The following is a 70307-nucleotide window of genomic DNA, read 5'->3' as shown; positions in this document are numbered from 1 at the left end:
GAAATATGTGACTAGCTAGCAAAGGTGGATTTATTTTTTCATTATTTCTTGGTTCATGAAAAGTTGAAGATGTATGAAATTATTCATTCTAATAGACAGACAATGGAGCACTAAAATGCGTTGAGTAAATCATTAATATCTAAGATACGAGGACGGGCTGAAAAGTAATGCCTCCTGTTGTTTTTTTTGTGACGGTATAAAGAAATTTTGGATTTTGAGCAACCATGCATTGTACTCTCCAGACTTTCCCCCTCCTACTTTCCAAGTTTCAAACTTGTATCACCATGGGTTGCTGAACTAGAGCGAGGAAAATGGCAGCATGTAACCATACTATGTCGGTGCACCTGAAACTGCATGTGGTGACCAAGTTTCTAATTGCAGAAAATGTGTCCCCCAATTGACATTCATCAGAGAATGAAGGCTTTTTATGGCAATGAATGTTTAACGTTAGTGTAACGTGTGACAAAGAACTTCTTGAGAGTTGAGAGCTCCTCAGCAGGGGTTTTCATTGCGAGCATGAACAGCCCAACAGCATACAGTACTGACGTTACACATGCATTGCCATAAAAAGCCTTCATTCTCTGATGAATGTCAATTGGGGGACACATTTTTTGCAGTTAGAAACTTGGTCACCACACGCAGTTTCAGGTGCACCGACATAGTATGGTTACATGCTGTCATTTTCCTCGCTCTAGTTCAGCAACCCATGGTGATACAAGTTTGAAACTTGGAATGGAGAAGGGCGAAAGTCGGGAGAGTACAATGCATGGTTGCTCAAAATCCAAAATTTCTTTACACCGTCACAAAAAAATAGGAGGCATTACTTTTCAGGCCGCCCTCGTATTTAAATTTAGAAAATTAAATATGTTACACGTATTTTCTAATTTTTGATATATCGTGTTATTTTATGTTCCCTTGAGCTACTATTTGTTAGGTCTATATGACAAAAATGTTTTAAAAAACTCTCCATAGCAGAAATAAATATCAACATATAACTAAAAATATTCACCATCAATCTGCGATTAATTTGGGATCAAGTAGTTGACCTCCGTAGGAGAGCATTTAACACAGCATGCTACACCAACGGAGATCCCGGGTTCGAATCCAGACCTGTGCATGTGTGCATCTGTGTTCTTTATGAGAACAATAAATTTCATCATATAATTACTTACCTACGTCTTCGCGATTATCCAAGAGTGACAGAAAAGCGACCCGAAATAACAACAATTAAATACATTCCGAGCTCTTTAATGCCGGGATTTATTAAATGCCTAGAGGCGTATATTCGGGGCTATCTAGGCTATCTGCGAAGCCCAGACTCACAGTGAATAAAATACATAAAAAAATATCTATCAGAAAATGTGCATAACATTCTTCTATTCAATAAGAAGATGAACCTGATTTCTTAGGAGTTGAAAAAATAGCCCGGATTCCTTGAATTTTCGAGGCTGCTGGACCAGCGCCGGCGGGCAACTCCACGGGGGTCACCCGATCAATGTTGCAAACCAATTTTTCCCAGCATGTAATTTCCCCAGGAACGGGGAATTGTGGACCCAAACTGTTACAGGAGAGGGAACAGGGTTGCATATGGCGTGGGGAAAACCCTTTGAACTTCCTCAACAGTCTGAGTAAATGTTGCAAATCAATTTTTCCCAGCATGTAATTTTCCCAGGAATGGGGAATTTTGAAGCCAAATTATCGCAGGCAAGGGGAAAGTGTGTCATATGGCATGGACAAGAACATCATTGAACGCTTACAGAGCAGTTGAAAAAGAGGTCGTTGACCTTCAAACAACTAGAGATACAGTGGGGAGTAGAAAATTGTTGGCTGAGCGAGAATGGTTTATGAGTGCATCTAAAAATTACCGAAATGACAAGGACCAGTTCTAATCTAGATCGCGTCGAATAGTCTTGCTGCGTGGAATTTATTTATAGGCAGCGTGTGAATACAGTAGTGAGTGGATTGTATTTTCGTGAATGATATGTGCTGACTACTGTGTTGTGTAGTGAACTGAAATGAGGGACATAATTAACAAGCTATTCGGCTTACAAATAATGATAAGCTCCAAATAATTGTGGATTTTTCTTATCTTATTTTTCTCATCACTTTATGAACAGATAAGCTAATGAGAATCGGACCTACAGTTAAAGTGGTATCTAAACCACCATGTATCGAACCCGGGAGCCCTTAGTTTTAAGAAAACGACGTTTCCACTGCGCCAACAAGGAGTACCCGAACTTAAAATCGTGAAAATAGGTAGGTTGAAATTTTATTGTATATAGCCTACATAATATTTCACAATATGAGCCTCCTATTTATGCAAATAAGAATGAAATTATTGAAATCCTTTCCTTACTGACAGTGTACATTTCCATGTTTTATTTATGAGGCATATATTTTTAATCAGAGGGTCACATCATTTCAACCTGCCACCACAAATGAGTTAAAAAAACAAAAACATGCCCACCAGCAAATTTTTGTCTATTCGAACACTATGATATGGTGCTATAGCCCAGGTTCTTAACCCAGTGTACGCCACTGTAAATGCCATATATATGTATGAATTGGATTAGGTTCTTCTGGGTACAGAAAATAAAACTTCAGGACTCAGAATGTCTTCTATGTTTTGAGTTAGATAAAAAAATAATGATATGCTTATAATGAAATCAGTAAAGACCATGTGGAACGAAAGGAAGAGATAGGAAGAGTTTACAGGATCCTTGTTGGGAAACCTGATGGTTAGAGTTCAGGAAGGCTAAGACGAAGATGGAGAGATAACGTTGAAATGGACCTGAAGGAAATCTGTAAGGATGGAAAATATTGGATTGATCTTGCTCAGGATAGGGACATATGGAAGGCTTGTGTTGCTGCAGCCGTCGTTGCTTAAACCGTCGGTTAAAGAAGGCTAGTGAGTTAGTTTAGTTTATTATATTCGCATCGTATTTTGTTCCAATATATGTACGCAAATCCATTTAAAATTTTCAAAATGTTACAAAATACGGACTTTAATACACACGAAAATTATCCAATTTAAATAAGTTAATTGTTCTTAAAGGAAGTCTTATTCTTGTATCTAAAATTACTGTTGGTGCCATAGGGATGTTTTGAAGTATGCGTGGGTGTGTAGGTGCGTATATGCTCTATTTACACATCGTTTGAAAGGACTGATGATGGTGCTCTGAAATATGTTTGATATTTTGTGATGATCTTTAGCGTTTTTGTTCAAGAATGACGGTGTAAAAAAATTACAGCTGTTTTCGGACGCCCAATGGCAATCCTACACAAAGATGCATGTGCATGTGTATTCCTTTCACAACTGGATGGTAAATTAAGGCGAAATTAATTAGCTCAATTTTAATGAGTTGGAGAACCCCCTCCAGTGTAAAATCCATCGATGGATTAAATCCATGTATTTAGATGCCATTGTAGTTTGCCAAAGTGTAAATTAGTTAATTACAGAACACAGCAGGAATGGAGAACTCGAATTTTTTTCTTTTTAGTCTTTCCCCTTAATATACAGGAGAGAATATGGCCTTCATGAAGCATCAATTTGAGGTTTTTAATTGAATTATTAGTTTTCACTTTGTCTATCCATCAAGAACGTAAATTAGCATTTCGTTCTTCGGAAAGGCAACATCTTGCAACTTAAGAAATCATATCGCCGGTTTGAGTTTTGAATCTAAAACTATTTTTGCATGCTTATTGATTGTCAAGGAAGTAAAGTGATATCTTAAAATGAATCGAAGGTTTCATCCAGTGTTTAGAAACTATATGTCTTGATTTGCATATTAATTACCCGCAGAAAAATATGCAGACAAATGGATTCAATGCACTGAACAATAGACATCCTTCATTCAAATTGAATGCAACAAAGAATCCTTCCAACTTGACCTTGGTTGATTAGCTATATGTAAGTTTCCGAAGTCTAGTATAGTAGTATTCAAAGTGCTCTTTAACGGTACGGATGACAATGGTGCACAGACAGTTTGTAAGTTTCTGTAACTTTTCTCATAGTAGGTCTTTTTTAATTCAGAAATTAATGTCTCAAAATTGTACAGTTCAGCTCTGAACTAATTTTTTACTGGATTTAAAAAATCATGACGTAAATTCGACGTGACCTGAAGCAAGTGCAATCGCATGCAAACAGCTATATTTTATGTGTGGATTTAAAATGCAAATTATATTACCTTATCCTGTTGGTAGCCAGGAACCATTTAAGAGAACGTTACATTTATGGATATTATGTCCGTACGAGGATTGATGTATCTTTCAGAATGAGAAAAGGTTTAGTGAAGATTTGGATGTTATAATCTACAATAATGTTGTAATATTAAAGAATTAGGTTCTAAATTTAAAATTTAAACATCAATGATCAGCAATTATACAGGTACATACACCTGTATGTATTTGTGCATGTACTTGTACCACATCTACTGCGAACAACAAATTGTCCTTACTAATTTGATATATTAGCATAAGATATAAACATCACTTATAAAAAAGTAAGTTTTGAAGTTTTCCTGGTGACGAATGATGAAAAGATTCTCTCGGGCTATCGACCAGGTGAGTTGTGGAAAAGATTCCAAGCTTTAGAGAACTAGCGTCACTCTCCTCATCCACAACTCACATGGTCAATACCCCGAGATAATTTTTTCATCGTTAATTATAAAATCAGTGTTTCATAACAGCAATTCTAAACTTATTGTCCACAATATATAAATGTTGATGAACTGTAGATTCTGAAAATAAGTTTATTAGTTTGCTTCTGTGACGATCACATCGATTCAAATCAGCAATTTTTGCAGCATTTCTGAATTAGTTACCAAACAATATTACTGGATAAACTCTACTGAAGGTCGGGCCTCCCCAATGGCGCAGTGGTAACTTGGTCGCCTTGTCCCGGGTTCGGTAGCCGGTGGAGGCACATAGTGGTTCTGATACCATTTTAAACTAAAGATCCAGTCCCAATTAGCCTTTCTATGCATAAACTGGACTTAAAACACCAACTCAGCCAATCAATCAATCTACTGAAGGTTGAAGTAGAATTGTATTTCGCAACGAAGGTGAAAGCACAATTTTCTTCATTTCCCAGCGTGCAATATTTGTGAGAAATATACTAATTCCAAGTTGTATGTTGTGATAAAAATTGGTCCTTGTCCGTTTTAAAGATGATGTTCAAATATTCATAGCATTATATTTTTCTGAATTTATAGAATTTGGTCGTGATTTTGTTGGCAATCCTGGCATTATTTGTTAACGTGGGAAGTGGTAAGTAGTAAAGTTTTTCCAGTGTCATATTTTCGTAATTATTAGGTATTTCTCAACACGTTACCCGTGATCCACCTTTTTTGTATTTCAATTAATATTTCTGAAAGAGAGAAGGAATTATTTTCTTTCTTCATTAATTGCTTAGAATTCAATAAAGAGGGAACGCTTTACTAAATTAGATCGTAATCCTACGTTACATTTCAAACATTAGGTTTGAGGGAAGAGCATATATTCACACTAAGTATAGAAGGGAATTACTGGGAGTTTGCAATATTCTGTATTTTCATTATAATGACACAGGAATTGTTACTTTATCATGTAGTCTTAAGTGCAACTGAAATACAGCTAATTTTCTTTCCACGAGGAACTTGGATTGATGAATTTGCAGGATAAATAAATAAATTACGAACTTAATAGCAAATATAATAGAGTTCCTTGTATATATTAATTTTTCTATCAATTATGCAATTTGTCTGAATACAAAACTTTACATACTAGGAAGAACATTTGCATTTTATATGATCGTTTATTGTATTTCAGCTGCTCCACATCTTGACCGACTGCAATATCGACTGAACGGGCTTCTCAAGTATGCCTCTTACAGCATAGGCTTTCGATTAGGATAATGTATTCGGTTTATTTTAATATAATAAATGTAATTTAAGGAAATATTTATTTGTTTTGATTCCTTTCTTGTCTTATTTCAAACTGTAAAACTAACACTCAAACCCCATTACAACCATAGAAGGAATTACAAATATCATCAGTGCCTCCCCGATGGCGCAGTGGTAGCGTAATAAGAACTTTGTAATCAAGGGGTCCCTGGTTCGATACCCGGTGGTGGCACATAGTCGTTCGAATCTCACGTTAAACTGTACATCCAGTATCGATTAGCCTTACTGTGCATAAATTGGACTTAAACCACTAATTCAAAAATCAAATATCATCACAGGAAATCAGGCATTGTGGGAATGGCTTAGAAAATGTGAAAATTGAAATTAAATGGTATAAGTGCTTTCAGGTAGGTGAACCGAAGGTGGTTCTAGTTAAGCTTCTAGGGCAATTTACAAATCACTAATGACTTGATTGATTGATTGATTTGTTGTTTTAAGTCCACTTTATGCACAGTAAGGCTAATCGGGACTGGACCTACAGTTTAAAGTGGGATCCGAACCACTTGTGCCTCCACCGGGTATCGAACCCGGGACCCCTTGATTACAAGGTGACGACGCTACCACTGCGCCATCGGGGAGGCCAAATCACTAATGACAGATCAATTTATGAAATTACAAGACATATCTCCAATAACTAAGTAACAACGTGTACCAAATATATATCTTGTAACATTGATTGTAACTTCTTTTTACAAAACCGTTACATCTGTTCCAAAGGTGGCCCATCGCTCCCAAAGGTGGCCCAGAGCTTTTGCTTGGCTTTGAAAATGATGTTTGTGCTCAAAAAACATATTTATTAATGTTTATTCACATTTCTACATCATATTAGAGAAATTATTGATGTTAAACTTTTGATTGTTGACTTGCATTATGTACAGTAACGAATGATAGCCCACCTCTGTGGAGGACTGGTCTGCGTAGTCCCTAAGACGCCCAGGGGTCCACAATAACTTAAATAAAATGTCTGCTGGCAGCTCGACATAGTTCGTGTTCTGCATGGTGCACCTGAGAGGGACTGGGAATATTAATGTAGTGCTATTTGTTCGCTGTGTTAAATACTAATATGATTTTTATAAAGTGGGCCACGTTGGTAACAAGGGGTACCTTTGGCTCAACTACTTCTACATGTATCGTAAAATGTTTGTTGTAATGTTGGCGCAAATAACATTTTTCTATCATGCTGGCATTAACAACCTTTGTTCTAAAACAAATTAGCAAGAACATTAATGTGACTGACGGAAAACAACGTAACTACGGGCAGAAAAGAAAGTGGATTTATCAGTCTCAGATAAGGAACGTCCATTATAAAATTGAAGTGTAACATTGAGCTACGTTCAAGTACTTGGACATTTAACAATTTGATAACCATCTTAAATTCTTGAAAGTAAAGAGGCAGTTGTAATACTGTAAATCATGCACTTCGCATTAAATAAGTAGAAAATGAGAAGCAAAAGGAGCATTGCAATCAAACAGTTCTTCTGTCATATACTTTTTCCGTCTGCCAACAAAGCTGTATGAGCAGGCAGCGACCACATTCAACTGTAGGAGGATAGTTGCATTAGTAGCAGACTAAATGCCATTTGAAAAAAAATGCACGCTAAACTTCACAGTAACGTAATCTTAAGCATTCCATCAAAGTTATGTGGAACATATTTAATATTATTATTATGGACCACTAAGAGAATTTACAAAGACCATGAAAAATATATTGTGAGCATGACATGTGTAATACTGATGTTACTGTAAGCCTTAATACGAGTACATGTTAATATGCTCACACGGAAAGGTAAGGATTACGTAATCGTATATATTGAATGCTGTCTATTTTCCCCAGAAAATCTTACAATAGCACAAACCATATTGTACACTTTTACGCAGTAAGCATTTTACCATCAACATAGAACGATTCAGCAGTTCCAGAATAATTATAAAAACAAGTCGTACTAATGTAAACATACTATATTTTTCTCTGGTGGATAGCAATTTTATCTAGCTGTTCCCACTTGTGGTTAAATAAATAGTTTGTGCCCTCTATAAGTCACATAATTTATGAATATATTTATTAAAATGAACTTGCCTACAGTGTTCAGAAAAGACACAATTTTTTGTTATATGAAGTATTATTTGCTACTCCTCTATTTTTCTTCTTATTTTCTAACACTTCGTTACAAGCTCCTGTCCACACCAATTCTGCTTTTATTTTACTTTCACGACAGACTTCGAACCTACTCTCTTTGTATTATTGATCCAGTGCGAGAGAAATATCTTCACCCACAGAATCCTGTAGAGATGTTACTTGTATTTCTTGGGAAATTCGAACCTATTTGATCAGTGATGCAGAGACGTAAGGGCGATACTACTGTAAGCGTACGTGTTTCGATTGATCTAACGACGAGAAAAGAAGTGTTATCTGGAAACAATATTATGAATGAAAATAGACAATCAATCTATTACAATTATAATTTGAATTCCACGACAAAAATAGTGAATAATTAGCATAACAATAAATATATTCCTGTAGAAATATGATTCTACCGTAACGCAACTCCCATGCTGCGTTTGAGATCGAACCAAGAACCTCTAGATTTAATTGGGTGATGTAGCTATTCCTCATTCATCTCTCAGATGGTTATCACTCGCTTGGCCTGAATGTGATAAATGCAAGAGGTTACTTTTAAAGGAATGGCGATAGAAATTAACTTAGATTAGATATGGGTTTTATACTCTCCATGACTGAACCGATATGGATTGGTTAAGAAAAGGATATTACTTGCCTTACAAATATATGAAGATCGTTCCTACACTTGTCCTCTCAACTATCACTTGTCTGACCTCCCTGTCAGACATCGAATCTATCACACACCATCGTCCAATAATCGTTCTCCACTTTGCTTTTCTCTCACAATCCACAGACCTTACTCTCTCTCGTATTCTCGCCAACTGATCACTCCTCCTGACCATTCCAACACTCATTCCATCCCCGTCTCTCACGTCACTCCCCTAACGTTTGCCTAATTGCTTATTCTGCATTCCTTTCTCTGCTTCCTGCTATGCTAAGACTTTATACTTCTTACCCAATACCTTGGGTACGATACGCTACAATATTAAGTGAGCGTGCTAAATAGAGGTCGCTGAGAGTAGTCTCGTTTGGGTGTGCACAAGGAAAAGTTGCCTTGGTCGTGTGGTGTGTAAATGCAGTCCGGTGAAAGATGGATTCGAGCTTCGTGACGGACCCAGTAAAGGACAAGGCGGCCAAGTTCCACGATAGATACCAGTATCAAGACAGTAGGTACTGTGGTTACAAATATTCATAATTAAAATTATTTTCCAGTCTTACGGCGGGTGCCCTATAAGCTGGAAAGGGAAGTGGGGATCGGGGAACCGACCAATCCAGCGCGATAAGAAACGCAGCAGCCAGTAGAACGTGGTTCACGTAGTACATTTTTTTCCGCCGCGTCTTATCTCTCGGCGCCACTGCTGTTGTCTGATTTGTCTGCGGCGTAACCCCCCCCCCCCTCCACTTCCCTTGTCCGAACTCTGACCGGCCGCTGTAAGAGTGGAAAATATCTTTAGGGAATGGATTTCAAGGTGCAAAAGTATGGTCGGGAATGGGGGAAAAAAAAGGTTCTGAAAATGTTTTAAAAATGGAGTTAAAAAAAAGTGCTGAAAAAATGCATTTACTCAATGCTCTCTTTTGCTGCGACTTCGGTATATAATGCGCCCGGACAGCATAGGGAACTCTGGTTCTGTCGAATAGGTTTTCTTGAAGTTTGTTTTTCTCTCGCGGGTATTGCTACATTATCTTGGAAACTATTTGTGCTGCAATACCATTTTATATCTCTCGTTCTGCTCTACAAAATAAAACTATAGGATTTTATCTAGCTGCTCAAGAAGAGTGAAAATCATATATTTTTCTGTCCAATTGTTTAACAAAACATGAACGAAAAGGAAAGAAACAGGTGCTGAAACATCAAAAAGGGGGTAAAAAGGGTATAAATATTCTAATATCACGTAAAGATGCATTTTACTTGATTTAATGTCCTAAAATACATATCTCAAACGATGGGTAAGACAAGAGCTATATTTTTGGAAAGGTGCTGCACCTTAAAATCCGTTCACTAGTCATAATATTATCAGTCTCTGTAAAAATCTGGTTCGGTTCGTGCGAGACTCACACTCCCCCACGTATGCAAGTGTAAATAAATAATTGCATATTTATTGTTGGCTTTAGATGTTTGTGCATGGTAGTCTCCAGGACACTAATTTTCTGTTTTATTTATAAGACTACGGCACAAAGAAAAGCTCTTATTCTCACATGTATACGTACATCCATATCATGAATATAAAAACTTCCTCAGTGTACAATGTTACGTGCCAGCTTAAGCTAGTGTAAATTACTTTCTGCTTCCATATTTCACGGTCTGTTGTCACAATAACAAGCGGAAGAGAAATTCCTGTGGACCAGCGTTAACGGAAGAAGATCATTAACATGCCTTCAGGTGTCTTGCGAAAAAGGAATCTGTTTTCCATTACTACAAAATAACATCGTTATGCAGGTGTTAATCAATGAATGTCGGTATTGCAGGTCTGGATAACGATACCATGGAGTGAAATTACATATCTCATGTTCTCGTTTTCTAACATCTTGGTTACATTTTCGAGGTTTCAGCGTGAGCTCAGATGACCTTGACCGTGCCGCAATCTGTAATTAGTGTGCAGTCAGTCAGCTTTACGTACATTGTTAACTTTTATTTCTATATTTTCCGAGTAGTTGTACTTTTCATTATCAGGTGCATTTCATATGAAAGAAATGCTTAAACAAAAACTACAACGGAATAGTCTCCCCTCTCTCCAAACAAGGACTACACACATACTCAACAGAGAATAAAAAAAAAAATACCTCGAGGCAGCTTTGGATGTTTCGTCCAAGTTGCAACTTGTTACTTAACCTGATAAGATTAGGTCATTCTACAATCTACATTTTAGTTTATGCTACTTAAGAAAATAGGGTTTTAAGTTACTAATCAACAAAACTGAAAATAATGTGGCTCGTGGCTCACAGACTGTCTTGTTTTTATTTGAAATAATCTCTGCAGCCACCAGGTCTACAAAAAGTAAAAATTGATACGATAGTAAACCTATCAAATGCAAATCATTGCTGCATGTAACAAAAATAATTTCTATCGTTCTGTCTACCTTCCCGTCTGTCACAACAACAGACATCCTGTGGCGTAACTGCATGTATATAGATATGCATGGTGATCCAGTACAAGCGTTCAAAAATGAAACGGGAAATAGATGATGCACCACTGAAGAACTTGAGATAGGGAACCTAAGGTCGGAGAAGTCGCCGTAAAGAGATATGGGCTAAATCGTGTCGATCTCTATTATGTGTCATCGTTCATACGAATGACAACTGTAGGTGACATGTGTGGACATTACTGCCTTAGAATGAGTCTCTTACAACTGTTGTTAAAAATGACGACGACCAATCAGATTGCAAGCATGGCAGCAGCAGCACACGCAATATTCTGTGGCACATTTTAAAATATCTCTGCATTGTTACACATCACATCACAAGCTGCCACAATCCTGGCAACTAATACCATCTCCATGTACACTGGGTCTCATAAAGAAGTGACTTGAAATGGAGTAGATTCAGGTCAGGTGACCTCGTAGGCCAGAGAATACAGCCTCCCCATCCAATCCAGCGACCAAGAAACGTAACATCCAGATGATTTCTGGCATCCACACTGAAGTGAGTGAGTGCTCCGTATCTCAGTATGTTCGCATCTCCAACCCTAGGTTCTCTATCTAAAATTGTTCAGTGATGCAATACTTATTTTCTATTTTATTTTGGCCCATTTTCAATGAATCACCCTGTATAGCCTATTAGAAGAGCAAGTCAATATTTCTTAGGTCGACATAACTGTGGGCCAGTTACTTGGACTTCGAATAAACAATCGAGATCAAATTACAGCAATCGATTACTCGCATATTGCCTATGGTGCGATCTATTTATACGTTTCTAAGGGATATTAGCAAATCTTTCTTAAACATAAGAGGTCTACAAACATGAATGGTGACTTTCAAAACATTGTGTTGAATAATGAAATGTTAACAATATTCACTGTTGAACGATATCAATTAGACGGCATAGGCCCAACTAAAAAATATTTTTGCATTTCTGCTACAAACATATCTTCATACCATTCACATAATTTATCATCTGTTCAAAGAAATCAGCAGAAGCCATATACCTTAAAATTTTATATGATTCTTGTTTTCCAAATGTTATTTATTGAATTCACTCAAAACTAAAATTGCATATCACACTTTATTAACAACACATTCTTGTACTATCTCTGGCGCTTCCTAATTTCAGATTTAATCGGATTATAAATAACAAATCACCACTTCGACACCCGCATAAATTAATAACGAGCCAGAGCACAAAGTTACAAAAAAAATTAATTTTCTTCTATTTCCTAAAAAAAAAAATACTAGTGTAACAATTCGCTCTGGTGTTTAAAAATTATCACTTATTTGGTATATGGCAAGGAGGATTGCAAAATTGAATGAGTAGCAGTAACTAAATAAATTAAAGTATATTTCAAACTATGTGTTTGGTAAAAACGACAATAAAATTAGGGCTTATGTTTGTTTATTGGAAATAATATAATTGGAATCAAGATCCACAACATTCTTAACCACGGAGTCCAAGACCTCCATAGCCGTAACCTCCGTAGCCCTGGAGTCCATATCCAGCATGAAGGTTTGGACCCAATCTCTTCACAACAGCGTTGAACCCATTGACATCATCAGCTCCGTAAGTAACTACTCTGACACTGCCGTCTGGCTCCATAAGGCTGTACTGACCCTTCACAACGTGGCCGTCACGGACTTCAGTATGTTGTTTGTTGTCTCCTGTGAGGTGATCGCTCACGGCGTACCCAAACTGGTACTTGGGATAAGCCTTTAAAATGACAATGGACCATAAACATTTGTTTTTAATTGATAGATTACAACTTATTGGTTCAGATTTGTGACTCGAATATGCTTAAAGCTTATTAAGCTATTTATGTGATAGGCACACGGGCAGTGAAACAGTCAAAATTGAACTTTTATTCTTATGTTAATGTGATACGGCCGACGTTTATACTGCTTCGGTCTCTCAATGGTGTGTGACTAAAGTAAATTATAATATATTCATCCATATATATATATATATATATATATATATATATATATATATATATATAATATACCACATACCAATACCAATATATACAATATACCATTGCTTCATTCATGTTATTGGAATTTTTTATACAGTTATAATGCTGATACGATATATTTTTAATATTCAAATTTATATAAACTCAAAATTCCAATAAATAAGAATCCACTGTAAGGAACATTATTACAAGACAGTCGGTACTGCACATCGAAACTGGTATTTAGGGCAAGCCTAAGAAATGAGTGAATATGAACTTCACTAATATTATTTGGCAGTTTTTCATTGAATAGTACCACAATTCAATAAACTTCCCTATGTAGGTAGGAAATATTATGTTTTAAACGCGTTCACTGAGTAAATTATGTAACAATTAATTAAAATGAAATACTAATTTAAAAAATAAATGAATTGTTGTATAGATTGAAAATAATTACATGTAATTTGATATTGTGTATATGAAGTACTTACGTAATAGTCAACTGCACCAATAGCTAAAGTTGAAGCTGCTAAAGCAGACAAGCCGAATAGCACCTGTAATTTAAAATCAATATCAGAGAATTAATGTGAATGGTAAGAGTTTTATTGTTTCATGAAAAGTGTCAAAGATATAATAGACTGATATATCGAAAAGAAAGGCATCATTATTTTCGATTAATTCCTGAATAACTATAATTGAAATTGTACTCCTTGTTCCAACAGTCCTCTGACGTTGAATGACACGTGGCTAGTGCATAGATTCTCATTACTGCTCTATACCAGACTCTCTAGGCTTTAGTCAGCTATTATTTCTAGTAGAGTATTTTACTTGTGGCGTGGAGGATGGAGGTGGGATGTAGGTCACAAAACTGCTTTGCTTCAAGTAGACAGTGAATAGTTAAATTTATTAATTAGCAATGAATGAATATGTTGACAAGTTGTTGCAAATTCAACTAAATTAATAATTATTGGTAGTTACATCCGATGATTATTACTATAATGACATGTTCAGACAAACGTAATTATGAATACATTTATTACTAACCTGAACTTCGCTTTAAAGTATGCGTTTTGGCTGTTAAAATACAGCGAGCTTATTAGTTCCTACATGGTGGCTCTTGACAAAAATGTTTATAACAATATATACATAAGAATCCCAAATTCTACATGTATGTACGATCTAGAATATTAATCAATACAATCTACTAAATATTTAAGGTGCTTCATTAGCAAATATCACCAGCTTAATTTTGACACATGGCATGAAAAAAATCTTACCAGTAAAGTGTTCATGTTTACTCTTCTCCTCCGTAAAAGCAACTGGAAAATATTATTTTCAATTATCATTACTCTCTTTTATATATACCAAAAACTGAAAGTGAAAGAAAAGGAAATCTTAGAGGAATAGAATGTACGTATTACAAATATTTGACAGTAAATGGAAATGAGGACATCCTTGTTCAATTGTGAGGGTGAAATCTCGAAGGGAAATCCGAAATTAGATGTTGGAAAAGTATGTAGTACGTATTTTTAAAACATATTCCCAATTAAAAAGTAATGCTCAATCAAGCGTAACAAAAATGTGGAAAGATGATATAATTTTAAAAAAATGATTAAGAAATTAAACCAATATCAATTTGAACTGTCTAAACTTGCTGTAATTTCCAAACCCGTGCACAGAAATTGGTAAATTTGAATAATTTATTCCTAAAACACATATGTTTTTAAAACTCTTGCCAATGCGGCCGGTTCAAATCCGGGAATTTTTCAAACGTTGGAAGCGGCCCCGGCGCTCACCCAGCGTCGAATGACATGGGTACCTGGGGGAAACCCTTGGGGGGTAAAGGCGGTCAGGCCCGGGATGCTGATCACATCACCCCCACTCACGACCGGATCAAGAAAGTGTGGGGCGTTACCCCCACACCCTCTATACGCCTTCATGCCGTGGTGCTAAGCACAGGGGAGCACTTTACCTTTTTTTCTACCTTTTATATAGAGACAAATGGCGATTTGTTATGTTTAAAAATTTATTTGTTTCTTTTATGTAGAAATGAGCCAATTCAATGTGAATCTTTTCATCGAATGCAATCGCTGTAATGTACTAAAACTGATACATTCCAACAGCGCAACTGACCAAGATGAAGACTTATAATGGCGGGTTATGTTATTTCGAAGTTTCGACAACTTTGTTGCCCTGCCTTCGAGTTCGTATTGTGTCCTTATCTTCATGACTTGGTTGCATTTCTCATTTTTGTCTCATATTCCTGTTCGCACGGCTGTCGTGTTATTTGTGTATGGTAATCTTGAAACGTTTTATACTTATATTTCCATTGCCACGCATTGCCTTAGGACCAGGTAGTAGGAGGTCTTAATTTAATTTACTCCGAACTCGACAAGTTTTATGTAGTAAACTTTTAATTAACGGTAATTGAAATGTTTTGATTCGGTAGAGTAGACTGTCACTCATCCAAGTACTTTCCAGACATAACACTGCTTGATTTTTCTTTTCATGAGATTACATTATAAACTGGCATATTGGATTTGCTTCTTAATTTAGTGTAGGCATTTTGTGGCATTTTTCTTGGAACTCGTTGGCCTATGGCATTTATGGTCAGATTATGGTGGTGAGATTTTTGTGTCCAGAATTTCAACCTTTCGCGTTGCATGAATTCAAATAGCGTTTCTTGGTTTAATGCTTCTCTTATTTGAATGTTAGGTGTGTATCGATCTGCGCAAGAGATTTTTCTTAGTGCCTTGTTTTGGATGCTTTGTAGTGGCCTTTGACAGGTTGAGGTACTGTGCTGCCACACAACGCACGCATAAATTCACGTTTTTCTTACTAGAACGTTAAACATTGTTAGTCTATTTTTAGTTATAAAGAGTCGTGCTTTTCCATATTGGATATAATTGCCCTAAACGTGTATTTCCTTTGTGCGCTACGTTCTTGAGATGTTCTTTACATGTGAGGCCTTCATCGAGTAGTTTATCCAGGTAGGTTGCCTTTGAATTCTGAGGAATGTTGTTTCCTCCCATTTGAAGATTTTGTGGATCACGTTTTCTCTTTTTGGTGAATAATACAGAGACGCTTCAATTTGCATTTACCTTTTTCTATTATTTCTGTACAATCTTTATAAAAGTTCTTAGGTAACGTTGCATTTTAACGCAGGCCATGCGGAGATTTGTGCTACTTGTGAAAATAGCAGTGTCATCTACATATACTGGCCGCGTAGCATCCCTACTTATTGGCATATCAGACGAGTATAGCGCATACAATAATGGCGATAAACTTTATCCTAGCTGGACCCCTGCAGTTATATCCTGTTGATTTGCAATTGTTGAATGTAGCTATGAGAGTTCTACCATTCAAAAATGAGTCTAGTAGTTGTTTTAAACATCTAGTTAAATTTAAATGGTGTAGTTTGTATAATAGGCCTTCAGTCCATACCTTACCAAAGGCCTTTTCAATATTCATGGAAATTGCTACAGTGTACGTACTCTTTTCGATTATAGTTTGTTGCATGATCTAACACTCTCATTAATTGCGTTGATGTGCTGTGTTTCTGCCTGAAACCATGCTGTAAGTTGGACAGTAAATCGTTTTCTAATGTTGTCTTCATAAGTTCATTTAAATTATTTTCAAATAATTTGCTGATGTGGCTTAGAAGAATGATTGGTCTATAGTTGATGGGGAAAATATAACATTTTACAGGCTTCAATATCGGATATACAAGTATCGTCTTATATTGATTTGGAAAGTACTGTTGCGATATCATTGCATTGAAAATTTTAGTTATGTACACTAGTAGTTTTCTCGTTCCTTGCTTTAGGTCTTGAGTATGTACATTATCAATTCCGGAAGTTTTCTAATTATTTCTGTCACTTCTTTAGGTTTTATGAGAAGTGGACGATCCGCTCGGTACGGATGATTTCGGAATTCCTCTATCCCTTCCTCCACCATATCTGTTGTTTCATAGTCGAAAGGCCTTATGTTTGATGATAGTTGTAGCTCATACTGTAACGCAAATTGTTATTCTTGTTCTTCCGCATTATAGCATAGCTCGTTGGATGTGTGGATAACTGGAGTCTTGTTTCTTCTCCTTCATCCTAATAGAGTTCTTGTTATCTTTAAGAACTTTGTTGTTGTGGGTGGTGATTCTTGTAGGACGTCATTCCACTTTTGTTCCTGCTCCCTGATGATATACTTCTTAACTCTTCGATGTAACTTATTCCATATCCTTTTGTATATGTGCTGCCTACTAACTTGATATCTTTTCCAAGCCTATCGTTTGATGTTCAAAAGTAGTAGCAGATTGTGACTTATTGTAGGATAGTTGATATTTTCAACTTTAATTTTGGTTTATTTCATTCTTGCTTCCTGAATATTTATTTATAATCCATATGAACTGCTCTTTCAATTTCGTCAGTGCTATGTATTCTGTCCTTCAAGTGCGTCGTCTCCTTGTAATCAAGGGGTCCCGGGTTCCATTCCCGGTGGAGGTACATAGTGGATCGGATCCCACTTTAAACTGTAGGTCCAGTCCCAATTAGCCTTACTGTGTATAAAGTGGGCTAAAAATACCAACTCAACTCAACTCAACTGTCCTTCAAGTCCATTAACCTGTTCAGGTTTACTCTATATTGCTTCCAGTTCCTTTCTGGAACTTTGAATGGCAGTGGAGTTTTTACAAATAGGTTGTGCGATATTGTGAAGAATATAGGATCGTGGTCGGACTGCAATGCGTTAACGGTAAATGGTTCCATTATGAAATTGAAAGTTTTGTTGTTAACACAACATCTAGTATATCAGGTAAACCTTCGTTTTTGGGATAATGAGTTGATTCTTCTGATGCACTTACGTGGATCCCATTAGCTTCTGAATCTATCTGTGTTTTACTCCTGCATTATTTCATGTCTGGAATTACAGCTATTGTGTTTGGAGTTTAATTCGCCCGCTATAAGAACTTGGTTCCCCAGTGCAAAAATTGCGTCATAGTCACACACACACACACACACACACATATATATATATATATATATATATACAGTATACAGTATACATGTATATATATAAAAATAAATTTATTTTTGTTAGTCAAATTAGTATTACAGGGAGTCCATAAAGTCCTGCAGGAAACTAATACTCTATAACTTGAAAACTATTAAGTTCATTAATAAAAAAAAATCTGTGTACTTACAGCAAGGTTCAAAGTTTATTTTCTGCTTGTTAAGTTTCATCGCCAAACCTCCACTTGTGCACCATTCACGTACAAACACTGTTGTAGTCTTCTTGCGAAACCGAGAATTGCGTGCTGACGGTGCTCGTCTGGGATATTCAGAATCACATCACTTATTTTGTCCTTCAGGCCGTCCAGATTATCTGGTTTCTGTGAATACACCTAGGTCTTTACACGTCCCCACAACCAGTAATCGCAAGGTGTCAAGTCTGGTGATCTTTCAGACCAAGGTGTGGGTCCTCTTCGGCCAATCAATCCATCCTGAGCATAATGCGGCGGTGCCCCATCTTGTTTGTTGCACGTGGACCTCATTGATGATGCCTAAACTATTAAGTTCTGGCACAAGGAATGTATGTAGCATGTTCAGATTGCTGTTGCAATTTACCGTGTCTTCCTTGAAGAAAAATGGACCAATTATATGGTCCATTCAAACCGCACACCACACATTGACTATGGGACTACCCCGGGTTTGCACCTCGAACTCACGTGGATTTTCAACCACTCCCCAAATTCGGCAGTTGTGCCTGTTCACTTTTCCCGACACATGAAACGTGGCTTCATCTGAGAACAGAATCGGAGACAGAAGGTCACCATCACTTTGTAATGGGGTAAGCATTGATTCAGAAAAATTCCATTCTCGCGTCACAGTCTTCGTCTATCAGCTCGTGTACAAATTTTAACTTGCAGGGCCGGGCCTTCACCTTGTTGCGTACGATCTTGTATAACGTTGACTTCGGTATTCCCAGTTCCATGAATCTACGTTTAAGCAATTTCATTGGACTCCGGCCCACACTGTCCTGCACTGTCTGAATCACATTGTCACTTGTCCTTGGCCTTCTACTGCGTGGCAAATCTGAGACACTTCCGTGGCCTTGAACTATTCATACAATCTCTTGGCACTTGTGTCTGCTGGTGGTTGTTTCCCATACGTTGTTTAGAACATTCTCTGCACTGAAACGCAAGATTTTTACTCCGCAAACCACAGCACACACTGTGCCTTTTCCTGGATGGACTCCATCTTAAGTCACGTGATCATGTAATTACCAGTACAAGCGTCATTGAGCAGTGTGGCCAGAACAAAACTTTAAACTTCCCTTCTTTTCACCCCAAAAAATGTATCCTTAAACGTAACAGTTGAAACGTTGTGGAGTTTTAGTACCCTGCAGGACATTATGGAAAAATCAGGAAAAACGATATCATGCTGAATAGGTCATTTAGTAGTAATGAAAATCGCTGTACTCTTAGAAATGAAGTGTTATAGTATATTATATTTCATTAACGTCAGCTGGAGGGGGAGATGGGGGCACCCACCTACTGCTCCCTATAAGGAGATCTTCCCTTATGTCTTACGTTGCACAATACCAGTTCAAGGGGACACATAAGTTAGCGAGTGCCAAGACAAAAGGGCTTTGGACCGTAGGCATTAACTCTTCTCTGTGTATGTAGAGCCTACACTATAGTAAGGAGAGCGCACAAATACATGTATGTGTAATAGCAAAAAATAAACAAATGTAAACTTCCATGTTTCTCGTGAAACGAGATACCTCATTTACACTAACGCGGATGAAAAAAAATAACAACTGAACAATAAATGGTATATTATCTTATTTATCTCATAGTGATTTATTTGAAATCTCACATACTTGCAGCCAAATCAAACGATAAAAATTATTTTTGAAACTTAAGAATTGAGATTTTTTAGATTTTTTGTTTATACATTGCACCTATCAAGAGGACAAAACAAGGCCAAATTTCAGATTTTTATGCTCTTAGTTTTTGAGTTATTGACTTTCAAAAAAGCAAAAATCCGAAAATTTGACGACATTTTGATATCTTTAAACATTTGTAGAACTACTTTACCTAGAGAGCTCAAATTGGAGTCATTCTCTTCTGCCTTTAATGAGTTTTATTTTGAAATGCAACATGACTGTGGTATTTTAATTTTTTTAATTTTCAAGAAAATTGAAAAAAATGTGTTTCTTATCTCATTTTTTTTTAAATATATGATTTGAAGACATCAATTGACACTTTTTGTGCAAAATTTCATAATGGGATAGCTATGGGTTCCTACGGAAATTATTTTTTTGTATTGTAATGTGTGCGAAATTGGCTAAATTTGTTGACTTCCTTGTTATAACCATAACTATATGCTGAGTGGTTGATGTTGAAGTTTTCATATTAGTCTATTTTATAATAGGCTTTTTGGAGTATAAATAACATGAAAATACCTAAAACGTATCACTTTTGATATCAGGTATGCAAATGTACGAGGGGAAGTCATTAAATAACAGGAATTTTATTTTAAATTTCATGGAGACTTATGCACAACAAAAGTTTGTGTTTCGGCACTCAAAAAGGTTCCTTAGCAACACGCGATAAAGGTGTGTTGACAAATGTATGCGCCTGCACAGTAGCTCGTACAGCATGGCCGCACCATTGTTGACTTGCACCGAAGAAGAGCTACAAAGTGTTATTCGTTCCTTGTGAATTACACGAATCCAAAACCAAATTAGGATATTAACAAATTACCCAAGGAAACCATTTCCATCGTAATCAGAACCATAGCATCCGCGTCTACCATCACCATATCCATAACCCCGTATCCGTGAGGACCATATCCAAAGGTGAATATTTGGTCCAAGCCTGTTCACAACCGCGTTGAAACCGTTCACCCTATCAGCGCCGTAGATTCACAATTTGAATAATTACAAATTTGTAGAAGAATATTTCTATCATTTCTGCAAATACATTATTGTTTGAGAAATGTCTTTTTCCACTGAGAACGTCTACAACATATCGATTTTTGCAAGATTCAATGAAATGATGTGTAATCGTCAAGTATTAGCAAATGTTCACTTTTATTTATTTCGTGAAATGTTCAAATTTATCTCTTGTTACCCTTACGCGGATGAAATCATTTTTAAAAATAATACGATATCTAATTTATCTCATAGTGATTTATTTGAAATCTTACATATTTACATGAATACAAAACCAAATTAGGAGCTTAATAAATTATCCAAGGAAACCGTAACCACCGTATCCCGAACCATAGCTTCCGTAGCCGTGGAGCCCATATCCAGAGTGAAGATTTGGTCCAAGCCTCTTCACAACCGCGTTGAAACCGTTCACACCATCAGCTCCGTAGGTTACTACTCTGACACTGCCATCGGGTTCCACAAGGCTGTACTGACCTTTAACAACATCGCCATCTCGGACTTCAGTCTGTTGTTTGTTGTCACCCGTGTGGTGGTCGCTCACGGCGTATCCGAACTGGTACTTAGGGTAGGCCTGAAAGTACGATGCATTTCCATCATTATTCATTTATAATATCGCTTATACTTAGTTGTTTGCATTGTACTAACTGTGCGCATCGTATATCAAAGAAAGTACAGTTCAACATGCGTAATGGTACACAACAATAGGTTTTATCTCTGTATTTCAACACAGAAACTTGTATATTGCAACTAGCGATCTGAATTTCAAAAGTCATATTCTAAATTACTCACATAATAATCAATAGGACCAATAGCAAGAGCGGATGTTGCAAGGGCGAATAATACCTGAAACGACAAAAATAGTATAAAATTAATTATATTACGTCAGTTGGTACACACACTTTCACAGCAGAGGTTGGGCTAAATTGGGTATTTATTCCTAAAACTGGGAAAATATACAAGAAGCATGTATGAAATTTTGGAACAAAATGGAATTTCAGAATAAGTTAAATGGGCCTCGTAGATGGCGTACAAGTAACCTCGTCGCCTTGCAATAATGGGGTACCGAGGTCGATAGCCGGTAGAGGCAGTCTCTGAACTGTAGGAAAATTACCGATTACACTAACTGAGCGTAAAGTAGACTTAAAGCAAGAAACAAACTAAAAATATCAAACTCACACTAGTGCAAGTGAATTAATGGATTCATTGAACGCAACAGGGAAGAGGAATTAAAGAGCAGCTATAGACATTGCAGAAAACTACATAGGATTGGGATCCATTTCTAAATATATCTCATGGAACATCGTAAGTCGTGTAGTACTGTTTGGTTTGAGAATTGATTGTTCGTTGCTTAGTTTTGTAATCACTTTGGGTAATCATGTGGAGTACACAACGACACATGAGCATTATATAGAATCGCAACGCACTAGCAAATGATCACCTTCTTAAATATTTAGTGAAACGTTCCAATTCATGTCTTGTTTACACTCACGCGAACAAAATCTATTTTTCGAATCATGTAATGAATAGCGTTTTAACTTATTCATCGCATATTGAATTATTTGAATTCGTAGATATAATGAAATTGGGAAAGGATTCCACATTTACGCACAACGTAAATGTTAAAGGAGAATACAATGCGAATTTAATTGATAACTTAAACTCGACGAAAACAACCAATCACTTATGTAGGTAGATTCATCACATGTCATCTCATCAGAAGTATCATCGCAATCCTCCAACAAAATGATGATATTTTAAAAGATATGCGCTGGAGAAAAACTACGAAATGAAATAAAACTTACAACGAGAAGCTTCATTTCTGCTGCTGTTCTACAGGAGTAGCTGTGAAATGTAGCAAGTAATCTCCATCACCTTCTCTTATACCCAACGCTCAACGGAAAAGAAATTTATGTGCAACCGGAAAACGGAAAGTTCTTAAATTCTCTTTACATAACTCTAGCTCTTAATTACGTGCATCTATCCGTTGAAATATCTTGATCAAATCATGGAGAACAATGTCATGAAATTGACGCAAGGAAAATAATATTAATTTTTAGTATTGTCGCATATTGTTTGTGGCAGATCACTTGACCTAAGGAGTGTTAGATAAAATTAATTAAAGATGTAGTTCATAGATTGACTTAATAAGGGAGTAATTCGTTTGACGGAAGAGATTTATTTTCTCGAACAATATGTGTTTGTTCATTCCTTTGAAAATGAAGGTGAAGGTTGGTGATAAAGGAAAAGCTTTCTAGGGAAATCGTGATTCCCAATGGCGAACTTTGGCTTTCTCGTAGTAGCACGTCCTTTCGAAAATGGATATAAGAAGTCGGAGGTTCTGAAATGATCAAGAAGTTTCATTGAACACATCGAAGCAAGAACATGTCTTTCAATAAAGTAGTAAGTACCCACTAGATGTGATTGTTTGAAAAACAGTCTTGTGTTTAATAAGTGAGGAAAGTGTACTCCGTCTCGACATCTTCAACAAAACTAAGTAGGACGCCTATATTTTGCATCCGAGTGAAATCTTACAGCACCTGCATTTTCGGAGATTTGTTTCCTGATACTAGAACATTATTAAAACTATCACCATCGGCAGCCTAGCGTATCAGCCTTTATAATTCGCATTGAATTTGTATTTCCAAGGTGTTCATTTGAAACGCAACCATACATTTCTTTTATGTAGCGTATTTTTAAAAAAATATCAACCATAGATGCCGAAGAGCCAAATATTATGAATTGTTAGCTCTGTGTATGTTTAGTTGATGTGGAGAAAATATCTTATTTTCATGTACCATTTAATCATACAACAGATTATTTACGCAGTATATTCTACTTTCAGATCTGTCTTGCCGTGGTTTCTCTTGCCCTCCTGATCGGGACTGCGACTGGTAAGTATACATTTCGTTAGAGAAACGAATGGCAATAACATGAAATAGATACCAGTCCCACGTTATTAATTTGACACATGCGATTTATGATTTCAGCTGTCGGTGTCACTGGAGTAAGCAGCCAAAACAACAACCTCATTGCCATTAAGAGTATTCCAGTTATTTCCGGTGGTTACGGACTAGGACATGGTGGATACGGACTTGGTTTCGGTGGTTACGGATTAGGAGGCCATGGGTTGTATGGCGGATACGGACTTGGTGGTGCTGGCCTGCTTGGAGGATATGGACTTGGTGGTCTCGGTGTCTTTGGTGGTTACGGACAAGGTGGCCTTGCTTACGCTGGGTAATTTATTAAGTGTGATCCTGTAACTTCATAAATATTTGTTTTGAAGTTGTTAAAAATAAAATGGCAATCAACAATATAATTTCATGACTTTAATTATGTGGTGTTGTTACATATTCCTATGATGCAAAGGTTATCGTGGGATCCTAATTCTTCCCGTTCAGTATCATCTACAAACTGGTCCCATACTGAACAAGTTATGAACATGCAACAAAAGTTATCAAATTGGATCGTAGAAGGTTTTTCGAATACAACTCGGGTTTCTCGTTGAGGAACGAGCAATTCCTGTATTGTACGTAAATCCGGAATGTCAGGTTGCTAACCCTTAATATCATCACTATCATCACTTTCATATGCATCTTACTAAGTAGTATTTTCTCTGGGCGTCATTAAACAAAGCTTTATTAATTTGTTAGTGGATTCATGATGCAGTACTCATCTTGCGTAGTGGACCAGATATAACATTGCATTTAGATCCATTCCCGATTGTCTTTGAGTGTCTCCCCAAGGGCGCAACGGTAGCGTCGTCGCCTTGCAATCAAGAGGTCCCGGATTCAATACCCGATGGAGGCACATACTTGTTCGGATCCTCCTTTAAACTGTAGCTCGAGTCCCAGTTATCCTTACTGTGCATAAAGCGGACATGATATTTAAAAATGGCTGAGAAAAAAATTCAGTTCATCACGCGACGCTGTGATACAATCAAGAATAATTACGCAAAAACAATATATGTTCGCTGTTTTGGGCCCCGTACACATCACAATACAATGACACTGAAAAACAAACAGCAAATTTCAGAAAGTATTGCAGCAAATTTCGATGGAAGACACATTTAGAAAATGAAGCCAACGTCACGTTAAGAGGAGGCTGGCTATCTATTGATCCAAATATGTTATACACAGAAACATTCTATATTTATACTGTGAGTAGCGAATGGAAATAGACCTAATACTTACAATATCACACGATTTGGTTGGTTGATTTAATGTTTTGAATCCACTTTATGCACCGTAAGGCTAACCGGGAATGGACCTACAGTTTAAAGTGGAGTCCGAACCACTATGACCCTTCACCGGGTATCGAACCCGGGACCCCATATCACACGATTTAACTTCCCATAGCTTTTAATGGTAATGATATTAAATGTGGTGAGGAATCAGAATTGCAATGTTTCCCAGCATTAATATACTCTACTATGTCATACAACAGTTCGTTTCTAAGACTCACGACCGGATGTGGTAACAATTTTCCTGTAAATGTTCCTCTCCTAGTTATTTTCGGGAATGAGGAAGATTACAACTATAGTGGATTGGAAAATTTAACCAGTAGAAAGACGGGAAGAATAATGCTTGGGCCGAACATTCACCTTAGAACCGGATAATATCCTTGAACGGCATACTGTGCTTCGAACCCTTTTACATTGTGGGTGGATAAGGTTTCTATACACAATTATTTAGATTTATTATGCAAAGCTCTAGAAAAGTAACCTTCGTTTCATCCAGTGTTGATGAGGCAAATTTCAGTAAGTGCATGGAAGAAAAATCAATTCAGTTTCAAAGATAACTTCCTCCTATCCTAATTCCTTGTTTCAACAAAGCAAAGAAGTTCTCAATTTGCAAGGAAGGGTATTTTGAGTGTGCATTCGTATTTTCATTTTCTGTCACTTGCGGCAATGTCTTTTCTACTCTTACGGCGGGCACTCTACATGCTGGCATGGAAAGTGGGGAGCGGGGAATACGCAGCAGACCAACCAGATAACAGCGGTTGCGCCGAGAGTTACGACGTCGAGGGGAGCCTCGTTCTACAGGCTGTTGCGTTTCTTATCGCGCTGGATTGGTCGTTTCTCCGCTCCCCACTTCCCTTGCCAGCATATGGAACGCCCGCCGTAAGACTGGAAAGAGCTATAATTGCGACACGATGAGGGTGAGTGACGATTAGAAAAACATATGACCGAAAGTAGATCGCCACTCGAACGAGATACCTTCCGTGGCACTTAACGCCATTCTCGTCTGAAACCCAGCTTCATGATATATATTATACAAATATATTCCCCAACACGTCGTGTCTTTATATGTATGTGTATTTTGTTAGGTTTTCATTATCGTGAATAAATGTCAGGATTCGGTTCATCATATTTAGTGTCCTTCACGATCTGATTAATTACAATTTGGAAAATAATAATTTTCGCATTTCTTCAAATATATCATTGTTTGAGAAATATCTTTTTCCACTGAGAGCGTCTACAACATATCGATTTTTGCAAGATTCAATGAAATGATGTGTAATCGTCAAGTATTAGCAAATGTTCACTTTTATTTATTTCGTGAAATGTTCAAATTTATCTCTTGTTACCCTTACGCGGATGAAATCATTTTTAAAAATAATACGATATCTAATTTATCTCATAGTGATTTATTTGAAATCTTACATATTTACATGAATACAAAACCAAATTAGGAGCTTAATAAATTATCCAAGGAAACCGTAACCACCGTATCCCGAACCATAGCTTCCGTAGCCGTGGAGCCCATATCCAGAGTGAAGATTTGGTCCAAGTCTCTTCACAACCGCGTTGAAACCGTTCACACCATCAGCTCCGTAGGTTACTACTCTGACACTGCCATCGGGTTCCACAAGGCTGTACTGACCTTTAACAACATCGCCATCTCGGACTTCAGTCTGTTGTTTGTTGTCACCCGTGTGGTGGTCGCTCACGGCGTATCCGAACTGGTACTTAGGGTAGGCCTGAAAGTACGATGCATTTCCATCATTATTCATTTATAGTATCGCTTATACTTAGTTGTTTGCATTGTACTAACTGTGCGCATCGTATATCAAAGAAAGTACAGTTCAACATGCGTAATGGTACACAACAATAGGTTTTATCTCTGTATTTCAACACAGAAACTTGTATATTGCAACTAGCGATCTGAATTTCAAAAGTCATATTCTAAATTACTCACATAATAATCAATAGGACCAATAGCAAGAGCGGATGTTGCAAGGGCGAATAATACCTGAAACGACAAAAATAGTATAAAATTAATTATATTACGTTAGTTGGTACACACACTTTCACAGCAGAGGTTGGGCTAAATTGGGTATTTATTCCTAAAACTGGGAAAATATACAAGAAGCCTGTATGAAATTTTGGAACAAAATGGAATTTCAGAATAAGTTAAATGGGCCTCGTAGATGGCGTACAAGTAACCTCGTCGCCTTACAATAATGGGGTACCGAGGTCGATAGCCGGTAGAGGCAGTCTCTGAACTGTAGGAAAATTACCGATTACACTAACTGAGCGTAAAGTAGACTTAAAGCAAGAAACAAACTAAAAATATCAAACTCACACTAGTGCAAGTGAATTAATGGATTCATTGAACGCAACAGGGAAGAGGAATTAAAGAGCAGCTATAGACATTGCACAAAACTACATAGGATTGGGATCCATTTCTAAATATATCTCATGGAACATCGTAAGTCGTGTAGTACTGTTTGGTTTGAGAATTGATTGTTCGTTGCTTAGTTTTGTAATCACTTTGGGTAATCATGTTTAGTACACAACGACACATGAGCATTATATAGAATCGCAACGCACTAGCAAATGATCACCTTCTTAAATATTTAGTGAAACGTTCCAATTCATGTCTTGTTTACACTCACGCGAACAGAATCTATTTTTCGAATCATGTAATGAATAGCGTTTTAACTTATTCATCGCATATTGAATTATTTGAATTCGTAGATATAATGAAATTGGGAAAGGATTCCACATTTACGCACAACGTAAATGTTAAAGGAGAATACAATGCGAATTTAATTGATAACTTAAACTCGACGAAAACAACCAATCACTTATGTAGGTAGATTCATCACATGTCATCTCATCAGAAGTATCATCGCAATCCTCCAACAAAATGATGATATTTTAAAAGATATGCGCTGGAGAAAAACTACGAAATGAAATAAAACTTACAACGAGAAGCTTCATTTCTGCTGCTGTTCTACAGGAGTAGCTGTGAAATGTAGCAAGTAATCTCCATCACCTTCTCTTATACCCAACGCTCAACGGAAAAGAAATTTATGTGCAACCGGAAAACGGAAAGTTCTTAAATTCTCTTTACATAACTCTAGCTCTTAATTACGTGCATCTATCCGTTGAAATATCTTGATCAAATCATGGAGAACAATGTCATGAAATTGACGCAAGGAAAATAATATTAATTTTTAGTATTGTCGCATATTGTTTGTGGCAGATCACTTGACCTAAGGAGTGTTAGATAAAATTAATTAAAGATGTAGTTCATAGATTGACTTAATAAGGGAGTAATTCGTTTGACGGAAGAGATTTATTTTCTCGAACAATATGTGTTTGTTCATTCCTTTGAAAATGAAGGTGAAGGTTGGTGATAAAGGAAAAGCTTTCTAGGGAAATCGTGATTCCCAATGGCGAACTTTGGCTTTCTCGTAGTAGCACGTCCTTTCGAAAATGGATATAAGAAGTCGGAGGTTGTGAAATGATCAAGAAGTTTCATTGAACACATCGAAGCAAGAACATGTCTTTCAATAAAGTAGTAAGTACCCACTAGATGTGATTGTTTGAAAAACAGTCTTGTGTTTAATAAGTGAGGAAAGTGTACTCCGTCTCGACATCTTCAACAAAACTAAGTAGGACGCCTATTTTTTGCATCCGAGTGAAATCTTACAGCACCTGCATCTTCGGAGATTTGTTTCCTGATACTAGAACATTATTAAAACTATCACCATCGGCAGCCTAGCGAATCAGCCTTTATAATTCGCATTGAATTTGTATTTTCAAGGTGTTCATTTGCAACGCAACCATACATTTCTTTTATGTAGCGTATTTTTAAAAAAAATATCAACCATAGGTGCCGAAGAGCCAAGTATTATGAATTGTTAGCTCTGTGTGTGTTTAGTTGATGTGGAGAAAATATCTTATTTTCATGTACCATTTAATCATACAACAGATTATTTACGCAGTATATTCTACTTTCAGATCTGTCTTGCCGTGGTTTCTCTTGCCCTCCTGATCGGGACTGCGACTGGTAAGTATACATTTCGTTAGAGAAACGAATGGCAATAACATGAAATAGATACCAGTCCCACGTTATTAATTTGACACATGCGATTTATGATTTCAGCTGTCGGTGTCACTGGAGTAAGCAGCCAAAACAACAACCTCATTGCCATTAAGAGTATTCCAGTTATTTCCGGTGGTTACGGACTAGGACATGGTGGATACGGACTTGGTTTCGGTGGTTACGGATTAGGAGGCCATGGGTTGTATGGCGGATACGGACTTGGTGGTGCTGGCCTGCTTGGAGGATATGGACTTGGTGGTCTCGGTGTCTTTGGTGGTTACGGACAAGGTGGCCTTGCTTACGCTGGGTAATTTATTAAGTGTGATCCTGTAACTTCATAAATATTTGTTTTGAAATTGTTAAAAATAAAATGGCAATCAACAATATAATTTCATGACTTTATTTATGTGGTGTTGTTACATATTCCTATGATGCAAAGGTTGTCGTGGGATCCTAATTCTTCCCGTTCAGTATCATCTACAAACTGGTCCCATACTGAACAAGTTATGAACATGCAACAAAAGTTATCAAATTGGATCGTAGAAGGTTTTTCGAATACAACTCGGGTTTCTCGTTGAGGAACGAGCAATTCCTGTATTGTACGTAAATCCGGAATGTCAGGTTGCTAACCCTTAATATCATCACTATCATCACTTTCATATGCATCTTACTATGTAGTATTTTCTCTGGGCGTCATTAAACAAAGCTTCATTAATTTGTTAGTGGATTCATGATGCAGTACTCATCTTGCGTAGTGGACCAGATATAACATTGCATTTAGATCCATTCCCGATTGTCTTTGAGTGTCTCCCCAAGGGCGCAAAGGTAGCGTCGTCGCCTTGCAATCAAGAGGTCCCGGATTCAATACCCGATGGAGGCACATAGTTGTTCGGATCCTCCTTTAAACTGTAGCTCGAGTCCCAGTTATCCTTACTGTGCATAAAGCGGACATAACATTTAAAAATGGCTAAGAAAAAAATTCAGTTCATCACGCGACGCTGTGATACAATCAAGAATAATTACGCAAAGACAATATATGTTCGCTGATTTGGGCCCCGTACACATCACAATACAATGACACTGAAAAACAAACAGCAAATTTCAGAAAGTATTGCAGCAAATTTCGATGGAAGACAAATTTAGAAAATGAAGCCAACGTCACGTTAAGAGGAGGCTGGCTATCTATTGATCCAAATATGTTATACACAGAAACATTCTATATTTATACTGTGAGTAGCGAATGGAAATAGACCTAATACTTACAATATCACACGATTTGGTTGGTTGATTTAATGTTTTGAATCAACTTTATGCACTGTAAGGCTAACCGGGAATGGACCTACAGTTTAAAGTGGAGTCCGAACCACTATGACCCTTCACCGGGTATCGAACCCGGGACCCCATATCACACGATTTAACTTCCCATAGCTTTTAATGGTAATGATATTAAATGTGGTGAGGAATCAGAATTGCAATGTTTCCCAGCATTAATATACTCTACTATGTCATACAACAGTTCGTTTCTAAGACTCACGACCGGATGTGGTAACAATTTTCCTGTAAATGTTCCTCTCCTAGTTATTTTCGGGAATGAGGAAGATTACAACTATAGTGGATTGGAAAATTTAACCAGTAGAAAGACGGGAAGAATAATGCTTGGGCCGAACATTCACCTTAGAACCGGATAATATCCTTGAACGGCATACTGTGCTTCGAACCCTTTTACATTGTGGGTGGATAAGGTTTCTATACACAATTATTTAGATTTATTATGCAAAGCTCTAGAAAAGTAACCTTCGTTTCATCCAGTGTTGATGAGGCAAATTTCAGTAAGTGCATGGAAGAAAAATCAATTCAGTTTCAAAGATAACTTCCTCCTATCCTAATTCCTTGTTTCAACAAAGCAAAGAAGTTCTCAATTTGCAAGGAAGGGTATTTTGAGTGTGCATTCGTATTTTCATTTTCTGTCACTTGCGGCAATGTCTTTTCTACTCTTACGGCGGGCACTCTACATGCTGGCATGGAAAGTGGGGAGCGGGGAATACGCAGCAGACCAACCAGATAACAGCGGTTGCGCCGAGAGTTACGACGTCGAGGGGAGCCTCGTTCTACAGGCTGTTGCGTTTCTTATCGCGCTGGATTGGTCGTTTCTCCGCTCCCCACTTCCCTTGCCAGCATATGGAACGCCCGCCGTAAGACTGGAAAGAGCTATAATTGCGACACGATGAGGGTGAGTGACGATTAGAAAAATATATGACCGAAAGTAGATCGCCACTCGAACGAGATACCTTCCGTGGCACTTAACGCCATTCTCGTCTGAAACCCAGCTTCATGATATATATTATACAAATATATTCCCCAACACGTCGTGTCTTTATATGTATGTGTATTTTGTTAGGTTTTCATTATCGTGAATAAATGTCAGGATTCGGTTCATCATATTTAGTGTCCTTCACGATCTGATTAATTACAATTTGGAAAATAATAATTTTCGCATTTCTTCAAATATATCATTGTTTGAGAAATATCTTTTTCCACTGAGAGCGTCTACAACATATCGATTTTTGCAAGATTCAATGAAATGATGTGTAATCGTCAAGTATTAGCAAATGTTCACTTTTATTTATTTCGTGAAATGTTCAAATTTATCTCTTGTTACCCTTACGCGGATGAAATCATTTTTAAAAATAATACGATATCTAATTTATCTCATAGTGATTTATTTGAAATCTTACATATTTACATGAATACAAAACCAAATTAGGAGCTTAATAAATTATCCAAGGAAACCGTAACCACCGTATCCCGAACCATAGCTTCCGTAGCCGTGGAGCCCATATCCAGAGTGAAGATTTGGTCCAAGTCTCTTCACAACCGCGTTGAAACCGTTCACACCATCAGCTCCGTAGGTTACTACTCTGACACTGCCATCGGGTTCCACAAGGCTGTACTGACCTTTAACAACATCGCCATCTCGGACTTCAGTCTGTTGTTTGTTGTCACCCGTGTGGTGGTCGCTCACGGCGTATCCGAACTGGTACTTAGGGTAGGCCTGAAAGTACGATGCATTTCCATCATTATTCATTTATAGTATCGCTTATACTTAGTTGTTTGCATTGTACTAACTGTGCGCATCGTATATCAAAGAAAGTACAGTTCAACATGTGTAATGGTACACAACAATAGGTTTTATCTCTGTATTTCAACACAGAAACTGTATATTGCAACTAGCTATCTGAATTTCAAAAGTCATATTCTAAATTACTCACATAATAATCAATAGGACCAATAGCAAGAGCGGATGTTGCAAGGGCGAATAATACCTGAAACGACAAAAATAGTATAAAATTAATTATATTACGTTAGTTGGTACACACACTTTCACAGCAGAGGTTGGGCTAAATTGGGTATTTATTCCTAAAACTGGGAAAATATACAAGAAGCATGTATGAAATTTTGGAACAAAATGGAATTTCAGAATAAGTTAAATGGGCCTCGTAGATGGCGTACAAGTAACCTCTTCGCCTTACAATAATGGGGTACCGAGGTCGATAGCCGGTAGAGGCAGTCTCTGAACTGTAGGAAAATTACCGATTACACTAACTGAGCGTAAAGTAGACTTAAAGCAAGAAACAAACTAAAAATATCAAACTCACACTAGTGCAAGTGAATTAATGGATTCATTGAACGCAACAGGGAAGAGGAATTAAAGAGCAGCTATAGACATTGCACAAAACTACATAGGATTGGGATCCATTTCTAAATATATCTCATGGAACATCGTAAGTCGTGTAGTACTGTTTGGTTTGAGAATTGATTGTTCGTTGCTTAGTTTTGTAATCACTTTGGGTAATCATGTGGAGTACACAACGACACATGAGCATTATATAGAATCGCAACGCACTAGCAAATGATCACCTTCTTAAATATTTAGTGAAACGTTCCAATTCATGTCTTGTTTACACTCACGCGAACAAAATCTATTTTTCGAATCATGTAATGAATAGCGTTTTAACTTATTCATCGCATATTGAATTATTTGAATTCGTAGATATAATGAAATTGGGAAAGGATTCCACATTTACGCACAACGTAAATGTTAAAGGAGAATACAATGCGAATTTAATTGATAACTTAAACTCGACGAAAACAACCAATCACTTATGTAGGTAGATTCATCACATGTCATCTCATCAGAAGTATCATCGCAATCCTCCAACAAAATGATGATATTTTAAAAGATATGCGCTGGAGAAAAACTACGAAATGAAATAAAACTTACAACGAGAAGCTTCATTTCTGCTGCTGTTCTACAGGAGTAGCTGTGAAATGTAGCAAGTAATCTCCATCACCTTCTCTTATACCCAACGCTCAACGGAAAAGAAATTTATGTGCAACCGGAAAACGGAAAGTTCTTAAATTCTCTTTACATAACTCTAGCTCTTAATTACGTGCATCTATCCGTTGAAATATCTTGATCAAATCATGGAGAACAATGTCATGAAATTGACGCAAGGAAAATAATATTAATTTTTAGTATTGTCGCATATTGTTTGTGGCAGATCACTTGACCTAAGGAGTGTTAGATAAAATTAATTAAAGATGTAGTTCATAGATTGACTTAATAAGGGAGTAATTCGTTTGACGGAAGAGATTTATTTTCTCGAACAATATGTGTTTGTTCATTCCTTTGAAAATGAAGGTGAAGGTTGGTGATAAAGGAAAAGCTTTCTAGGGAAATCGTGATTCCCAATGGCGAACTTTGGCTTTCTCGTAGTAGCACGTCCTTTCGAAAATGGATATAAGAAGTCGGAGGTTCTGAAATGATCAAGAAGTTTCATTGAACACATCGAAGCAAGAACATGTCTTTCAATAAAGTAGTAAGTACCCACTAGATGTGATTGTTTGAAAAACAGTCTTGTGTTTAATACGTGAGGAAAGTGTACTCCGTCTCGACATCTTCAACAAAACTAAGTAGGACGCCTATTTTTTGCATCCGAGTGAAATCTTACAGCACCTGCATTTTCGGAGATTTGTTTCCTGATACTAGAACATTATTAAAACTATCACCATCGGCAGCCTAGCGAATCAGCCTTTATAATTCGCATTGAATTTGTATTTTCAAGGTTTTCATTTGCAACGCAACCATACATTTCTTTTATGTAGCGTATTTTTAAAAAAAATATCAACCATAGGTGCCGAAGAGCCAAGTATTATGAATTGTTAGCTCTGTGTGTGTTTAGTTGATGTGGAGAAAATATCTTATTTTCATGTACCATTTAATCATACAACAGATTATTTACGCAGTATATTCTACTTTCAGATCTGTCTTGCCGTGGTTTCTCTTGCCCTCCTGATCGGGACTGCGACTGGTAAGTATACATTTCGTTAGAGAAACGAATGGCAATAACATGAAATAGATACCAGTCCCACGTTATTAATTTGACACATGCGATTTATGATTTCAGCTGTCGGTGTCACTGGAGTAAGCAGCCAAAACAACAACCTCATTGCCATTAAGAGTATTCCAGTTATTTCCGGTGGTTACGGACTAGGACATGGTGGATACGGACTTGGTTTCGGTGGTTACGGATTAGGAGGCCATGGGTTGTATGGCGGATACGGACTTGGTGGTGCTGGCCTGCTTGGAGGATATGGACTTGGTGGTCTCGGTGTCTTTGGTGGTTACGGACAAGGTGGCCTTGCTTACGCTGGGTAATTTATTAAGTGTGATCCTGTAACTTCATAAATATTTGTTTTGAAGTTGTTAAAAATAAAATGGCAATCAACAATATAATTTCATGACTTTAATTATGTGGTGTTGTTACATATTCCTATGATGCAAAGGTTGTCGTGGGATCCTAATTCTTCCCGTTCAGTATCATCTACAAACTGGTCCCATACTGAACAAGTTATGAACATGCAACAAAAGTTATCAAATTGGATCGTAGAAGGTTTTTCGAATACAACTCGGGTTTCTCGTTGAGGAACGAGCAATTCCTGTATTGTACGTAAATCCGGAATGTCAGGTTGCTAACCCTTAATATCATCACTATCATCACTTTCATATGCATCTTACTATGTAGTATTTTCTCTGGGCGTCATTAAACAAAGCTTCATTAATTTGTTAGTGGATTCATGATGCAGTACTCATCTTGCGTAGTGGACCAGATATAACATTGCATTTAGATCCATTCCCGATTGTCTTTGAGTGTCTCCCCAAGGGCGCAAAGGTAGCGTCGTCGCCTTGCAATCAAGAGGTCCCGGATTCAATACCCGATGGAGGCAAGTAGTGCAGGTTGGGGAGTTCTGCAACCGAAAATGAGGCTCGGTGAGGCTCGCCTTAATGGATTTCTCTCGTAAGGCATGAGCCTCATTTTCTGGCAGTGTTGCCAGCTCCTCACTCGAAAAAATCACCAAGGTTTTTTTTTGGGTCTAACCTAGCCTAAAGCAAGGAGCTGGCAACCTTGCTTGAGGCTCGCCTTAATGGTTTGCTCTTGTAAGGCATAAGCTCTATTTTCTCGCAGTGTTGCCAATATTTTACTCGAAAAAATCACCAAGGTTTTTTTTGGGTCTAACCTAGCCTAAAGCAAGGAGCTGGCAACCTTGCTTGAGGCTTGCCTTACAGTGCATAAAGCAAGAAGCTGGCAACCTTGCTTGAGGCTTGTTTTACAGTGCATAAAGCAAAGTTGGCAACCTACTGGTACTTTTGCCATAGCTTTTTACAAAAAAGAGAGAGGAGAGAGAGGGAAGAGTTAAACAACCGACAGTGTTGCTAACATCTTACTCGAAAAAAATCACAAAGGGTTTTTTTCTTGGTCTAACCTAACCTAAAGCAAGGAGCTGGCAACTTTGCTTGAGGCTTGCCTTACAGTACATAAAGCAAGGTTGGTAACCTACTGGTATTTTTGCCATGGTTTTTTACAAAAAAGAGAGAGGAGAGAGAGAGGGGGAAGGGTTAAACAACCGACAGCCTACCTACAGCTTTTTTTTTCTTGGTCTAACCTAACCTAAAGCAAGGAGCTGGCAATCTTGCTTGAGGCTTGCCTTACAGTGCATAAAGCAAGGTTGCCAACCTACTGGTATTTTTGCCATAGTTTTTTACAAAAAAGAGAGAGAGAGAGGGAAGGGTTAAACAACCGACAGCCTACCTACAGCTTTTTTTCTTGGTCTAACCTAACCTAAAGCAAGGAGCTGGCAACTTTGCTTGAGGCTTACCTTACAGTGCATAAAGCAATTTTTGCCAACCTACACACACTGGGCAAGAAGAGCCGGCACTGCCGTAAAAAAGAGAGATGGGTGGATGGCAACACAGTATGTGTGTGTGTGTGTGTGTATAATATGTAGCATTATTAACTGGAGAGTGTTGGTAAACCACCTGCAACTAAAAAAAATAGAGATGCCAACGTTACTGTAAGATGAAGAGAGAGAGAGACCTATAGCTGGCAACAGTGGTGAGCGAATGCACCTTATCGTAATTTTCCAACTCCGGCAATGTTTGTATATCGTGATTTTTGTAAACCTCTCTCGGGGGAACGATATACCACACATGCGCACGCGCGTGCTTTTTATTATTTCCGTATTGTGACGCAAACAAACAAATAATAATTGTTATTTTTTAGGATATCTGGCCCCTATAACCTCGCCAGGGTGCGTGGTGCCCAACCAAAAAAGTAAAGGTTTTCCCGTACGGCTTTTGAACGTAAAATTGATTGACGTGGGGGCGAATTTCTTCAGGGGTGTTCTGTTTGGTGTTTATTTTGAGCAGTTTGCCCGGCGGCAAAGTTTTATTGTTTTTTAAATTTTTTGATTTTTTTTACGCAAGGCCATAATCTTACGTATGCACGTGATATTAAACGTGTCCTATGAGAAATATACGTGAAGATCAGCTTCCGTGCAGCCGGTGTGGGATTCGTGACGCCGCGATAAACATCAACTTCCGTGCCGGGTGGGAAACACAAACATCGCTTGTTCTGCAACGCTTTGCTGAAATAGTAATGCGAGAGATGCAAGTTGAGTTTGTGTCCTCGAACCTGGTCTGCGCGTAACACGCTCTGGCAGCATGTTGAGACGATTGTTTGCACGAGTCTGTTTTTCAGAAACACACGTCTCTCACAAGCATCGAATCCTGGATGTTGTACTGCAACAGATCGTCTATCTTGTTTTTTTCGTAGAGCGTCTGCACGGTTTTGTCCTCGGGTATTATCTTCTCTCCCAGGTTGAAGTAGACCCAAATAGAGAGTTCACAAACCGAAAGTGGGGCTTGGTGGGGCATGCCTTAATGGTTTGTTTTTGTAAGGCATAAGCCCTATTTTCTTGCAGTGTTGCCAATATTTTACTCGAAAAAATCACCAAGGTTTTTTTCTTGGTCTAACCTAGCCTAAAGCAAGGAGCTGGCAACTTTGCTTGAGGCTTGCCTTACAGTGCATAAAGCAAGGTTGCCAACGTACTGGTATTTTTGCCATAGCTTTTTACAAAAAAAAGAGGAGAAAGAGAAAAAGGGAAGAGTTAAACAACTGACAGCCTACCTACAGCTTTTTTTTCTTGGTCTAACCTAACCTAAAGCAGGGAGCTGGCAACTTTGCTTGAGGCTTGCCTTACAGTGCATAAAGCAATTTTTGCCAACCTACACACACTAAACAAGGAGAGCCGGCAACAAACATGCACTGCCGTAAAAGAGAGAGATGGGTGGATGGCAACACAGTATGTGTGTGCGTGTGTGTGTATAATATGTAGCATTATTAACTGGAGAGTGTTGGCAAACCACCTGCAACTAAAAAAAATAGAGATGCCAACGTTACTGTAAGATGAAGAGAGAGAGAGACCTATAGCTGGCAACAGTGGTGAGCGAATGCACCTTATCGTAATTTTCCAAGTCCCCGGGGGACCAAATGTTTATATATTGTAACTTTTGTAAACCTCTCTCGGGGGAATGATGTGCCACACGCGTGAGCGTGTTTTTTATTATTTCTGTATTGTGACGCAAACAAACAAATAATAATTGTTGTTTTTTTAGGATATCTGGCTTTTATAACCTCGCCAGGAGTGCGTGGTGCCCAACCAAAAAAAAGTAAAGGTTCTAACGGCCGCGGTTAGATAACTACATACCTCTGTAGAGTTTCATGTGTTTTTTTTTTTTTTAAAAAAATCCTATGGGATACCTCTGTTTATCAAAAATTCGAGATATATTTGCAATTTAATGCTGTGGACTTGGAAAATTTTCGATTGACGAAAAACATTGGTTCTATGACGACCAATGTTTATTTTGGTATGGGAGGACAGAGGACACCGAGATTCGACCGACACACTAAACCCGACCTCTCTACGCGTACTCTACGTCACCAAAAAAAATATCTCCTCTTGTCGATAAGTCGTCACGTTGTAATCAAAGGGCCCTGGGTTCGATACCTACTGGATTCCGATTCTATTTTAAACTGTACGCCCAGTCCCCCGATTAACCTATCTGTGCATAGAGTAAACTTAAAAAGTCGGTCAATTATTGTCGCGATTAAGGATTAAAAAAAAAAGAGGGGTGGGTGAAGTTAGATTCAAAGAGAATGCCACGTGATCACTTTGATTCAATAGCTCCGTCTAGTTTGCTGCACTTTTTGACTGCACTCACGCGTCTAGTTGGTTACACGGTGCAACCTACCTTGTTGATTTTGGGTGTCATGTAGTGTATTTGGTGTCTGCACCACGTCTTGGAGAGGTGTAATATGTGGTGTGGTGTATGACCACGTGGTGAGTGGTTAACTAATCAAATGAACGTTTAAAGTAGCAGACAGGTATTTGTTGAATCTTCTGAACTTGAACACCACTATTCGTCTACTTGGTTGAACGTTATTTTCTTTCACCAGCCTGACACCGGGATACACCTACACTGCATCTAATGTCAAAGAAGTGCAGCGTACTAGACGAGGATATTAAATTGCTCTGTTGTAAATGAGATGCATGATGTTCTCTCGTAAGTTGTTAATATGAATTGATGTTACTGTGAAAAAACTGAAGGCAGAATAATGCCAACGCTATCTGGACTCGCTTAGTTAATTCAAGATAGTCGCGACAAACGTAAACGGGCTGTGCAGGACTTGGAAAATTTTTTCGATTGATGAAAATTTGGTTTTATGATGATGACCTATACTAAATTTTTGGTATGGGAGGACAGAGGATACCGAGACTCGACCAACACACTAAACCCCAGACCTCTCTATGGCTACATGTTCGGAAGTTACGAGTGATTAAAAGTTTTGGGAGGGTGTGTGCAAACATCCCTTACCCTTGAACTCAGGACCACCAAACTTTGGCATACATACGCTACATCCCCAAAATCGACAAGGGGTGGTGTTTGGGGGGGGGGATTTTTCGATTTATTTTCGCGCAATATCTCACCGTTTTCGAGTTATTTGCAATTTTTAATGCTGGACTTGGAAAATTTTCAACAGAGGGGGGGTTCAACTATGATAACCTATGTTTATTTTGTTAGGAGCCAATGCTAGCGCATGTCTCTACGATGATCCTATCGAAAAGAAATTGACAATTGGCCCACCCTTGACCTCCAAATTTCGTACACGTACTCTACATCACCAAAATCGACAAGGGGGTCGACCCTATCTTCTGCACAACTCTGACGTGTACGTCCTGTTTCGCGAAGAGTCGACAACCTTCCACAGCTGTTTGTATTATATTACATCAGATATTATATTGCATGAGTGAGTTGGCTGTGTGTATAAAGACTAGTTTCAGACATGGACGCGAATATAATGCCATGATAATTAGCTGCTGTCCAAAGTTATAGCATAACTTAAAATATTTATATATAAAAAAGGATATTTATTGTACTGTGCTTTCTAGCGAAGGTATTATTGTAAACGATATTGTTTGTAAATGTGGAAAGTTAGAAGCTCAGTCCCCGGCCTATCAATGATAAAAAATTTCATCACGGACAACAACCAAAAAAAAAAGGGTGTGCACGTTACAAAAGCATTGTCATATGGACTGACGATTATTATTTTTTTTTAAAAAAAAAAACAGACCTAGTTACGATGGGTTATAACCTGTGCTGTCTTGCAATTGTTTTTGCTTATTTCAATGTCAGCGAGCGTGATATGAAACATGCATGCGAAGAAGGGAGGGAGATCATAACAAAATAATTCACACTTCGATTTCATTACTTTTGCTAGTCATGTTTCACCTCCTATCTAGAAGGATACTGGACGCTACTTTATTTGAAGATGGCTAGAAGCGAGGGAAGGAGAGAAATGTTATTTTTTACCTTTTTGCCTGTGTGTGACGAAAATAGTTTTACATGCATACGGCTGTATCGTGATCTGCTTGAATCATTATTACGTCTGTGAGTTTTCAGTATTGCTGAATATATTTACATATCAACCAACGGTTATGAATTGCGTAGAAATTGGCTTTTGTTAACGGTCCAGTGGCGAAGTTGGAAACAGAGAGCGGTCACATCAGACAGGTGCTCCTGGTATCTAAAGAAATGCCCCCTCTTACAGAAAAAAAAATGGAGTGTTAGAAAGGAAAGATGTTATACCCGAATGAACGGGGAGTCTCGAGCATCTTCCAATCCTCATCTTCGCGTTCAGCTAACGAGGAAAAAAAAGAAACTTTACATATGGGGGACTCAACAGCTGCTGTATGGTATTGTCCATGGATGTTAAAACTTTTGTTTTTTTTTCTGAATAGACGGACATATCAGTGTTGCAATCTCCAGATGAGACCGGAGCTTATTATTATTATTATTATTATTATTATTATTATTATTTTGGACAAGGGGATCAGATCAAGGTATGGACTAAAACTTTTTTTTACATCAAAATAAAACAGAGGATTTTTTACTCCACTGCTTACTTATTATTGTAAAGAATGAGGTGCCGCGTCTTATTGTATAGTCTTCCAACAGCACACCTCGGGGCGTAAATTTCTGCTTCTTCATGTATGCAAAATGCACTTAACTTCTGTTGTGAAGCGAATGGAGAGTTTGTTTTGCTGCTGTGATTAAATACTAAACCAAAATCTTATTACATAACTTTGAAGTATATTTGTTAATACGATCTATATTATATCATCGCTATAGGTGGTCCATATTATGCGCAGGAGAATTTTTAAAAAATGTCTTGTTTCTCGAACCTGTGACCTGCAGATTTGCTTTTGCTGGCAACAGAAACAGAAAATGGCACTATGTTATTCTATACTGATACAGGTGTACTGTAATCATAACAATTTTCTAGTAACAAAACAACAACTATGTCGGAAAGAAGGGGTCTTATTAACTACTTCACATCTGTACCCGCACAACTCATCGACTACAAAGCAACAATGTTAGGAAGTGTGTGCATGGTCCCAAAAATACAAATTTAAAATCACTAATGAGACATGAACTCTCTTCACTGGTGTGTATTTGAATATGTGAAAATGAGGTACTTTGAATAACCACAAAAAAGCTTGCAACGGTATAGAGAAGGGTCACAACTTCAAACTTTAGACGATTTTTTGTTAATCTGCAAAGGGCCAGGGCGTACGGTAAATTGATTTTATTGAAAAGTATGCAGAAGCAGTGTTGGAAGCAGTTTGAAGACTGAAACGGCTATGGAAGGACACTTATTATAATGTTAATATTTCAGTATAATGTTTTCAGAATTGCTTTTCGATAATGTTTGGTACTTAATTTAATCAATTGTTAGACAAAACACACATTCGAATTCAAGGACGGAAAATATGAACAGCGAATGAATGCTTTAGAGTAGATGTGATATTTAAAGGAGGTGATCATTTTTTTACTTTCTCAATTCAAAACAAAAATTCATGAATATTATTATCATTGAATGGTTGGTTAGGTGCTCGGTTTACCTTGTCCCTCCGAACGAAAGATGGAATGTATACAAGCCTGTGCCTCCTAAGTTTATCGCGGCTATGAGGATGAATCGCGAAATGAAACGAACTGGAAACTTTCAATATATATATATTTTTTATAACATGGACGCGACGAGAAAACGAAAAAGAAGAACATAAGAAGATTAATCGATGCGGACAAGATAAACGATGATCTAATCAATAACATTACAGCATTAAGTGCCATGCATTCTTTCCTCGTTCGTAATAAAATTTAACAAATTATAAAAAGGATAGCAATCCAACTTGTCATTTGACCTCCTTAGTGAAGCATGTCAGAGTCAGAGTTGTGCAGAAGATAGGGTCGACCCCCTTGTCGATTTTGGTGATGTAGAGTACGTGTACGAAATTTGGAGGTCAAGGGTGGGCCAATTGTCAATTTCTTTTCGATAGGATCATCGTAGAGACATGCGCTAGCATTGGCTCCTAACAAAATAAACATAGGTTATCATAGTTGAACCCCCCCTCTGTTGAAAATTTTCCAAGTCCAGCATTAAAAATTGCAAATAACTCGAAAACGGTGAGATATTGCGCGAAAATAAATCGAAAAATCCCCCCCCCCCCCAAACACCACCCCTTGTCGATTTTGGGGATGTAGCGTATGTATGCCAAAGTTTGGTGGTCCTGAGTTCAAGGGTAAGGGATGTTTGCACACACCCTCCCAAAACTTTTAATCACTCGTAACTTCCGAACATGTAGCCATAGAGAGGTCTGGGGTTTAGTGTGTTGGTCGAGTCTCGGTATCCTCTGTCCTCCCATACCAAAAATTTAGTATAGGTCATCATCATAAAACCAAATTTTCATCAATCGAAAAAATTTTCCAAGTCCTGCACAGCCCGTTTACGTTTGTCGCGACTATCTTGAATTAACTAAGCGAGTCCAGATAGCGTTGGCATTATTCTGCCTTCAGTTTTTTCACAGTAACATCAATTCATATTAACAACTTACGAGAGAACATCATGCATCTCATTTACAACAGAGCAATTTAATATCCTCGTCTAGTACGCTGCACTTCTTTGACATTAGATGCAGTGTAGGTGTATCCCGGTGTCAGGCTGGTGAAAGAAAATAACGTTCAACCAAGTAGACGAATAGTGGTGTTCAAGTTCAGAAGATTCAACAAATACCTGTCTGCTACTTTAAACGTTCATTTGATTAGTTAACCACTCACCACGTGGTCATACACCACACCACATATTACACCTCTCCAAGACGTGGTGCAGACACCAAATACACTACATGACACCCAAAATCAACAAGGTAGGTTGCACCGTGTAACCAACTAGACGCGTGAGTGCAGTCAAAAAGTGCAGCAAACTAGACGGAGCTATTGAATCAAAGTGATCACGTGGCATTCTCTTTGAATCTAACTTCACCCACCCCTCTTTTTTTTTTTAATCCTTAATCGCGACAATAATTGACCGACTTTTTAAGTTTACTCTATGCACAGATAGGTTAATCGGGGGACTGGGCGTACAGTTTAAAATAGAATCGGAATCCAGTAGGTATCGAACCCAGGGCCCTTTGATTACAACGTGACGACTTATCGACAAGAAGAGATATTTTTTTTGGTGACGTAGAGTACGCGTAGAGAGGTCGGGTTTAGTGTGTCGGTCGAATCTCGGTGTCCTCTGTCCTCCCATACCAAAATAAACATAGGTCGTCATAGAACCAATATTTTTCGTCAATCGAAAATTTTCCAAGTCCACAGCATTAAATTGCAAATATATCTCGAATTTTTGATAAACAGAAGTATCCCATAGGATTTTTTAAAAAAAAACAAAAACACATGAAACTCTACAGAGGTATGTAGTTATCTAACCGCGGCCGTTAGAACCTTTACTTTTTTTTTGGTTGGGCACCACGCACTCCTGGCGAGGTTATAAAAGCCAGATATCCTAAAAAAACAACAATTATTATTTGTTTGTTTGCGTCACAATACAGAAATAATAAAAAACACGCGCACGCGTGTGGCACATCATTCCCCCGAGAGAGGTTTACAAAAGTTACAATATATAAACATTTGGTCCCCCGGGGACTTGGAAAATTACGATAATGTGCATTCGCTCACCACTGTTGCCAGCTATAGGTTTCTCTCTCTCTTCATCTTACAGTAACGTTGGCATCTCTATTTTTTTTAGTTGCAGGTGGTTTGCCAACACTCTCCAGTTAATAATGCTACATATTATACACACACACGCACACACATACTGTGTTGCCATCCACCCATCTCTCTCTTTTACGGCAGTGCATGTTTGTTGCCGGCTCTCCTTGTTTAGTGTGTGTAGGTTGGCAAAAATTGCTTTATGCACTGTAAGGCAAGCCTCAAGCAAAGTTGCCAGCTCCCTGCTTTAGGTTAGGTTAGACCAAGAAAAAAAAGCTGTAGGTAGGCTGTCAGTTGTTTAACTCTTCCCTTTTTCTCTTTCTCCTCTTTTTTTTGTAAAAAGCTATGGCAAAAATACCAGTACGTTGGCAACCTTGCTTTATGCACTGTAAGGCAAGCCTCAAGCAAAGTTGCCAGCTCCTTGCTTTAGGCTAGGTTAGACCAAGAAAAAAACCTTGGTGATTTTTTCGAGTAAAATATTGGCAACACTGCAAGAAAATAGGGCTTATGCCTTACAAAAACAAACCATTAAGGCATGCCCCACCAAGCCCCACTTTCGGTTTGTGAACTCTCTATTTGGGTCTACTTCAACCTGGGAGAGAAGATAATACCCGAGGACAAAACCGTGCAGACGCTCTACGAAAAAAACAAGATAGACGATCTGTTGCAGTACAACATCCAGGATTCGATGCTTGTGAGAGACGTGTGTTTCTGAAAAACAGACTCGTGCAAACAATCGTCTCAACATGCTGCCAGAGCGTGTTACGCGCAGACCAGGTTCGAGGACACAAACTCAACTTGCATCTCTCGCATTACTATTTCAGCAAAGCGTTGCAGAACAAGCGATGTTTGTGTTTCCCACCCGGCACGGAAGTTGATGTTTATCGCGGCGTCACGAATCCCACACCGGCTGCACGGAAGCTGATCTTCACGTGTATTTCTCATAGGACACGTTTAATATCACGTGCATACGTAAGATTATGGCCTTGCGTAAAAAAAATCAAAAAATTTAAAAAACAATAAAACTTTGCCGCCGGGCAAACTGCTCAAAATAAACACCAAACAGAACACCCCTGAAGAAATTCGCCCCCACGTCAATCAATTTTACGTTCAAAAGCCGTACGGGAAAACCTTTACTTTTTTGGTTGGGCACCACGCACCCTGGCGAGGTTATAGGGGCCAGATATCCTAAAAAATAACAATTATTATTTGTTTGTTTGCGTCACAATACGGAAATAATAAAAAGCACGCGCGTGCGCATGTGTGGTATATCGTTCCCCCGAGAGAGGTTTACAAAAATCACGATATACAAACATTGCCGGAGTTGGAAAATTACGATAAGGTGCATTCGCTCACCACTGTTGCCAGCTATAGGTCTCTCTCTCTCTTCATCTTACAGTAACGTTGGCATCTCTATTTTTTTTAGTTGCAGGTGGTTTACCAACACTCTCCAGTTAATAATGCTACATATTATACACACACACACACACACATACTGTGTTGCCATCCACCCATCTCTCTTTTTTACGGCAGTGCCGGCTCTTCTTGCCCAGTGTGTGTAGGTTGGCAAAAATTGCTTTATGCACTGTAAGGTAAGCCTCAAGCAAAGTTGCCAGCTCCTTGCTTTAGGTTAGGTTAGACCAAGAAAAAAAAGCTGTAGGTAGGCTGTCGGTTGTTTAACCCTTCCCTCTCTCTCTCTCTTTTTTGTAAAAAACTATGGCAAAAATACCAGTAGGTTGGCAACCTTGCTTTATGCACTGTAAGGCAAGCCTCAAGCAAGATTGCCAGCTCCTTGCTTTAGGTTAGGTTAGACCAAAAAAAAAAAGCTGTAGGTAGGCTGTCGGTTGTTTAACCCTTCCCCCTCTCTCTCTTCTCTCTCTTTTTTGTAAAAAACCATGGCAAAAATACCAGTAGGTTACCAACCTTGCTTTACGTACTGTAAGGCAAGCCTCAAGCAAAGTTGCCAGCTCCTTGCTTTAGGTTAGGTTAGACCAAGAAAAAAACCCTTGGTGATTTTTTTCGAGTAAGATGTTAGCAACACTGTCGGTTGTTTAACTCTTCCCTCTCTCTCCTCTCTCTTTTTTGTAAAAAGCTATGGCAAAAGTACCAGTAGGTTGCCAACTTTGCTTTATGCACTGTAAAACAAGCCTCAAGCAAGGTTGCCAGCTTCTTGCTTTATGCACTGTAAGGCAAGCCTCAAGCAAGGTTGCCAGCTCCTTGCTTTAGGCTAGGTTAGACCCAAAAAAAACCTTGGTGATTTTTTCGAGTAAAATATTGGCAACACTGCGAGAAAATAGAGCTTATGCCTTACAAGAGCAAACCATTAAGGCGAGCCTCAAGCAAGGTTGCCAGCTCCTTGCTTTAGGCTAGGTTAGACCCAAAAAAAAACCTTGGTGATTTTTTCGAGTGAGGAGCTGGCAACACTGCCAGAAAATAAGGCTCAAGCCTTACGAGAGAAATCCATTAAGACGAGCCTCACCGAGCCTCATTTTCGGTTGCAGAACTCCCCAACCTGCACTACTACTAGTTGTTCGGATCCTCCTTTAAACTGTAGCTCGAGTCCCAGTTATCCTTACTGTGCATAAAGCGGACATAACATTTAAAAATGGCTAAGAAAAAATTCAGTTCATCACGCGACGCTGTGATACAATCAAGAATAATTACGCAAAGACAATATATGTTCGCTGTTTTGCGCCCCGTACACATCACAATACAATGACACTGAAAAACAAACAGCAAATTTCAGAAAGTATTGCAGCAAATTTCGATGGAAGACACATTTAGAAAATGAAGCCAACGTCACGTTAAGAGGAGGCTAGCTATCTATTGATCCAAATATGTTATACACAGAAACATTCTATATTTATACTGTGAGTAGCGAATGGAAATAGACCTAATACTTACAATATCACACGATTTGGTTGGTTGATTTAATGTTTTGAATCCACTTTATGCACGTAAGGCTAACCGGGAATGGACCTACAGTTTAAAGTGGAGTCCGAACCACTATGACCCTTCACCGGGTATCGAACCCGGGACCCCATATCACACGATTTAACTTCCCATAGCTTTTAATGGTAATGATATTAAATGTGGTGAGGAATCAGAATTGCAATGTTTCCCAGCATTAATATACTCTACTATGTCATACAACAGTTCGTTTCTAAGACTCACGACCGGATGTGGTAACAATTTTCCTGTAAATGTTCCTCTCCTAGTTATTTTCGGGAATGAGGAAGATTACAACTATAGTGGATTGGAAAATTTAACCAGTAGAAAGATGGGAAGAATAATGCTTGGGCCGAACATTCACCTTAGAACCGGATAATATCCTTGAACGGCATACTGTGCTTCGAACCCTTTTACATTGTGGGTGGATAAGGTTTCTATACACAATTATTTAGATTTATTATGCAAAGCTCTAGAAAAGTAACCTTCGTTTCATCCAGTGTTGATGAGGCAAATTTCAGTAAGTGCATGGAAGAAAAATCAATTCAGTTTCAAAGATAACTTCCTCCTATCCTAATTCCTTGTTTCAACAAAGCAAAGAAGTTCTCAATTTGCAAGGAAGGGTATTTTGAGTGTGCATTCGTATTTTCATTTTCTGTCACTTGCGGCAATGTCTTTTCTACTCTTACGGCGGGCACTCTACATGCTGGCATGGAAAGTGGGGAGCGGGGAATACGCAGCAGACCAACCAGATAACAGCGGTTGCGCCGAGAGTTACGACGTCGAGGGGAGCCTCGTTCTACAGGCTGTTGCGTTTCTTATCGCGCTGGATTGGTCGTTTCTCCGCTCCCCACTTCCCTTGCCAGCATATGGAACGCCCGCCGTAAGACTGGAAAGAGCTATAATTGCGACACGATGAGGGTGAGTGACGATTAGAAAAATATATGACCGAAAGTAGATCGCCACTCGAACGAGATACCTTCCGTGGCACTTAACGCCATTCTCGTCTGAAACCCAGCTTCATGATATATATTATACAAATATATTCCCCAACACGTCGTGTCTTTATATGTATGTGTATTTTGTTAGGTTTTCATTATCGTGAATAAATGTCAGGATTCGGTTCATCATATTTAGTGTCCTTCACGATCTGATTAATTACAATTTGGAAAATAATAATTTTCGCATTTCTTCAAATATATCATTGTTTGAGAAATGTCTTTTTCCACTGAGAACGTCTACAACATATCGATTTTTGCAAGATTCAATGAAATGATGTGTAATCGTCAAGTATTAGCAAATGTTCACTTTTATTTATTTCGTGAAATGTTCAAATTTATCTCTTGTTACCCTTACGCGGATGAAATCATTTTTAAAAATAATACGATATCTAATTTATCTCATAGTGATTTATTTGAAATCTTACATATTTACATGAATACAAAACCAAATTAGGAGCTTAATAAATTATCCAAGGAAACCGTAACCACCGTATCCCGAACCATAGCTTCCGTAGCCGTGGAGCCCATATCCAGAGTGAAGATTTAGTCCAAGCCTCTTCACAACCGCGTTGAAACCGTTCACACCATCAGCTCCGTAGGTTACTACTCTGACACTGCCATCGGGTTCCACAAGGCTGTACTGACCTTTAACAACATCGCCATCTCGGACTTCAGTTTGTTGTTTGTTGTCACCCGTGTGGTGGTCGCTCACGGCGTATCCGAACTGGTACTTAGGGTAGGCCTGAAAGTACGATGCATTTCCATCATTATTCATTTATAGTATCGCTTATACTTAGTTGTTTGCATTGTACTAACTGTGCGCATCGTATATCAAAGAAAGTACAGTTCAACACGCGTAATGGTACACAACAATAGGTTTTATCTCTGTATTTCAACACAGAAACTTGTATATTGCAACTAGCGATCTGAATTTCAAAAGTCATATTCTAAATTACTCACATAATAATCAATAGGACCAATAGCAAGAGCGGATGTTGAAAGGGCGAATAATACCTGAAACGACAAAAATAGTATAAAATTAATTATATTATGTTAGTTGGTACACACACTTTCACAGCAGAGGTTGGGCTAAATTGGGTATTTATTCCTAAAACTGGGAAAATATACAAGAAGCCTGTATGAAATTTGGAACAAAATGGAATTTCAGAATAAGTTAAATGGGCCTCGTAGATGGCGTACAAGTAACCTCGTCGCCTTACAATAATGGGGTACCGAGGTCGATAGCCGGTAGAGGCAGTCTCTGAACTGTAGGAAAATTACCGATTACACTAACTGAGCGTAAAGTAGACTTAAAGCAAGAAACAAACTAAAAATATCAAACTCACACTAGTGCAAGTGAATTAATGGATTCATTGAACGCAACAGGGAAGAGGAATTAAAGAGCAGCTATAGACATTGCACAAAACTACATAGGATTGGGATCCATTTCTAAATATATCTCATGGAACATCGTAAGTCGTGTAGTACTGTTTGGTTTGAGAATTGATTGTTCGTTGCTTAGTTTTGTAATCACTTTGGGTAATCATGTGAAGTACACAACGACACATGAGCATTATATAGAATCGCAACGCACTAGCAAATGATCACCTTCTTAAATATTTAGTGAAACGTTCCAATTCATGTCTTGTTTACACTCACGCGAACAAAATCTATTTTTCGAATCATGTAATGAATAGCGTTTTAACTTATTCATCGCATATTGAATTATTTGAATTCGTAGATATAATGAAATTGGGAAAGGATTCCACATTTACGCACAACGTAAATGTTAAAGGAGAATACAATGCGAATTTAATTGATAACTTAAACTCGACGAAAACAACCAATCACTTATGTAGGTAGATTCATCACATGTCATCTCATCAGAAGTATCATCGCAATCCTCCAACAAAATGATGATATTTTAAAAGATATGCGCTGGAGAAAAACTACGAAATGAAATAAAACTTACAACGAGAAGCTTCATTTCTGCTGCTGTTCTACAGGAGTAGCTGTGAAATGTAGCAAGTAATCTCCATCACCTTCTCTTATACCCAACGCTCAACGGAAAAGAAATTTATGTGCAACCGGAAAACGGAAAGTTCTTAAATTCTCTTTACATAACTCTAGCTCTTAATTACGTGCATCTATCCGTTGAAATATCTTGATCAAATCATGGAGAACAATGTCATGAAATTGACGCAAGGAAAATAATATTAATTTTTAGTATTGTCGCATATTGTTTGTGGCAGATCACTTGACCTAAGGAGTGTTAGATAAAATTAATTAAAGATGTAGTTCATAGATTGACTTAATAAGGGAGTAATTCGTTTGACGGAAGAGATTTATTTTCTCGAACAATATGTGTTTGTTCATTCCTTTGAAAATGAAGGTGAAGGTTGGTGATAAAGGAAAAGCTTTCTAGGGAAATCGTGATTCCCAATGGCGAACTTTGGCTTTCTCGTAGTAGCACGTCCTTTCGAAAATGGATATAAGAAGTCGGAGGTTCTGAAATGATCAAGAAGTTTCATTGAACACATCGAAGCAAGAACATGTCTTTCAATAAAGTAGTAAGTACCCACTAGATGTGATTGTTTGAAAAACAGTCTTGTGTTTAATACGTGAGGAAAGTGTACTCCGTCTCGACATCTTCAACAAAACTAAGTAGGACGCCTATTTTTTGCATCCGAGTGAAATCTTACAGCACCTGCATTTTCGGAGATTTGTTTCCTGATACTAGAACATTATTAAAACTATCACCATCGGCAGCCTAGCGAATCAGCCTTTATAATTCGCATTGAATTTGTATTTTCAAGGTTTTCATTTGCAACGCAACCATACATTTCTTTTATGTAGCGTATTTTTAAAAAAAATATCAACCATAGGTGCCGAAGAGCCAAGTATTATGAATTGTTAGCTCTGTGTGTGTTTAGTTGATGTGGAGAAAATATCTTATTTTCATGTACCATTTAATCATACAACAGATTATTTACGCAGTATATTCTACTTTCAGATCTGTCTTGCCGTGGTTTCTCTTGCCCTCCTGATCGGGACTGCGACTGGTAAGTATACATTTCGTTAGAGAAACGAATGGCAATAACATGAAATAGATACCAGTCCCACGTTATTAATTTGACACATGCGATTTATGATTTCAGCTGTCGGTGTCACTGGAGTAAGCAGCCAAAACAACAACCTCATTGCCATTAAGAGTATTCCAGTTATTTCCGGTGGTTACGGACTAGGACATGGTGGATACGGACTTGGTTTCGGTGGTTACGGATTAGGAGGCCATGGGTTGTATGGCGGATACGGACTTGGTGGTGCTGGCCTGCTTGGAGGATATGGACTTGGTGGTCTCGGTGTCTTTGGTGGTTACGGACAAGGTGGCCTTGCTTACGCTGGGTAATTTATTAAGTGTGATCCTGTAACTTCATAAATATTTGTTTTGAAGTTGTTAAAAATAAAATGGCAATCAACAATATAATTTCATGACTTTAATTATGTGGTGTTGTAACATATTCCTATGATGCAAAGGTTGTCGTGGGATCCTAATTCTTCCCGTTCAGTATCATCTACAAACTGGTCCCATACTGAACAAGTTATGAAAATGCAACAAAAGTTATCGTAGAAGGTTTTTCGAATACAACTCGGGTTTCTCGTTGAGGAACTAGCAATTCCTGTATTGTACGTAAATCCGGAATGTCAGGTTGCTAACCCTTAATATCATCACTATCATCACTTTTATATGCATCTTACTAAGTAGTATTTTTTCTGGGCGTCATTAAACAAAGCTTCATTAATTTGTTAGTGGATTCATGATGCAGTACCCATCTTGCGTAGTGGATCAGATATAACATTGCATTTAGATCCATTCCCGATTGTCTTTGAGTGTCTCCCCAAGGGCGCAAAGGTAGCGTCGTCGCCTTGCAATTAAGAGGTCCCGGATTCGATACCCGATGGAGGCACATAGTTGTTCGGATCCTCCTTTAAACTGTAGCTCGAGTCCCAGTTATCCTTACTGTGCATAAAGCGGACACAACAAATAAAAATGGCTAAGAAAAAAATTCAGTTCATCACGCGACGCTGTGATAAAATCAAGAATAATTACGCAAAAGTAGTATAATTGATGCTACTTTTGGGACCACTTATAGGTGTAGAAAAGTAGAGGTCATTTGATTAAACAGCCCGATTTGCCTACACTTAAAATTATGGCAAGATGCTCTTATTCCCCAATTCTTCAAGTGTGATATGCTCTTAATCCTCAAGAATTTTGAATCCTAGTGTAGAAAAGAAGAACCCTCAATATACAGATTTGCCTACACTTAAAACAATGTCAAGGGGGGGCATATGCCCCAATCGGCCATGTGTGTTCATATTTAAATCTAAAGAATTTTGAGCCCTAGTGTACAAATGAAGAAGCCTCAACAGACAGATTTGGCCAAGTGTGTAAAAGCTACATCTCTCAGTTTGTTGTCCATAAGCTTGTCAAAAATATGCCCCTCTTGTTATTGTTTTGGCTACACTTAAAACTAGGCCAAAAATGCTTATAAGAGCTTTTGCTTACACAATAATATAATGTAATATATGCTTAAATACTTGTTACCTGGAATATGCTCAATATTTTAATTGGACACCAGCCTCAACTCATATATCTAGTACTAAGACAATGTAATAAGCAGAGCTCTTCTAGAATTGCTCTGTGACTCTCTCATTTCTTACATCATAAACATATGATTTTTCACCTATGAGAATATCACTACATATAGTGTCATCAGGAAGTGTATCGTGGAATTCACAGATAATTTTAATGTTTGTCCTGTCATTAACCACAACTTGTTTTCTTTTTGAAGTGTTGATGACAAACATGGGTCTCTATGCTTTGAATTCATCTGGTGTGTAATACATGTCAGTATTGCCAGTAGTGACCCTTTTGTATGCTGTAAATGCTTCATATAATTTAAGGAAATCATCCTTGGACATGTCTAAATTATAATTTTCTCTGGGGAACACCTCATTTCAGCCATTTTTAAGATATATGTTCTTGATGTTGCAGTTATCAAATCTACTTGAATTTTTTTCCTGATTATTGTGTCTTCCAGTCTGAAACAGTACCACCACAAAATCCGGCATGTCATATTGTATACTGGAGAATGAATTTGTAGCATCAAACTCATAATAAGTACCAGCGGCAGGCTTCTGTACACATTGATATGTATAAAATTGTAAAGGAACCAGTGGATTTTTTATTATATCTGCTTTGTATTTAAGAGCATAACTGGCTTCATATTCAACAACTGGGATTCTTAGCTCCATAGTCTGAATAATGCACTTGCCCTCATCAGGTAGGGTATTGGGCAGAGCTTCCCCTGTAGAGTTTAATGTACTGTACCTCATCAAAGCATTATTATCATTGGCAGCTCTTCTAAATGTGATTCTTAAACCACCCTTCCACATAATATCGTTGTAATCTGAGAAGAATCCTGGCAACAGGCGCATAGGGAACAGCACTGTGTGGCTCTTAGATATAATTTTATCACCAGCCTCAAATCCACCTATTTTGTAGTAAGAAGCCTCGGTTTTGGATAATTTTAGTGTGGCCAAAGCTGTGGAGGTAATGCCGGGATAATCCACTCTGTTTATAACAACACCATGCTTTCTGATCTCAATTTCAGAGAACAGATGTGGCACAAAATTATCCACCAATCTTATATTTGAATTTGCCGGATAATCTGTTCATCGAGCTTTACAACATCAAATTTGATGTATAGATCTGCTCTGTGGGGGTGTATAAAGCCATCCCCTACATCAAGATGAACCTCAATCTCTGTGTTGGGTTGATTTAAATTTGCAAAGGTCCTCCTGTTTGGAGGGAATGATTGTAGCTCATAACTCTCAATATTTTCCATTTTTTTTGTATGTATTTTTATTTAAATATTAATCTCTATGATTGCAGTTGTTGTGGCTCCAGCAAAATCAACTAATTCTTCTTTTTCATTAGTAACCATCAATTCAATGTTATCTATTCTATTATGGCACACAGGAAAATATAATGTTGGGGATGGAGTGTAGATGATGGGCTCCATAAATTCAGAATTAGGTTTAAATGTTGCAATGATGCCAGTTTGTTTGTGAGTGCCTATACCATTTGATTTGGTGATCATACCCTCAGCCACATTACAGTGAATATTTAAAGTCTCTATGGCTAAGAATTTAGGTATATTAATAGCAGTGTGTTTGATGGCTGGTTCAAGTTTTGTGTTGTTCTCAAAGCCTAACAGCTCTCCTATAGTACCCACATCCACTGTTTCTGTAGCAGATACAATCTCTACTCTGTGAGTGACAGAATTTTGAGTTAAAACTATACCTCTGGGTAATTGAGCATTTAGAGTGGACAGATTATACTGCCCTGGAGTGATGACAATATTTTGATCACCAACTGCAATTTTGTTGTTGTGGTGTGTAATATTAGGGATCAAGTACATGCCATAAAATGCTCTGAGAGCTATTGTTTTGGGATATACTATATCATCATGTAATTTGAGTTTCAATATTGAATTTTGGCTGGTGAGATGGAATACCCCCATGATGTTTTAAATACCACAAGGCCTTTTGAAAATTTTCAATTGATGGTTTATTTATTTGAGACATATATATAAGAACAGATAAACACAAATGTCCACAATTAACATCTTTGAAATTTTGTACACGGGCATTATTGTAATAAAGATTAGTTGATTTTAGATATTTTACTAAATTTTCAGGTGGAACACCTCAAAATGAATCAAACACAAATGCCTCATCTTTTAAATATTTAAGATAACAAATCCAGGGAGTGCCCTGATTTTTGTACTTATCCAAATTAACAATGCCACACTCTTTGTTGAGTGCTTGTTCTGGTAAAGAATCAGACATGTACACACCTCTAAAATTTTTTATGCCCAGTGGCTTGATAAAAGCTTCAATATCTTGGTTTGTAAGCGGCTCTTGTTTCTTTTAAACTTATTTATGGCTCTCTTAACACCTTTGCCTTGTTTCTCCATGGCCAGGTTATGGCGCTTCAATTCATCTAATTCTCCTTTATTTTTTTGGCATCTATTACTGTTTTTGCTATGGCAGCTGATCCCCCAGCCAAGCTCCCAACAGCCCCAAGTGCTGCTAAGATGGCCGGGATAGTAAATATGAAACCCCCCACATGTGATTTTTTTCTAGATTGTTGTAATTTTTTTAATTGGGGGGTACTAAGCAACAATTTCATACCATGGCCCTTGGCAAGACAAGAGCTTTTTTTCTTGCGCTGCTTTTTGGTTAAAAGGCTATCAATAGTTTTAAGAGATTTAAGACCTGCATATGGTATTTGATACATAACACCCTTGGCCTTCATTCTAGGTTTATTATATATATATATTCACAGCCCCCACCCCAGTTTTTGTTTGGTGTTCATAGCTATGGTGGTCCCCAATGCTGCTATTCTCTCACTCAAAGAAGCATCTTTGCTTACAAATCTACCAAATGCAGCCTCTTCTAATTTCTTGTCTGCAACATGTCTCTTGTCAAGATCAGAATGTGTGTTCTATGCTATGTCATGGTCTCTACAAGCAGCATCTAGGGGATTAACACCAGGGTCCCCTCTGTTTAATCTATGGTCCAATTTTGTACCGGGACCGCAATACTGATAGCCTGGAATATGTAGTTCAAATGGCAGCTTGTTTATAATGTCATTAACCAACCCTCGACCCTCAGAAATATTCCAAAATTTAGGTGGTAGAGTATTAATAATTTTTATAAGATATCCAATCCCCTTAGTGTCATTCACTATAAAATTAGACAATTTTGTGCTTATCATGTCCATAATTCCAACCGTTTCATTGTAAAAAATGTGGTTGCCAGCATTTTCCTCCCCAGCTATCACCAATAACCTATCTACAAGTTTCCTGACATCATCAACCCACACAAATTCTTTAGGCAGGGTGTTGTATTGTTTGATTCCACTGCCAGTCTTGATCTGTGACCATATGGGCTTGATTAAGTTGTTGTATTTTGCTCCACTGCTAGACTTGACTCTTTTTTGTGTGGGATCATTGTTCTGGTATAGAGCATCTGATTTTATTAGTATTTCTTTGTAGTGCTCATAATCTTGATCTGTATAGTTGCCAGGCCTTTTCCTAGTCATCAGTTCCCACAACCCAGGTGTGCCGGGATATTTAACAAAACCACCTTTTTCTCCAAGATGAGATTCTGAATATACAATTATATCATCTCCCATAAATGTTACTCTGAAATTGCCAATTCTATGTATGATCCTACCATCACGCTCTGTGTCAGCATATAAGCCAAAGACCTCATCTTTGTTGTCTTTAGGTGTGCTTAAATATTTTTGAGCAAGAAGACCCAATTCAATAGGATCATGAGTAGCTTCAATTCTTCGAGGAGCAACAGGACTAGGTGTATGAATACTAGAAAGTGGGGTGATTGGATAATCTAATATGTTCCTAGCAGCTACAGGTACAAGCTCTGTGATCAAATTTTGATTTTGCTCTGTAACAGTTTTGATATTTTTACCTAATTCACTAATAGCATCAATAATAGGCTGTTCTGTTTGTTTGTGTTGTTCATAAATTCCTCGGTTCTCTGATTTCCATCCCTTAAATCTTTTTACAAGATAATCTCTTAATTTAAGATCATCAATGATTGGCCTTTTCATGGTTATTTATATATGTTTCAATGTCTAGAAAATTGTTGATTTTATTTCTATATTTGCCACTATTGGGTTTTCTTGTCATATCAATTGTGACAAACCCATAACTGTCCTGGTTCCAGCACCTACTGCAAAACTTGGAAAAATCATTGTAGCTCAAGTCCCCACCTACATATTCATCATGTATGTGTTTGAGGTTCGTATGATCTTGATGAAACACACATATAAAATTGCTGTTGTCTCGGATCAGCTGCTTCGGAATTTTAGAAAAAGTCTGTGCCAGGTAGAAACAATCAATGTTTTTGTGTCGCCCCTGTGTAAAAAAATTTCTAACCTTGTTTTGATTATCCAGTATAATGTCATCAAACACAACAACAGAGTTATCAAGACATTCATGGAGTGGCTTAACATCTGGTTCAAAAGTGGCTATATCCAGTCCATCATATAGCTTCATCAGTTGCTGATATTTTAATTGTTCCAAGCTCTTAGAGAAGACATACAAGTGCCTTTTTTTCCAGTCTAACCAGTTGGGTGCCAATAAAAAATTATCAATCATTAGTGTAGTTTTACCACAAGCCGATGGCCCAACAATAAGACATCTAATATTATCAGGCAGCAACTTGTCATTTCTCTTAATCTGCTGTTCAGGTTCTGGCAGCCTTTTTATAACATCCCAGGTGCTCATATTATCACTTTGTCTGCATCGATCCAGCTGTGTTCTGGAAGTCCTAGCCATTTGACAAGTAACTTGTTGCCTTTTCTGCGGATGATTTTTTCTATGAGATATGTGTCACGCTGCTTAGTTTTGTTGAGTTCTTCTTCATAGAATCTGCCTTTGAGAATTTCTCCTCGGTGGTCTTTTATTATATATGTGTTAAGGGTCCCAGGTTTAACTTGAACCACTGTAAATAATTCAGTGCTCCAGTTTCTTGTAAAGCCTCTTTTGAATAAGTGCTTATATTTGCTGATTCTTACTTGATCACCTACCTTGTATTTGGCTTTTCTTGTTGTTGGCTGGTATCTAGGATAATAAACAGTCCTGATCAATTTTTGCTCATCAGATGAAGTTACTTCAGAGGGTTTCATGTTGATTGTGGAATGGACCGAGTTGTTATATTTATGTAGAAGTTCTGGAAGAATATTAAGCCATTTATAATTACCTTGAAGTGTAAATTGTTTATACATAAGATTTTTTAGGGTTTTGTTGAATCTCTCTACAATTGAGGCCTTGAGATCACTGTAACTCGAATAATGTTGTATTGACTGGCTTTTAATAAATTGTTGGAACACAGAATTAAAAAATTCTTTGCCATTATCTGTTTGCAAATAGCGCGGTGATCTTCCACTCTGATTGATGATTGTCCTGAAGGCTTCTGTAACACATTTTACAGTCTTGGATTTGAGTGGCACAGCCCAGGCAAATTTTGAAAATGTATCTATGACAGTGAGTAGATACTTGTAGCCCTTGTTGATTTTGTCTAAGTTTTTCAGCTGTCCACTTGCCATCTCAATCAAGTCGCACTGCCATAAATCATCTATGCCTTTTGTGACTACTGGCAGTCTCTTATAATTATGTCTGGCTTGTCTGTGTAATTCATCAACAATAATTTGTCTAGACATAATATGAAAACAAGAATATTGCAACTATGGGGTGTTCAGCAGCTGATACTACAGGATTTTCTAAATACAGTTTGTCTCCTATTTGTATATAAAATTCCAGAGAGCCATCATCTTCAGCATAAGATGTTTCTAATGTATTGGGATCTGTAAAATCCTCTAACTCTACACTGGTGATTTTTGGTTTGTTGTCAGCATTTGTTATTGATAAGGTGGGGTAGTGGTGTGCCTGTGGTTGAAGCCAATATTTGATCTTGATTGGTCTCAGTGTGCCCCCAACAAAAAACTGGTAATAAAATTGTGCAGGAGACAGCATATATATTTTGCCACATGGTGTAAATGGTGAATCATATTCTTTGTTGGGGACACTGTACAATTCAAGAATTAATGTATGTTTAGGATTCTCGATTATGCCAGTTATTTCTTTTTCTGCTGTAAGCAATCTACTTGTTACAGATTCAAGGTGCTCATTGATAGTCCTAACAACATCATCATGGCCTGGCTTGATTTTTATGTCCACAACAAGTTTCTTGTATTGTTGCACAATCTCTTGTAGCTGGGTGGCAAAAACAGACAGAGCATTTGCTTGATTGGATTCCATGGTCCCTAGCTGTTGCTTGATATTAGCTACAATTTGCTGTAAATTTTCAACAACTGCCAATTTTGAATTTTGGGTTGTAAGATCATGGACTTGTCTTCTGATATCCTCAAACAGAGCATGCAGTTCATTAATATGTTGATTAGTTGGTAGAGTGGCCACTGTCTGAGTAAGGTGTTTGATCTCTGTTTGGATATTCTTGATATCTTCTGATTTCAAGATGCGATTCACAGCTCTCTTAATATTTTTAAGTTCCTGTGATGTAGGCAGATTTGATACAGTATTTTGCAAAGATTCAAGTGCCAATTTTACATCATTTAATTCAGAAGCATCAACCACACCACGCATAGCATCTTGGAGCAGGGCTATATCTGCCTGAGTAGGTGTTGATTGTTGTAAATTTTCAACTTTTGTTTGGATATCATCGATCAAGTGATGAAAATGAGATAGCTCAGATTCAGTGTTGAGGTTTTCAAGTTTTGTGATCTGTTGCTGGACACTGACAAGGGTGTCTACAATACCAGGCAAGCGGGATTCTAGAGATTCTTGTACATTTGTCAAATCACTTTGCACTGCTGCTATTGTACCCTCAAGATGGGTTATGGTACTTTGAATTTTTCCAAAATCTTCATATGTTTCAAGTTGCAGCTTAATATTGGCAACACTCCGAGTTATTGCACTCAAAGCATCAGAAGATGGCAAGTTGTTCATAAAATTTTCAAGTGTCTCAATTTTTTCTTTAACCTCGGCTATGGCATTGTTCAAGGGGTCCAGATTAGGTATCTGGAGTGAATGAATCTGTTCCTTTAGAGTGGAAATCACTAGATCAAAATCTTCTTGTGATTTTATGCTTTTGACAATTGTTTGGAGCTGTGTCTGGACATTATTTATCTGCTCTTCCAATTGTTGTTTCAATTGCTCAGAGTTGGTGGCCTGGGTCTTAAATTTGGCTTGAAGAGCTGCTACAGCTTCTTCTAAACTTTGAAAATTATCTAATGTGGCCAAGTCAGTATATTTTTGAAGCAGCAATTTGAGTTCAGAATCAATTTTAAGAAGAGGGTCCATGCATTGTGATTGTAAATTTGTAATTTCTAGTTGAAGACTGGCATTGAGTGTGGTTTGTAAAGCTTGTAAATCACTTCTTAATTTCTTGACTCTGACATCAAGCATCAGAATCTCATCACTGCTGTGATCTTCATGTCTTGTATGGCCAAATATATCATTAGGCATTTTGTTTTAGTGGTTATTTATTATTGAATATCTGATTGTTAATTCTATAAAAAAAGGTATAAGCTTGTCATATGATCCCGGGACCTCAATATATAAGCAGTCACCAGCAGAAACAGTATATACAGTGCCAGAAACCATGTTTGAGTGCTTAATTCTATAAATATTTCTCCCTACTGAAATCTTGACATTACCCTCAGGGGTTGTAATAAATTGCAATTGACCACCTACAGGTAATTGGTAATGATTTAAATTATTGTTAAATATGTACAATGTTTTACCTGTTTCATCATCAACATCTGTAAGTATGCTGTTCAGATGAATAATTAACAAAGCACTTAGTTTAGATATCATATCAGAAGAGGGTTGTGGTGTTGGCAGGTCCATAATAGCCTGTTTTTTGAACCCAAATAAGTTCATAGGCATGTTTATTTATTTCAAATCATGCTCTGTAATTGGGCATTGATTACCACTTTTCAAATCACAATGACCCCATGGTAGAGTATGTATGCCACACGATAAAATGCATCTCTTATCATCATGTGGGTCCAGAGCCACTTTTCTTACAATATTTGTAGTCAACAAGTGATCCACACTCTGAATTCTGGATTCTGATGTTCTGATTGTGCTACATGATTTGAGGCAATTTTTGTAATCTTCAAATTCAAGCTCTTTGTCTACAGTCACTCTGCCAATGCCCTTGGCCTTTTTGGCAATAGCGCCACTTCATGTTTGAAAACTGTACATCTTGTCCCTTAACCCAGCAAATGCCACAATAACATCACCAAGTGTCTCATCTTTTAACTTGCCAGGCACCTTTTTGTTGTGGGGTTTAATTTTTGAATGTTCAGTGGTATCAAAATATTTAAACAAATCAGGCTGTGTTATATCTTGATAAACATCTTCTGTTTGAATATCAAGAACAAAACTATCTGTGTCCATGTACATCAGTTTTACACGATCCTTATAAAAAGGCTTCAACACATCATAATACAATTTTAACATGTGTAATTTGGCCAATTCCAATATCACAGCCCCTACATAAATAGGCTTATCAAACTTAATCTTTGTTTTTTTCATGTTGAAAAGTGCCATGTCCTCATCAAAAATTCTTCTGTAATTGAAGTTGGGCTTTGCAATCAATTTTTTGCTCCGGCTGGGGTCAGTAATTATTTTAACATCAATATGTTTTCTGACATTTTCTATTGTTTTGCCATACACAGAATTGACCATCAATTTAAACAAGGTCTTATCAAATTGGTTCATTGCAGATGTTCGAAGCACTGTGTTTGTATCAATATATGGATTCAACCATCTTGAGTGCCTGAACCTCAAAACTTTTCAAACTTTGGTCACTTGAACACCATGATTCATCAGGAACTGGAGGTTTTTGTAATATATGACATAATCCTGTTTCGGCTCTAGAGTCATCATCAATTTCTTCTGTTTAGAGCCAGGTGAACACTTAACCTCAGGAATTGGTGGCAGATCAGAAAATGTGTTGTGTAAATCATCAGGAATTGTCAGATCAACCTCTAAGAACAGGCCATAGTTACTGTCATCAAAATCCTGAAGATCTTTAATATTTAAATCTTCAACCCACTCAAGCCCTGCATATGGCAATTTATCCATCATAGCATAACCATACAGGCTGTTTGCATCCACATAAAGTATATAATTTGATGGCCGTGCTGGATTATAATCGGGAATATACTTGTTATTTGCTCTGGCATATCTCTGAGAACATTGCACCATGCCTCCTCTTATACATTGTTCCATAAACAGATACATATCTTGATCCTGGATCAGATCCAATTGCATTTTAGTGTTTAAAAACATTGCAGACCATGCTAGGCCCGGAGCACTGTAAGAATACATTGGATCCAGCTTATAATTTTCCATGCAAGATTTTCTAAATGCCTGAAGTATATCAGCTAAGAGAGTGACATCAAGTTTTAAATATGCCTTGTGATAATCACCAAATGTCTGGCATTTTAAATTGTTCCACATCAACTGGGCATGGTGATAATCATCATCAGTGATTCCAGATGCTCTGATTTTGCTGTAAAACTCTTGTTGTGGTGGCAGAGAACACTCATCAAATTTAGAAAAATCTGTAACATAATCATATGGATATACACCCTTCCGCCTAATTAATTTCAGGTCCTGATTTGGAAACAAAGCACATGTGATTTTGAATTGATCATCAGATAATTGAGTGGCCAGTGTAGCCAGGCTAGCCGATAAAATTCTGTATGAATCAAGAAATCTTAAGTGAATAGGAACACCATTAACTTTAATTATTTTGCTAATAGCAATATATTTCTCATTATTTTCAGCTAAAATTTTTAAATTCTGCTTGTCAAACCCCTCGTACCTGATCAAATGATGAAAATCATAATTGGATGCACCATGGCAAAATATAGGGACAAATTTTGGTCTCTGGATCTTAATATTACAGCTATTACACAGGGCCATTTTGAATTTACCATCTGTATGAGAATGGTGTTTCACCTTGATATTTGTATCTGAAAATTCAGAATCACATACCGGGCATTTTTCTGCATTGTTGAAATCTTCAATCTGTTTCTCTGTTAAAGGCAACATAGGTTTTGATTTTAATAAGACATTAGATGCTATGTCATGGCACTCATTTTCTATTCTATCTGCAAATTTTTTGATGGCATCTGCTCCCATGTATAAATCTTCTTTACTAACCACACCATCCTGTACAACCACATAATAAAAACTAGAAGGTTCATGTAGCTGGTATGATGTAATTGAAGATTTATCAGTATCTGGGCTACAGAATGCAAGAGGTTTGAGATTTGATTCAAAATCACAGACTATATATGCTGGGTGTTCCAACAAGGCTTCAAATTTTTTGAATTTGGCATTTTCACTTGGATTAGGCATCACCATATGAACAGGTTTATGGTTGCCACAGTATTTTAGATGCTCAATTAACTTGTTTTTAGCAATTTCTGCATTTTTTTTAACGAACCCCATTTACCATTTTTTGACCATCAAATACAGTTAAACATCTTCTGCACAACTTGAATATTCTATGAGTTTTGTCTAGTTGTGTTCTGACTAAAGCTTCAAGATTTTGTATCAGAGTATAATGGTGTGTATCATCCCCTTCAATTAAGAGCAGATCAATCGGAACAACAGAATCATCATCAAATGTACTGATTCTGAGAGGTGCTATCAAGCAATTGGCACGGCCAGTAGAACAAATAAATACATTAATAGATAATTGTTTACCATTAATATCCCTGGCCTTTTTTTCAAATTTATCAATATTCTGAACAGACATTGAATATTCTAAACCCTCCATTGCTTCATCAAAATCATTTTCATATTGTTTATAATAACTTATTCGCTCAGGATGATCTAAAACTGGATACAAAGCAGCTAAAATACACCACAGAAAGCATTTCTCATCATTATTTTTTATGTTAACCACGACTCTTTTCTTTTTAATATTGGCAGGTAATGGCAGATATGTAGAACCTTGTAATGGGCTGAATTCAGAAATATTAATATAAAGCTTGTGTGGAGATCCGCATAGGCTCCATCCAGACTCTTTTGCTGCAAATTCAGAGTGTTTAATATTCAATTGATCTATCAAACTGCTTATTATTTTGTCTGAATTTGCATTTGAATAAACCGGTACAGTTTCTGTTATGTGGGGCTGTGTAAATTTTGTGCCATTTGATTTCTTATATTGTGTAAACAATTTGAGGGACAGCTTATAAGAGCCATTTTGTGCATTTAGAATTGCCTGCACATCAGGATTTAAACTGTTCAAAAAATTCTTAATATCACATTTTGGCTCTGATACAAACCGGTAATCCCTTAATTGGCCAGCAAAACTGCTATGGATAGGTGGTGCATAGCGTGGCTGCTTTGCCGGTCCAGCATTAACAGGTGTTTCATGCTTCCTTTTCAGACCAGATGTAGATGGTTGTGGGGGCAATGTTGATGACTGTTCATAACAAATACACTTATGCCATTTGTAATAAGCTTTGCTTAATATTTTATGGCATCTTGGACACATTTTTGTAGCCTTTCTGCATTTCTTACGGTCACAAATATGGCGATGCCTAGACCAATTAGAACTAGATATATTTTTATTACACTGATTGCAATATTTTTGATTTGGCATTTTTGTTGTTTGTTTATATAAAATTTATTGGTCCAAAAAAACAGAACTATGGACAATATGCCAAAACAATTATAACAGCAATTAGTGGCTGAGCTGATGCTTTTATACCCAAACAACAGCAATAACTAGGCTCTGGTGATCCCCAATATAAAATAGTTTTGCTCTTTATGCTGTTGTACAACACACTTTACCAGGTTTCAAACCTCAGCTGTATATCAGCTAGCAGTAAATATTCTCAAAATATCACATGTGGGGATATTATTCTGCCACATGTATTTCAATCTTACACATTTTACCAGGGTTCAAACCCAGAGCCTCTTGATTACAAGGCAATAATACCAACACTTTGCCATCAGGGGAGGCCCACACACTCTACCAGGTTTCAGACCTGGGGGCCTCTTGATTACAAGGCAACAAGACTAGCACTTCTCCATAGAGAGGTCTTAAACCCAGAAGCCTTTGATTATAAAGCATATAAGCCTTGGGACTATGTCCACATGCAATACATATTCAATATCAGAACCCAGGAGTTATGAGCTGTATATCAGCTAAATACAATTCAAAGTTGGACTTTGAACTGTGCAATGAATATTCTGTAAGTCCCACTCGTGTATATATTATCAGAACAGGGCAAAACCTGAATCCAATTCAGGCATATATGACAACATGGAAGAGGCCAATGTTCTTTTTACTAAGAATTTCCCTTGGAGTCAATAACATGATGGCATGTATGGGGAATTTTCCCTGAAAGGGCACAGTGTAGGTTTTATCTCATGCATGCAAGCATATTAAATCTCCCAGGCGTGCATAATTTATTGCTGGCCGGGACATGAAACTGATCAAAGATTAGAAAGAACATGAAACAATTTGCAGCCTGACCTTGTCCTATTGTATTGATCTGTAAGTTGAAGAGCATGAGAATATAAGCATTTTTGGCCTAGTTTTAAGTGTAGCCAAAACAATAACAAGAGGGGCATATTTTTGACAAACTTATGGACAACAAACTGAGAGATGTAGCTTTTACACACTTGGCCAAATCTGTCTGTTGAGGCTCCTTCTTTTCTACACTAGGATTCAAAATTCTTGAGGATTAAGAGCATATCACACTTGAAGAATTGGGGAATAAGAGCATCTTGCCATAATTTTAAGTGTAGGCAAATCGGGCTGTTTAATCAAATGACCTCTTCTTTTCTACACCTATAAGTGGTCCCAAAAGTAGCATCAATTATACTACTCGCAAAGACAATATATGTTCGCTGTTTTGGGCCCCGTACACATCACAATACAATGACACTGAAAAACAAACAGCAAATTTCAGAAAGTATTGCAGCAAATTTCGATGGAAGACACATTTAGAAAATGAAGCCAACGTCACGTTAAGAGGAGGCTGGCTATCTATTGATCCAAATATGTTATACACAGAAACATTCTATATTTATACTGTGAGTAGCGAATGGAAATAGACCTAATACTTACAATATCACACGATTTGGTTGGTTGATTTAATGTTTTGAATCCACTTTATGCACCGTAAGGCTAACCAGGAATGGACCTACAGTTTAAAGTGGAGTCCGAACCACTATGACCCTTCACCGGGTATCGAACCCGGGACCCCATATCACACGATTTAACTTCCCATAGCTTTTAATGGTAATGATATTAAATGTGGTGAGGAATCAGAATTGCAATGTTTCCCAGCATTAATATACTCTACTATGTCATACAACAGTTCGTTTCTAAGACTCACGACCGGATGTGGTAACAATTTTCCTGTAAATGTTCCTCTCCTAGTTATTTTCGGGAATGAGGAAGATTACAACTATAGTGGATTGGAAAATTTAACCAGTAGAAAGATGGGAAGAATAATGCTTGGGCCGAACATTCACCTTAGAACCGGATAATATCATTGAACGGCATACTGTGCTTCGAACCCTTTTACATTGTGGGTGGATAAGGTTTCTATACACAATTATTTAGATTTATTATGCAAAGCTCTAGAAAAGTAACCTTCGTTTCATCCAGTGTTGATGAGGCAAATTTCAGTAAGTGCATGGAAGAAAAATCAATTCAGTTTCAAAGATAACTTCCTCCTATCCTAATTCCTTGTTTCAACAAAGCAAAGAAGTTCTCAATTTGCAAGGAAGGGTATTTTGAGTGTGCATTCGTATTTTCATTTTCTGTCACTTGCGGCAATGTCTTTTCTACTCTTACGGCGGGCACTCTACATGCTGGCATGGAAAGTGGGGAGCGGGGAATACGCAGCAGACCAACCAGATAACAGCGGTTGCGCCGAGAGTTACGACGTCGAGGGGAGCCTCGTTCTACAGGCTGTTGCGTTTCTTATCGCGCTGGATTGGTCGTTTCTCCGCTCCCCACTTCCCTTGCCAGCATATGGAACGCCCGCCGTAAGACTGGAAAGAGCTATAATTGCGACACGATGAGGGTGAGTGACGATTAGAAAAATATATGACCGAAAGTAGATCGCCACTCGAACGAGATACCTTCCGTGGCACTTAACGCCATTCTCGTCTGAAACCCAGCTTCATGATATATATTATACAAATATATTCCCCAACACGTCGTGTATTTATATGTATGTGTATTTTGTTAGGTTTTCATTATCGTGAATAAATGTCAGGATTCGGTTCATCATATTTAGTGTCCTTCACGATCTGATTAATTACAATTTGGAAAATAATAATTTTCGCATTTCTTCAAATATATCATTGTTTGAGAAATGTCTTTTTCCACTGAGAGCGTCTACAACATATCGATTTTTGCAAGATTCAATGAAATGATGTGTAATCGTCAAGTATTAGCGAATGTTCACTTTTATTTATTTCGTGAAATGTTCAAATTTATCTCTTGTTACCCTTACGCGGATGAAATCATTTTTAAAAATAATACGATATCTAATTTATCTCATAGTGATTTATTTGAAATCTTACATATTTACATGAATACAAAACCAAATTAGGAGCTTAATAAATTATCCAAGGAAACCGTAACCACCGTATCCCGAACCATAGCTTCCGTAGCCGTGGAGCCCATATCCAGAGTGAAGATTTGGTCCAAGTCTCTTCACAACCGCGTTGAAACCGTTCACACCATCAGCTCCGTAGGTTACTACTCTGACACTGCCATCGGGTTCCACAAGGCTGTACTGACCTTTAACAACATCGCCATCTCGGACTTCAGTCTGTTGTTTGTTGTCACCCGTGTGGTGGTCGCTCACGGCGTATCCGAACTGGTACTTAGGGTAGGCCTGAAAGTACGATGCATTTCCATCATTATTCATTTATAGTATCGCTTATACTTAGTTGTTTGCATTGTACTAACTGTGCGCATCGTATATCAAAGAAAGTACAGTTCAACATGTGTAATGGTACACAACAATAGGTTTTATCTCTGTATTTCAACACAGAAACTTGTATATTGCAACTAGCTATCTGAATTTCAAAAGTCATATACTAAATTACTCACATAATAATCAATAGGACCAATAGCAAGAGCGGATGTTGCAAGGGCGAATAATACCTGAAACGACAAAAATAGTATAAAATTAATTATATTACGTCAGTTGGTATACACACTTTCACAGCAGAGGTTGGGCTAAATTGGGTATTTATTCCTAAAACTGGGAAAATATACAAGAAGCCTGTATGAAATTTTGGAACAAAATGGAATTTCAGAATAAGTTAAATGGGCCTCGTAGATGGCGTACAAGTAACCTCGTCGCCTTGCAATAATGGGGTACCGAGGTCGATAGCCGGTAGAGGCAGTCTCTGAACTGTAGGAAAATTACCGATTACACTAACTGAGCGTAAAATAGACTTAAAGCAAGAAACAAACTAAAAATATCAAACTCACACTAGTGCAAGTGAATTAATGGATTCATTGAACGCAACAGGGAAGAGGAATTAAAGAGCAGCTATAGACATTGCACAAAACTACATAGGATTGGGATCCATTTCTAAATATATCTCATGGAACATCGTAAGTCGTGTAGTACTGTTTGGTTTGAGAATTGATTGTTCGTTGCTTAGTTTTGTAATCACTTTGGGTAATCATGTGGAGTACACAACGACACATGAGCATTATATAGAATCGCAACGCACTAGCAAATGATCACCTTCTTAAATATTTAGTGAAACGTTCCAATTCATGTCTTGTTTACACTCACGCGAACAAAATCAATTTTTCGAATCATGTAATGAATAGCGTTTTAACTTATTCATCGCATATTGAATTATTTGAATTCGTAGATATAATGAAATTGGGAAAGGATTCCACATTTACGCACAACGTAAATGTTAAAGGAGAATACAATGCGAATTTAATTGATAACTTAAACTCGACGAAAACAACCAATCACTTATGTAGGTAGATTCATCACATGTCATCTCATCAGAAGTATCATCGCAATCCTCCAACAAAATGATGATATTTTAAAAGATATGCGCTGGAGAAAAACTACGAAATGAAATAAAACTTACAACGAGAAGCTTCATTTCTGCTGCTGTTCTACAGGAGTAGCTGTGAAATGTAGCAAGTAATCTCCATCACCTTCTCTTATACCCAACGCTCAACGGAAAAGAAATTTATGTGCAACCGGAAAACGGAAAGTTCTTAAATTCTCTTTACATAACTCTAGCTCTTAATTACGTGCATCTATCCGTTGAAATATCTTGATCAAATCATGGAGAACAATGTCATGAAATTGACGCAAGGAAAATAATATTAATTTTTAGTATTGTCGCATATTGTTTGTGGCAGATCACTTGACCTAAGGAGTGTTAGATAAAATTAATTAAAGATGTAGTTCATAGATTGACTTAATAAGGGAGTAATTCGTTTGACGGAAGAGATTTATTTTCTCGAACAATATGTGTTTGTTCATTCCTTTGAAAATGAAGGTGAAGGTTGGTGATAAAGGAAAAGCTTTCTAGGGAAATCGTGATTCCCAATGGCGAACTTTGGCTTTCTCGTAGTAGCACGTCCTTTCGAAAATGGATATAAGAAGTCGGAGGTTCTGAAATGATCAAGAAGTTTCATTGAACACATCGAAGCAAGAACATGTCTTTCAATAAAGTAGTAAGTACCCACTAGATGTGATTGTTTGAAAAACAGTCTTGTGTTTAATAAGTGAGGAAAGTGTACTCCGTCTCGACATCTTCAACAAAACTAAGTAGGACGCCTATTTTTTGCATCCGAGTGAAATCTTACAGCACCTGCATTTTCGGAGATTTGTTTCCTGATACTAGAACATTATTAAAACTATCACCATCGGCAGCCTAGCGAATCAGCCTTTATAATTCGCATTGAATTTGTATTTTCAAGGTGTTCATTTGCAACGCAACCATACATTTCTTTTATGTAGCGTATTTTTAAAAAAAATATCAACCATAGGTGCCGAAGAGCCAAGTATTATGAATTGTTAGCTCTGTGTGTGTTTAGTTGATGTGGAGAAAATATCTTATTTTCATGTACCATTTAATCATACAACAGATTATTTACGCAGTATATTCTACTTTCAGATCTGTCTTGCCGTGGTTTCTCTTGCCCTCCTGATCGGGACTGCGACTGGT

General features: G+C 37.6%; 7 protein-coding genes and 2 pseudogenes across 7 annotated transcripts in view; 5 read left to right on the top strand and 4 right to left on the bottom strand.

Moving 5' to 3' along the window:
- Window positions 1-21340: 21340 nt before the first annotated feature.
- On the bottom strand, window positions 21341-22950 carry LOC145991794 (cuticle protein 19-like). The gene is made up of 3 exons (XM_083127847.1): window positions 22915-22950; window positions 21902-21955; window positions 21341-21683 (listed from the first exon to the last, which is right to left on the bottom strand). The coding sequence occupies exons 1-3, from the start codon at window positions 22927-22929 to the stop codon at window positions 21408-21410; spliced, it is 345 nt and encodes a 114-aa protein (XP_082983973.1). The 5' UTR covers window positions 22930-22950; the 3' UTR covers window positions 21341-21407.
- Window positions 22951-23435: 485 nt separating this feature from the next.
- LOC145991788 (uncharacterized) lies at window positions 23436-24415 on the top strand. Its single transcript, XM_083127841.1, has 3 exons — window positions 23436-23512; window positions 23955-24003; window positions 24100-24415. Exons 1-3 carry the CDS (start codon window positions 23495-23497, stop codon window positions 24348-24350), a joined length of 318 nt encoding a protein of 105 aa, XP_082983967.1. The 5' UTR covers window positions 23436-23494; the 3' UTR covers window positions 24351-24415.
- Window positions 24416-26815: 2400 nt separating this feature from the next.
- On the bottom strand, window positions 26816-28358 carry LOC145988845 (cuticle protein 19 pseudogene; annotated as a pseudogene).
- A 526-nt stretch (window positions 28359-28884) lies between these two features.
- On the top strand, window positions 28885-29777 carry LOC145991780 (uncharacterized). The gene is made up of 3 exons (XM_083127833.1): window positions 28885-28920; window positions 29364-29412; window positions 29509-29777. The coding sequence occupies exons 1-3, from the start codon at window positions 28903-28905 to the stop codon at window positions 29757-29759; spliced, it is 318 nt and encodes a 105-aa protein (XP_082983959.1). The 5' UTR covers window positions 28885-28902; the 3' UTR covers window positions 29760-29777.
- A 2447-nt stretch (window positions 29778-32224) lies between these two features.
- LOC145988839 (cuticle protein 19 pseudogene) lies at window positions 32225-33766 on the bottom strand (annotated as a pseudogene).
- Window positions 33767-34251: 485 nt separating this feature from the next.
- Window positions 34252-35232, top strand: LOC145991773 (uncharacterized). Its single transcript, XM_083127826.1, has 3 exons — window positions 34252-34328; window positions 34772-34820; window positions 34917-35232. The coding sequence occupies exons 1-3, from the start codon at window positions 34311-34313 to the stop codon at window positions 35165-35167; spliced, it is 318 nt and encodes a 105-aa protein (XP_082983952.1). The 5' UTR covers window positions 34252-34310; the 3' UTR covers window positions 35168-35232.
- Window positions 35233-50901: 15669 nt separating this feature from the next.
- On the top strand, window positions 50902-51882 carry LOC145991766 (uncharacterized). The gene is made up of 3 exons (XM_083127818.1): window positions 50902-50978; window positions 51422-51470; window positions 51567-51882. The coding sequence occupies exons 1-3, from the start codon at window positions 50961-50963 to the stop codon at window positions 51815-51817; spliced, it is 318 nt and encodes a 105-aa protein (XP_082983944.1). The 5' UTR covers window positions 50902-50960; the 3' UTR covers window positions 51818-51882.
- A 15772-nt stretch (window positions 51883-67654) lies between these two features.
- LOC145991758 (cuticle protein 19-like) lies at window positions 67655-69251 on the bottom strand. The gene is made up of 3 exons (XM_083127814.1): window positions 69216-69251; window positions 68203-68256; window positions 67655-67984 (listed from the first exon to the last, which is right to left on the bottom strand). The coding sequence occupies exons 1-3, from the start codon at window positions 69228-69230 to the stop codon at window positions 67709-67711; spliced, it is 345 nt and encodes a 114-aa protein (XP_082983940.1). The 5' UTR covers window positions 69231-69251; the 3' UTR covers window positions 67655-67708.
- Window positions 69252-69736: 485 nt separating this feature from the next.
- The window catches only part of LOC145991749 (uncharacterized), a 982-nt gene continuing 411 nt past the window's right edge, over window positions 69737-70307 (top strand). The window contains exons 1-2 of the mRNA XM_083127805.1: window positions 69737-69813; window positions 70257-70305. Of these exons, the coding sequence (XP_082983931.1) occupies window positions 69796-69813; window positions 70257-70305 (67 nt within the window). The 5' untranslated portion in view covers window positions 69737-69795. The remainder of the gene's footprint in view (window positions 69814-70256; window positions 70306-70307) is intronic.

The sequence above is a fragment of the Lepisma saccharinum genome, chromosome 1 (assembly GCF_977018435.1).
Source record: "Lepisma saccharinum chromosome 1, izLepSacc3.1, whole genome shotgun sequence".
NCBI classification, from domain to species: Eukaryota; Metazoa; Arthropoda; class Insecta; order Zygentoma; family Lepismatidae; genus Lepisma; species Lepisma saccharinum.
Note: the sequence above shows the minus strand (reverse complement) of the source record. Positions and strands in the feature narration are given on the sequence as shown.

Bases quoted from the DNA above. Each gene is read 5' to 3' on its own strand.
- LOC145991794 (XM_083127847.1), bottom strand. The intron at 21,684-21,901 runs GTGAGTAATTTA...TCGTACTTTCAG, and splicing joins TTGGTCCTATTGATTATTAT to GCCTACCCTAAGTACCAGTT.
- LOC145991788 (XM_083127841.1), top strand. The intron at 24,004-24,099 runs GTAAGTATACAT...TTATGATTTCAG, and splicing joins CCTGATCGGGACTGCGACTG to CTGTCGGTGTCACTGGAGTA.
- LOC145991780 (XM_083127833.1), top strand. The intron at 29,413-29,508 runs GTAAGTATACAT...TTATGATTTCAG, and splicing joins CCTGATCGGGACTGCGACTG to CTGTCGGTGTCACTGGAGTA.
- LOC145991773 (XM_083127826.1), top strand. The intron at 34,821-34,916 runs GTAAGTATACAT...TTATGATTTCAG, and splicing joins CCTGATCGGGACTGCGACTG to CTGTCGGTGTCACTGGAGTA.
- LOC145991766 (XM_083127818.1), top strand. The intron at 51,471-51,566 runs GTAAGTATACAT...TTATGATTTCAG, and splicing joins CCTGATCGGGACTGCGACTG to CTGTCGGTGTCACTGGAGTA.
- LOC145991758 (XM_083127814.1), bottom strand. The intron at 67,985-68,202 runs GTGAGTAATTTA...TCGTACTTTCAG, and splicing joins TTGGTCCTATTGATTATTAT to GCCTACCCTAAGTACCAGTT.